Below are 72089 nucleotides of genomic sequence, written 5' to 3' on the forward strand. Positions count from 1 at the left end.
GATGATGAGGGGTGAAACCCCCAAACCGGTCCTAGGATGCTTGTCCAAGGGAGGACTTGGCTTGGCAGTTCGAGCTGGACTGTTCCCATGAGGCACAGGGTCAAGACTGATTTGCATATGGCCAGGTCTAAACTCGGGTGGCATGATGAGCAAAAGAACGATGGATTTAACCCAGATCTCTTGACTGGGGGTGAATGTTTTAATTTGTTCTGCATTCTGTTCATCAACTGTGTGTCTTTTGCTTTCTCGCCAAAAGTACGCCGGGTATGCCCAGACGTGGGTCCTGAGCTCACTTTGCCACTGGATTCAAGCTAGCCTGGCTGATGAAGGGTGATGCCCTGAAACCGGTCCCAGGATGCTTGTTTCCGGTCCAGGGAGGACCTGGCTTGGGAGTTTGGGCTGAACTGTTCCCATGAGCCACAGGGTCAAGACTGGCTTGCATATGGCCAGGTATAAACTGGGGTGCCATGGTAAGGAAAAAGATGGATTTAACCCAGATCTCTTGACTGGGCATGAATGTTTTGAATTAGTTCTGCATTCCATCCATCAACTGTGTGTCTTTTGTTTCTCTATTCCCAGCACTTTCTTTTGCACAAATATCTCTTTTTCCTTTCTCTCTCTTTCTCTCTGACCCTCTTTGTCTCTCCCTCCTACCTCCTTCTTATACATCATTGAAGACAGGTGTTGGTGGTGCTGCCTGTTATCTTGACTCTCAGCATCTCTCCATCTCACACAAACTGCAGCAGCAACCAGATTGTATCTGATCATTAGCACCTCCCTCCCTCCTCCACTGTGTGCTGCATTTCCTGTGTCTTTATTAGACAAAAACACATTTCTTCATGCTCTTCTCTTCACAGAGTCCAGTGGATTTGTTGAGGATCAAATGGCGTCAACCAGTGCTCCGAGGAGGGATCAACCTGCACCCACAGGTAAATCTGATCCAGTCTGTCAAGGTGACCTTCAAGAAGGTATTGTGATACAGTATGATGGGGTCAGCTTTCAGGAAGAGGTGGTTATCATACCGTCTGGCAGGGAATACTTCCTAGAGTGGTAATCATAACACAGTATGACACAGCCATGCTGCACCTAGAGAGTCTCACTTCCTACAGCGGTAATCCTTGCACAGTATGACACAGCCACGCTGTACCTAGAGGGTCACACTTCCTACAGCGGTAATACTCGCACAGTATGACACAGCCACGCTGCACCTAGAGAGTCTCACTTCCCACAGCGGTAATCCTTGCACAGTATGAAACAGCCACGCTGTACCTAGAGGGTCACACTTCCTACAGGGGTAATCCTTGCAAGTATGAAACGGCCATGCTGCACCTAGAGAGTCTCACTTCCTACAGCGGTAATCCTTGCACAGTATGACACAGCCACGCTGCACCTAGAGAATCTCACTTCCTGCAGCGATAATCCTTGCACAGTATGACACAGCCACGCTGTACCTAGAGGGTCACACTTCCTACAGGGGTAATCCTTGCAAGTATGACATGGCCACGCTGCACCTAGAGAGTCTCACTTCCTACAGAGGTAATCCTAGCACAGTATGACACAGCCACGCTGCACCTAGAGGGTCACACTTCCTACAGCGGTAATCCTTACACAGTATGATACAGGCACACTGCACCTAGGGGGTCACACTTCCAACAGCGGTAATCCGTACAGTGTATGACACAGCCAAGCTGCAGCTAGAGGGTCACATTTCCTACAGCAGTAATCTTTACACAGTATGACACAGCCAAGCTGCACCTAGAGGGTCACACTTCCAAAAGTGGTAATCCTTATACAGTATGACACAGTAACGCTGCAATTAGAGGGTCACACTTCCTACAACGGTAATCTTTTCACATTATGACACAGCCAGACTGCACGTAGAGGGTCACACTTCCTACAACGGTAATCTTCCCACAGTATGACACAGTCACGCTGCACCTAGAGAGTCACACTTCCTACAGTGGTAATCCTTACACAGTAGGACACAGCCATGCTGAACCTAGCGGGTCACACTTCCTACAGTAGTAATCCTTACACAGTATGACACAGTAAGGCTGCACCTAGAGGGTCACACTTGCCACAGTGGTTATCCTTGCACAGTATGACACAGCCACACTGCACCTAGAGGTTCACACTTCCAACAGCTGTAATCCGTACAGAGTATGACACAGCCACGCTGCACCTAGAGGGTCACACTGCCTACAGTGGTAATCCTTGCACAGTATGATACAGGCACCCTGCACCTAGAAGGTCACACTTCCAACAGCTGTAATCCATAAAGAGTATGACACAGCCACGCTGCACCTAGAGGGTCACACTTCCTGCAGCGATAATACTTGTACAGTATGACACAATCACGCTGCACCTAGATGGTCACACTTGCCACAGTGGTAATCCTTGCACAGTATGACACAGTAATGCTCCACCTAGAGGGTAACACTTGCCACAGCGGTAATCATTGTACAGTTTGACACAGCCACGCTGCACCTAGAGGGTCACACTTGCCACAGCGGTAATCCTTGTACAGTATGACACAGCCATTCTGCACCTAGAGGGCCATACTTGCCACAGCGGTAATTCTTACATAGTATGACAAAGTAACACTGCACCCAGAGGGTCACACTTGCCACAGAGGTAATCCTTGTACAGTAAGACACAGTCATGCTACACATAAAGGGTCAAACTTCCTATGGTGCCAATTTTTACAGAGTATGACACAGCCACGCTGCACCTAGAGGGCCACACTTGCCACAGCGGTATTCCTTACACAGGATGACACAGTCACCCTGCACCTAGAGGGTCACCCTTCCTACAGCATTAACCCTTCCAGAGTATTAGAAAGTCATGCTGCACCTAAGGGATATTACCATACCCTCTGGAAGGGCTACACTTCCTAAGGCAGGAATCGTTACACAGTCTGAGAAAGTCACTCCACACCTAGTGGTAATTATCACACACTCTTACAAGGTCACACTTCCTGGGGGGGTAATGCTTAAACAGTATGAGAGAGCCAGGCTGCACCTAGGGGTAATTATCATGCGCTCTGGCAGGGACACACTTATTATGGTGGTAATCCCTACAGAGTATGAGAGAGCCACGCTGCACCTAGTTGTTATTATCATACAGTCTAGCAGGGCCACACCTCCAATGGTGGTAATCCTTACAGAGTATGAGAGAGTCACGCTGCATCTAGTTGTAATTATCATACAGTCTAGCAGGGCCACACCTCCAATGGTGGTAATCCTTACAGAGTATGAGAGAGTCACGCTGCACCTAGGGGTAGTTATCGTGATGTCTGGCTGGGTCCTACTTGCTACATTGAAAATCCTCAAACAGGATGGGAGAATCACCCTGCACCAAGTGGTAATTATCATATCATCTGGCAGGATCACATTTTCCATGGTGGTGATCCTTACAGGGTATAAGGCAGTCACGCAGACCCTATGGGAAATTATCATACTGTCCAGCAAGGCCACAGTGGTAATCCTTGAACAGTATGAGACAATCACATTGCACCTAGTGTTAAATATCATACCATATGGAAGGGTCATACTTCCTATGGTGGTAATCCTTATAGTGTTTGAGAGTCATGCTGCATGGAGTGGTAATTATCATACAGACTGGCACATCCAACCTTCCTGCCAAGGTAATCCTCACACAGTGCAAGAGAATTATTCTGCACCCAGGGGTATTATCCCACTGCCTGGCAGGGCCACACTTCCAATGCCGGTAATCATTCTAGAGTATGAGAGAGTCACGCTGCACTTAGGGGTATTGAGCTTACTGTCTGGCAGGTCACAATTCTTATGGCAGCAATTCTTACACAGAATGAGAGAATCAGGCAGCGCCTGGGGGAAATATTGGTACCAGGCGTGGCTGGTGCAGGTAAAACCAGTTGGGGGGAGTTGCTGACAACAGAATAGGGAAAATCAAATAAAATAATAAATAAAACTACTTACCTTGCGCTCGGCAATGTGGCGAGCGCAAGGTACGTGTTTTTTTATTTTTTTATTATTATTTTCCCTATTCTAACGTCTGCTGACTTCCCCCCCTACCCGCTCCTCCCGTGCCACGCCTCAGTGCCCCACTGTTCTTACCTGCACCGGTCATAGCTGCTAGGTATGCAAAATTATAGTCACTGTCCAGTGTTGCCATATGCTAAGAGTCACTGACTGGGCTTGACTCGTGCTTATAGTTCCTGTCCAGTTTTGCCACATGCTGAGAGTCACTAACTGGGCTTGGTACACACTGTTGCCATATGCTGAGTGTTACTGATGGGGTTTGGTACCGGGCGCGGCTGGTGCAGGTAAGACGAGTGGGGCAGGGGGTTTAGTCATAGACAACGGAATAGGGAAAATCATATTAACAATAAATAAACCATTTACCTTGCACTCGCCTTGGCGATGCGGCAAGTGCAAGGTAAGTGTTTGTTTTTTTAAATAAAATTTGTCCTATTCTGTCTGTCTGTCTATTCTGTCTGTCGACTTACCCCCCGCTCCGCCCTTGCCCTGCCCCTGCGCCCCACTAGCCATACCTGCTTTGTACGTACATTAATAGTAACTGTCTGGTTTTGCCACACGTTGAGAGTCACTGACGGGGCTTGACTCATGCTTATTGTCGCTGTCCAGTGTTGCCACACACTGAGAGTCACTGACGGGGCTTGACTCATGCTTATTGTCGCTGTCCAGTGTTGCCACACACTGAGAGTCACTGACTGGGCTTGACTCGTGCTTATTGTCACTGGCCAGTGTTGCCACACACTGAGAGTCACTGTCTGGGCTTGACTCATGCTTATAGTCACTGTCCAGTGTTGCCACACGCTGAGAGTCACTGACTGTGCTTGACTCATGCTTATAGTCACTGGCCAGTGTTGCCACACACTGAGAGTCACTGACTGAGCTTGACTCATGCTTATAGTCACTGTCTAGTGTTGCCACACACTGAGAGTCACTGACTGGGCTTGACTCATGCTTATAGTCACTGGCCAGTGTTGCCACACACTGAGAGTCACTGACTGGGCTTGACTCATGCTTATAGTCACTGTCTAGTGTTGCCACACACTGAGAGTCACTGACTGGGCTTGACTCATATTTATAGTTACTGTCCAGTGTTGCCACACGCTGAGAGTCACTTACAGGACTTGACTCATGCTTATTGTCACTGTCCAGTGTTGCCACACGCTGTGAGTCACTGACGGGGCTTGGTACACCTGTTTATTCCAAGCTCATGCCTATCTTTTATGTACGGAGTTCTCCGCCCGACAGCCAAGTATCTGCAGTCATGTAATAACAACTAGTAAAAAGAAACTCATAGTTTGTGAATATCAATAAATGCTACACTTAGACAAACGTGTGAGATTATCTTTGTGAATCAGGCCCTAAGAGCTACTGGCGCAGCTTGGAACAAATAGTCAGTGTCTCCTCTTGACCTGCACTGATCATTAAAGGTTATCCATGGATCGCACAAGGAGCGTCTGACCAGTCAGGCTGAGGGGCTCATTTACAAGATTATGCCGTAAGGCAGTGACGCAAGCCTTCTTGCTGTGCTGCCCTACGGCAAAAGAAAAGGGCAGGAATGCATAGTGTCTATTAGCTACTGTGCATTGCTGTCCTTTTCCCCTGCGCTGGTGCACAATGAGCTGCCATGCACCAACGCAGGCACCGTTGCAGGGATTATTGTTTTTTGTGCAGGAAGGGACATCTTCCTGCACAAAAACAATCATGAGAGGCTTTTCCCACTTTGTATGTATGCTGCAGAATGCGGCAAAAATAGAAAAGGGAAAAACAAGGATAAATAAAGGTATTTCTTCTTATTGTGCCTCCCTTACGGCTCTCCTGGGAGGCTTCGGCTTTTAACGCATTCCCAGGTTTACGAAATCTCACCAATCTGGGAATGTGTCAAATACCATGGATGTTACGTGGGAATACCCACTGTCAAATATCTATGACAGGGTGGTTTTATGAGGTATTGTAGATAAGACCCTTCAGTCCGCACTGCTTTACCGTCACTAAACGTGATGTCCCGGCAGCACAGGGGCCTTGTAAAGAGGCCCAGAGTCTCTGACCACGCCCTGGGAAGCCAAACACTTGATACAGCACATACTGAGAGATAACTTCAGTGATTAATGTTCTTCGTGGAGTGAGATCGGAGTTTTGTCTTATATTAAAGTAGCGCAGAGGGTTAATGTGCCTGCTGCAAAGAACATGTACCATGCAGATCACGAAGTATATATAATGTAACGAGGTCAGTGCTTGTATCAGAGAGATCCTTGTGTTACTTGCAGTGTATATGTTGAAATCCTAATATAGAAAACTGAGCTAATACCTGTCATCAAAGAGCTGCATGCAAACTGCAAGGTAGAGATTAGAGCGGTACGATTTCCCCCAGTCTTTAATTATTAGAATTTTGCAAAAAGGGTTCATATGGCAAAAAAATCTATTCTTATTATTAAATATAAACTCCAACCATGGTGGTATGTTTTAAATTCTGAGGTGGTGCTTCTACAGACCAAGTACTTTTAAACTGTACTATCTATCAGTATGGATGACATGTGTCTCCTACACCTTGTAGTCCTCTGGCTCATGTAACATTCCCATACTCTGATTTACACTCATTTGATTGACTGTCTCTGTGTAATGTGTGTTTGAGGTAAAGTGCTCTGACACCCTACACTGGTATGAGTGGCGCTATAAACCTTAGTAAATGCATCCGAGCGGGAGAGTGCTGATGGAGACTTGAGAGGCAAGGGTGATAGTGAGGGAATCCGTGGCAGAGGTGGTCGTTCAGGGGCGCCAACAAACAGGATGGCACAAGGCGCCACCAGTGCTAAAGCCGGCCCTGCTCTCAGGGGTAGACTGGGTGGAGCAGTCCAAGGCTTCTTGGGGAGGAGGTAAGTGGACTCAAAATCCATCAAGTAACCTGAATAAATGACTTTCTAGTCAAATACTCGCTTTTATGTATAAGGATGATAAACACAGCGTACAATACAACACACAGTAAAGAATATAGAAACTCTTCTTAGGGTAGGCGTGCTGCAGTTACCTGGGTCAGCTTCAAGTTCAACTTCCCCTTCTAAGCATGGTGGTTATTCCCCATTCATGTGTGGCAATTCCCACTCTCAGCCTCCATAGGAGTCTTTAAAGTTCTACGATGGCTTCCGCAGAAATTAACAGGTTCACGTACTGGAGTACGTAAGTCAACGCCATTTCTTTCATGGCCTGATGGTCCAGTGGTCAGTCTTGCCCACTTCAGCTGGGGCAGACATTCTGAGTCTCCCGGGGCCCCTGTACGGCCAAGCAGAGAGAACAAGTCTGGAAGCTGCGGTTGAAGCAACAGACTTCCAGAGTGCTCCTCCGGTCCAGCAGTGAGTCTTTTTCTCCACAGGGAGGCAGGTCTTGGGCGCTCCCAGACTCAGGCACTCCCAGACTCAGGTGCTCCCAGACTCAGGCACTCCCAGACTCAGGCACTCCCAGACTCAGATGCTCCCAGACTTAGGCACTCCCAGACTCAGGCGCTCTCAGACTCATGTGCTCCCAGACTCAGGTGCTCCCAGACTTAGGCACTCCCAGACTCAGGCGCTCTCAGACTCATGTGCTCCCAGACTCAGGAGCTCCCAGACTCAGGTGCTCCCAGACTCAGGCATATAAAATATTGCTCCAACTCAGCTGTAACTGTGCAGTTACAGCTGCAGGATGTCCTACAGCAACAACCCCCGTCCTGGCATACAGGGGGTCATCAGAGCACATACAGGGCAATGACCCACAGTCTTCAGCTCGATCCCTCCCTGGCATAGGAAGATCACTGGCAGCACAGATAAGGCGATGGCCCTCTTTGGGTCACAGCGTTGAGAAGGGCAATGCCCCACTCATCACAATGTGGGACCAGAGCCGCGACCCTGACTCTTTGCAGCGGATGTATGACGTTACAACGCACACTTTTACAACGCATGCACTTACAACGCATTTTTTACAACGCATAATCCATTACAACGCATGACATTACAACGCAGGACACTACAACGCATTTTTAAAAAATACCTTTACAACGCATTACCATTACAACGCATACTACCTTTACAACGCATACCTTTACAACGCATAATATTAAATTACATTTAAGGTAAGTATTAGATAGTATAGGGGTAAAAATTACTATTCTAACTCCAGGGGGTGCAACAGTAGGGTAAGTGTTGGATAGTGTAGGGGTAAAAATTACTATTCTAACTCCAGGGGGTGCAACAGTAGGGTAAGTGTTGGATAGTGTAGGGGTAAAAATTACTATTCTAACTCCAGGGGGTGCATCAGTAGGGTAAGTGTTGGATAGTATAGGGGTAAAAATTACTATTCTAACTCCAGGGGGTGCATCAGTAGGGTAAGTGTTGGATAGTATAGGGGTAAAAATTACTATTCTAACTCCAGGGGGTGCATCGGTAGTGTAAGTGTGGGATAGTATAGGGGTAAAAATTACTATTCTAACTCCAGGGGGTGCATCAGTAGGGTAAGTGTTGGATAGTATAGGGGTAAAAATTACTATTCTAACTCCAGGGGGTGCATCAGTAGGGTAAGTGTTGGATAGTATAGGGGTAAAAATTACTATTCTAACTCCAGGGGGTGCAACAGTAGGGTAAGTGTTGGATAGTGTAGGGGTAAAAATTACTATTCTAACTCCAGGGGGTGCAACAGTAGGGTAAGTGTTGGATAGTGTAGGGGTAAAAATTACTATTCTAACTCCAGGGGGTGCAACAGTAGGGTAAGTGTTGGATAGTGTAGGGGTAAAAATTACTATTCTAACTCCAGGGGGTGCAACAGTAGGGTAAGTGTAGGATAGTATAGTGTAATATTATGCGTTGTAATGGTATGCGTTGTAATGGTAGTATGCGTTGTAATGGAATGCGTTGTAAAGGTAGTTTTTAAAAATGCGTTGTAGTGTCATGCGTTGTAATGTCATGCGTTGTAATGGATTATGCGTTGTAAAAAATGCGTTGTAATGGTAGTGCGTTGTAAAAGTTGCGTTGTAAAGGTTGTTCCCCCTGACGAGGCGTCAAAGCGCTTTTTCGGCGAGTAGCATGCTCCTTCGGGACCCATAGAGGATTAGTGTTGAATTAGTATAGTGAAACATGCAAGTACATTTTAAGTGGTGGATAGGTTAGTCAGTTATTCGGATTTGGAATGATAGCAGAAGGATAGATGAGGAAAAAATGTTTGTATTTATATAGCGCTTGTTACCCCTGATGGGGTGTTGAAGCACGCTATTCAGGAAGTCCATAAAGGATTAGTGGTGAATTAGTATGGTGAAATATGAAAGTAATTTGAGTGGTGGATATTAGTCAGTTATTTGGAGTGAGAAGGATAGCGGAGGGATAAAAGGGAAGAAAGGTTTGCATTCATATAGCACTTATTACCCCTGATGGGTGTTGAAGCGCTTTTCTGGCGAGTAGCACGCCACTCCGGAACCCATAAAGGATTAGTGTTGAAAATTAGTATAGTAAAATATGAATTAATTTGAGTAGTGGATATGTTATTCAGTTATTTGGGTACAGAAGGGTAGGTGACGGGATAGAAGAGGTAAAGAGGTTTGTATTTATATAGCGCTTGCTGCCCCAGATGAGGTTTTGAAGCGCAAGTAGAACGCTACTCTGGAACCCATAAGGATTAGTGTTGAATTAGTATGGTGAAACATGAAAGTAATTTTAGTGGTGGATAATTTAGTCAGGTATTTGGATTGAGAAGGGTTGGAGAGGGGTAGAAAAGGGAAAAGGTAGAAAAGGCAATATAATTATTTTGCATGTTTATATAAAGCAATACACAAAGATAGGTACATATCTATAGTGGAACCAAATGCTTATATACAGAGGGATATGCTGTAAATTTCTCTTTGCGAATGTTGCTTATGTGGGGAAGAGCCAATTCTTGAGTAGTTTTCTGAAGATAAGGTGGTTGTTGGTAGACCTTATGTTGGGGGGTAAGGAGTTCCATAGTTTGGCTGCTTGAACAGAGAAGGATGTGCCACCAATGGTTTTTTTCTTGTATCTTGGGATTTTGAGGCGAGGTGCTCCTTTAGAGCAGAGGTTCCTTTGTTGAATGTGTTTGGTGAATTAATTCCTGATGAAGAGCGGTCATATTCCATTTATTGCTTTGTGGGTGATACAAAGCAGCTTGAACATAGATCTTCTGGCAACCGGTAACCAATACAGGACTTTCAAGGCAGGGGAGATGTGGTCTCGTGGTTTGATATGCAAGAGTAGTCTGACAGCCGAGTTGTGAATCCGTTGTAGTCTTTTCATGGTCATTAAAGATGATCCGTGGTAGAGGCTATTGGCGTAATCGAGTTTGGACAGAACAAGGGAGATGGTAGCTTGGACCTTGTGTGGAAATCCCAAATTAGGGAAAATTCGTCGCAGCGTTTTTATAGTGACAAAGCTTGATCTTGCTAGTTTGTCCACTTGGGCATTCATTGACAGCTTGGAGTCCATTGTCATTCCGAGCGGATTGTAATGTTTCCAATCGCCACACGTGAGTATTTCAGTTTTTGAAGCATTCAATTTGAGATGGCTCCAAGTCATCCACTGATCCACGGCTCTGAGACAGCTGAAAATTGGTGATTTTCCAATGTCTTTGGGGCATTGCAGTTGAAGGAGTATTTGCGTGTCATCTGCATAGTTATAGCATGTGAGGTGAAATTTATTGATCAGTACTGGTAATTACTTCATGTAGATGTTGAAAAGCATGGGCGAGATGATAGAGCCTTGAGGGACCCTTGCTTTTGTGGAGTATGGTTTGGACGAGAAAGGTGGGGTATGGATGACATTAGTTCTGTTTCGAAGGTAGGACGTGATCCAGTCTAGAGCAGTTCCCTCTATGCCGGCTTCATAGAGTCTTTGTTTCAGAGTGTCATGGTCAACCGTGTCAAAGGCAGTTGAGAGGTCAAAGAGGAGTAGCGCAGCAACCCCATTGCGGTCAACTGTATTCTTCAGGTCATCCCAGATGGCAAGGAGGGCAGACTCAGTGCCTCTTCCCGGACGGAATCCTGTTTGGAAGTCTGAAAGTATGTGATTCTCTTCAATGAATTGTGACATCTGGGCGGACGCTGCTCTTTCTATCAGTTTGCCCAGGAAAGGACCATTTGTAATGGGTCTGTAGTTGTCAGGGTTCAGCGGGTCCAAGTTTGTTTTCTTCAGTCAAGGGCGTATGTGTGACTTTTTGGGTTCTTCTGGAAATATTCCGGTAGTGAAGGAATCATTGATGATTCTTCTTACTGGAGTGGCAGCAGAGGTTGTTAAAAGAATTGTCTTGAAAGTTTCTTGGTGGACAGGGGTCAGAAGTGCTGCCGGCAGGCCTGCTTGCTTTGACCAGGTCCATAAATTCATCGTGTGAGATGTAGTGGAAGGAACGGAGAGGCTTGGTAAGAGTATTTTTGGATTGTTGTTTTGTACAAGGGTTAGTGCTGGTGCTTTGTTTCTGTTTTAAGTACGAGTCCAACGTGTCTGCTTTGTCCGTGTAATGATTTGCCAGTTTGTCTGTGAAATCTTAAGTGACAGGATGAGTTCCTTCTAGGCAATTTGGTTTGCGAAATTCATTGAGTATTTTATAGAATTCTTTATTTGCACATTAAGGGGCAGATTCCGATTCCGGCCGCAAAACGTACCGACCGACACGGACCCGGACCGAAGACCGACCGACACGGACCGGCGAATATTACACCTGCTCCTGTTGCATGTCCTCGAGGATCCCCACTACCTGGCCAAATCCTCCGGTGCTATCCTGGTACGCATCTATGATTCGTGCCAGGTGGGAGTCATCATGCAGTCCAGACCCCTCTGCAAGGCGCGCCCTCTGCCTCCCTCCCCTTCCAGCACCCCTATCCACACGGGCATGACCAGCGGCAGAACGCACAGGTGACACTGGGACCCCTTGGGTGGTGTTACTGGTGGAGTTTGCTGTAGCTTCCGGGGGGGTCCTGTGTTCCTGTGCTGTCGGTGTTCTGTGGCCTTGGTCTGTCCGTGTTGGCGGGGGTGCCCTGTCTGTTTCCAGATGCTGAAGGCGTGGGTACAGGGGGTTCAGATGTTGGTACTGCTGGTGCTGCACGATGACTCACACCGGAGGTGCCAGGTTGTTTGTCGTCATGCGAGAGGACAGAGACGGATCCACACCAGAGATCTGAGGGTCCACCAGAGTCTGGGACAGGGACTCCTCTTCATTTGGTGCTTTGTCCCCAGCACCACCTGTGTTTGGAAGAGACACACAATGTAAGTTAGGTTTCTCTTCCTGGTGATGTGACACATGTGAGGGAGACACACCACTATGGCACCACAACACATACTCACCATGGCCATGTTACTCATCCCACACAATGATGTTGACCTGAAACACATTGGCATGCACAGACACAACACCAACCCCAGTCAGTGGTAACAAGTCCACAGGTGAGGTAAGCAGATGTCAGTCAGATGTGGGAAGACAGACAACGCACATAACAAAGCGTAGCACAGGTTCATTACATATCAGCAACATGTTTATTCCACAATAGTTGCACGGTAATTCTCCGTAACAGTGGACACGCGCTCACAAAGTGTGGGAGAATTGAAGTCCAGGGATGTGTGGTGCATCAGTTGATGGGAATTGACAACTTCCACACTGGTGTTAAATTCTGGGTGTTGGGTGTCAGTGTTGACCAAACAACAGGCAAAGTACCCTGGGAAGGACAGACACAAGACACAGTCAAAAGCACAGCAGAACAGGAGAGAAATGCAATACACATGCACAAAACATGTCGCAAGAAACCTACACAAAAACAAGTTAGCAGTACTACCCTATTGTGGAATACACACCACCTGAATGGACACATCACTGCATGCATCCAGTCAAGTGGCACACAGACACACTCTGAAAGCAACAGAGTAGCCACAACACATTCCAGGCTACCTCCATACAATGACATAACAACCCTGGAAACTCACATTCAGGTGAAGAAGTTGTTGATGAGCTGTGAGCGGACGTCACCCTCATCCTCATCATCACTGGCATCTTGGCCCAGGCCGGGATCCTCCACAGGTGCCGGAGGTCGGTCATCGTCATCCTGGATGAGAGGCACCTCCTTTCGCACTGCCATGTTGTGTAGAATGCAGCATACAAGGATTATTTTGCACACCTTTGCAGGTTCATATGGGAGGGCCCCTCCGGTCTTTTCAGGAGGCCGAATGTCTGCTCAATCACCCTCCTGCTCCGACCATGTGCCTCATTGTAGCGCATCTCGGCTGGTGTCACAGGGTTCCAGAGGGGTGTCAGCAACCACAGCATGTTGGGGTATCCGGAGTCACCTACACACACAAAAATGAACAAGTAGCTGAGTTTTTTAGGAGTGCGGAATACAACATTGACCAGTACACACCGACAAGCCAGGCATGCTGAGCTGGCATCTGTGACATCAGCATTGCAATGCGACTACTCCTCATTATGTAGGCATCATGCGTCGAACCAGGGAACCGTGCACACACATGTGTGATAGACGTGTCAGCAAGACATACCACCAGAGCACTGATGAAGTGGTAGTGCTTCCTGTTCGGGTATGCCTGCTCATGTGCCTGTGGTGGTATCAGGGCCACATGTGTCCCATCAATAGATTTGATGACGTTCTGCATCCTCCCCAGTGTATAAAAGGCATCCTTTATTTCAGGGAGTTCAGCTGGGCTAGGGAACTTGATGTACAGGTCTAGGAAATGCAACATCCCCTCCAAGACATCGCATAGCACCCGACTAAACATAGTTTGCGACATCCCACCTGCTGTAGCCACAGTGTACTGGAAGGTACCGGTAGCAAAGAAGTGCCAGGCTGCCATCACCTTCACCTCTGGGGTCAGTGCTGTAGGGTATATCCGGCCAGGTAGCAGATGTGGCGCCAACTGCTCCGCCAACTCCTCAATCAGTGGCCTGGTGAAGCGGGACCGTCGGATGCAGTTGTGTTCCTGCATGGTGGCAAGGTCTGGGAACGGTCGATGGACAGCTGGTGCCCTGCAGTACTGGGATGCACAAAGGAAGATTGTCAGTTCTTCCACCCATGTGGCCATGACCAGACTCAATATCACATGATAGATCATGACATTACACAATGTACTGAGGTGTGTGCTGTTGGGCATGGACACATATGGCACCTACATGACCTTCACATCTCAATTCCACATGTCCACATGAGTCCCATGTAGTGCAATGGCCAATCATCTGGCTGTGTCACCCAACCTATGTACTGCTGTGAAGTTCCAAACACACACCACAGTGACAAGTGAGGCCTGATGTCTCCCAGGCATCACAGATCTTTGCCATGTAGAAACCCAGGGCCCCTGTATTGACACATCGACACTGGCATGGACATAGAGTATAACGTACACACCACAAGGCAAGCGTAAGTCCCACAGGTAGTGGCCACTGTTGTTCCTGCAGACCCTACATGTACGTCTCTTAGACACACACACACCATCAAGGTTGATGCATATACCACATGGATGTGGAGACTGTCACCCATTGGGCACATTTGATCAGACACATCTGAGACACAACATGCACACAGACTGTGGGTGCACATCAGTATTGTGGCTACAGGTCTCACTGTGACGTACATGCCATCACCCCCTTGACTCAAGGTGTATGTAACATGCCCCAAACATATCCAACATGAAACTCTGTCCGTGACTCATGCCCATTACTGTACAATTGCACATCACAGTGGGAATGTGCACGACACACAAAGGATTCTGCCCCCATGTACACATGCACAGCCTGGGAGTGGCTGCACAAAAGTGCCACCCAACAAACCAAATGTGCCCCCCCAAACACCCAGGGAATGCAGCCTTACATGCCATGGGACACTGTGTGGCCAATGCTGTAGTGTGGTAGGTGTGCACAGGTGTCCCTGGCTAATAATTGTGTGTTGAATCCGTAGAATAGTCACACAAATGGGGTCAGACGCGGGTGACAATGCGTACACATTGCACGTTTCATGAACGAGCCGTGCGTACGCTTTACCATTTAATGCAATGAGGTCCGACGTGGGTGACAATGCGTACGCATTGCACGGTTCATGATCGAGCCGTGCGTACGCTTTGCCATTGAATGCAATGAGGTCCGACGTGGGTGAGAATGCGTATGCATTGCATGGTTCATGACCGAGCCGTGCGTACGCTTTGACATTGAATGCAATGAGGTCCGACGCGGGTGACAATGCGTACGCATTGCACGGTTCATGACCGAGCTGTGCGTACGCTTTGACATTGAATGCAATGAGGTCCGACGCGAGTGACAATGCGTACGCATTGCACAGTTCAGGACCGAGCCGTGCGTACGCTTTGTCATTGACTGCAATGAGGTCCGACGCGGGTGACTATCATGCATACGCTTCAGGCAGGCATGGTCCCAGACAGGTGTACGCCTTGGCCATTGAATCGTATGGAGACAGGTGCATGTGTATTTTCAAAATACGCGTTGTACAGTCAGTTAACCGAGCCGGGCGCACCCAGTGGCTCTGGACTGTCATGGAGACGGATGCGGATTCAAAACTTGTACGAGTTTTGAACTGGAAATTCAGTTGGTTGCCTACACCAATGTTGCAATTTCAAGTGTTTTATGAAGGTGAAGATTTGAACGATGCGGAAGGCGTGTACGAGTCGTACAATTCCATGGATTGGCCAGATTCATGGAATGCAACCGTGTTGGACCTTACACTTGGGACATATAGCACAGATTCTGCCTCTGCAGCACAGATATAAGGCTAGCTGGACCCCAGGGAGCTCACTTGCCTGCAATAAATGCTACTGGACCACATCCCTGCTACCACTTCTGCTGTCTCTGCATCCTCTGGCTCCTGCTATGGCACGTACTCTGGAGAAGGCCCCAGCCTTCACTGAGGAGGAGAACCAGGCCCTGCTGGACAGGCTCCTTGTTAGAATCCGGGTTCTCTGGTTGACACAGGTAGGGACTTGTGTCAAGCAGGGATCCCTTCTTCCAGTCAGGGTAAGGGGTTACACTCTAACAATAACCCCTGCTTACACTCTAGGTAGCTTGGCGTGAGCAGACAAGGCGTTATCTTAGGCGTAATGGTTAAGCATTTGGGACCACATACAACAATTCAATGATACCCCCACAAAAGGACTCCACACTGGGTTTATCAATCATAAGTATTTTATGTTTAAGCAGACTTAGCACAAGACCCAATAACGTTAAAACGGGCCCACAATACTTTGCAACAAATAGTTCTTGAGTTCAAGCGTAATTCAGGAGCTCTGTGCGCTTTGTGCGCGTCGGGCGGTTCGTGTGAATGTAAGAGGCTTACGAGCGGGGCTCACAAGCATTTGCAGACGCTCCGGGCGATGCGTACACCTTTCGGTGCGAAGGGGGCACAGTACCTTTATCTTTCAGGAGTTCGTCACGGACAGTGCGGTGAATTTCCAGCATGGATGTACGGCGCGATGTCCTTTCAATTGCGGTGCGAGCTATGGCTCGAAAGGGGCCTCAGTCGCGTTGCTCAGGGGGACAATGCAGGTGTACGGTGCGTTGGCTCTTCGTTGCGGCGTTCGAGCCGTACCTTGAGAGCGGCGCCCTTGTTCTCAGCGCGATGCAAAGCAGGCAGTATTCCCGGGGGGAGCCGCGTGCCAACCACTCGACGCACCACAGCCTGCCCTCGGCAAGGGTAGAGGGGCACGCACAAGGGGTACGATGCGGAGAGGGGCAAACAACAAGGATCACAAAGTCCTTCCCTTGCGTTGCGAGCTACGGCTTGAGGGGCCTTAGTCGCGTTGCTCGGGCCGGGCAGGGGGCACAGGCTTGCCCAAGTACAAGCCAAATTGAGAGGCACACACTTTTCTCGGCGTCAGCTTCACAGGGAGAACGGCGGTTCTCAAGGGGGGTGAAGTCCACTGGTCCTGGGACTTCGTTCAGGGGGCAAGCTCAGCACAAGCCCTTGGAGACCTTAAACAGCACAAGTTGAAGCAAAGTTTCTCAGCAATCTTTCTCCTCTCCTTCAGCAGCAAGGCAACCACTGCAGGCCAATCCCCCAGGTCAGGGACAGTACTCCTCCTACAGCTTTCCCGGTTCCTTCCCCTCAGGCAATGGTTCATCTTGTAGCAGGATCTAATTTCTTAGGAGCAGGGCTCCAACATTTATACTACATTTCTTTTGTTCTCCCCGGCCAGGGGGCCCTTGCCTAGTTTAGTCCAGTTCTGGAGCACTTTGTTGACGCGATGCAGGCTCTTCATTCAGGGTGCAGGGCAGAGTCATCAGAAGCTCCACAGGGGGCGGAGTCGGCATTGTGGTGACAGAGCACAGTCCTATTCAGAGCCCAGGTGTACTCCTCCCACCCATCTACCTGTCAATCGTCCTATTCACCACCAAGCAACCTAGCCCTGCCCATCTGGGTTTCCCCAGCCCTGTCACTCATGCAATCCAGACAGCAGATACACATCACGCAGAGGCGGGATGAAATGGTTAGGCAAGCAAAGGCCATCCTTCTAAAAGTGGCGTTTGCGAACACAGAACATTAAAATAAACCTTGCTAACAGATGTCCTTTATTATTCTGAGTTCAGGCATACTAAACTCGATTTTCTACCATGTTCCCTGGGCCTGTTAGGATCATAGGATGTAACAATCTTAACAGCCCATTCTGGCCTATGAGAACAGGGTAGCCTTACAATAGTGAAAAACGAAAATGGCTGTAATTCACTATTAGGACATGCCACACACATCTGTGCTTGTCCTACCTAAGGCTTACAATGCACCCTGCCCTTGGGCCTGCCATAGGGATGACTAACATGAAGTTAAGGGAAGATTTAGGGACTGGCAAGTGTGTGCACTTGCCCAGTCAGCATGTCAGTACCAGACTGCACACAGGTTCTGCAGTGGCAGACCTAGACACATTTTACCAGGCCGCTTCTGTGGGTGGCACAACCAGTGCTGCGAGCCCACCAGCGGCATTTGTATTTAAAAGCCCTGGCACTCCTGGTGCACTTTACTGGGGTCTGATAGTAAACCAAATAAGCCAATCATGGAATCCAACCAACATATACATTTTACATAGGGAGCACTTGCACTGTGGCACTGGTTGGCAGTGGCACAGTGCTCTGAGCGGCTAACACCATAAAAACACATGAGGCACAGCGACAAAAAGTGGAAGGGAGACTCACGCCAAGGTGCCAGGTCTAACACGTGTCCCCTCCAGCTGAAAAGTGTGGAGAACTACCCTACCCCAGGGAGTTCCTCATCACTAAGGCGGAAAAATCTGGACAGACCGTCGGCATTGGCGTGATCTGTACCAGGGCGATGTTCCACCGTGAAATCCATTTCCTGTAGGGAAATGGACCACCTCAACAGCTTTGGATTCTCACCCCTCATATGCATCAACCATCTGAGGGGCCTGTGGTCTGTCTGAACCCGGAAGTGAGACCCAAGCAGGTAGGGTCTTAGCTTCTTCAGTGCCCAGACCACAGCAAATGCCTCACGCTCAATAGCACTCTATCTCTGTTCCCCTGGAAGTATCCTCCTGCTAAGGAAGGCTACAGGTTGATCTAGGCCCTCCTCATTAATCTGTGAAAGAACAGCCCCCACACCATGCTCTGAAGCGTCTGTCTGAATGATAAACTCTTTGGAGAAGTTGGGAGCCAAGAGCACGGGCGCCGTGCACATAGCAGCTTTCAGGGCCTCAAAAGCTTTCTGACAGGTGTCAGTCCAAATCACTTTCCTGGGCTGCTTCCTAGAAGTCAGCGCTGTCAAGGGGGCAACAATGCTGCCATGCCCCTTGACAAACCTCCTGTAGTACCCGGTGAGACCTAGGAAGGCTCTCACCTCTGTCTGGGTTTTGGGCGACTCCCAATTCAGGATGGTTTCTATCTTGGGTTGAAGGGGCGCCACCTGGCCGCTCCCAACCTGGTGCCCCAAGTACACCACGGAACCCTGCCCGATCTGGCACTTACTCGCCTTGATCGTGAGGCCTGCCTTGCACAGCACCATCAACACTTCCCAGAGGTGGCGCAGGTGTTCTTCCCACGTGGAGCTGAACACCGCGATGTCATCCAGGTAGGCGGCACTGAACGAATCCAGTCCAGCCAACACCTGGTTGACCAACCTCTGGAAGGTGGCAGCGGCATTTTTCATTCCAAAGGGCATGACCCGAAATTGGTAGTGCCCATCTGGGGTGGAAAATGCTGACCTCTCTTTGGCCCCATCGGTCAAGGCGATCTGCCAGTACCCAGACGTTAAATCAAACGTGCTGAGGTAGTTTGCAGCCCCTAGCCGATCTATGAGCTCATCAACTCTGGGGATGGGGTGTGCGTCAGTCCTGGTGACTGAATTGAGTCCTCGGTAGTCCACACAGAACCGGAGTTCGGGTGTGGCTCCCGGCGCTGCAGCCTTTGTGACCAAGACCACTGGGCTGGCCCAAGGACTGCTGGAGGACTCAATTACCCCGAGTGCAAACATCTTGGAGACCTCCTCCTTGATGCATGCCCTCACCCTGTCAGTCACCCTGTAGGCCTTGTGCCTCACAGGTGTACTATCCCCAGTGTCCACATCATGGACGCACCAATCAGTGACACCGGTAACCAGGGAAAACAGATCAGAAAATTGCCCCAGCAATTGGCGACAATCATTTTGTTGCTCAGGGGTCAGGGCGGAAGAGAGGATGACACCATCCACTGACCCATCTTGCTCCTGGGCTGACAGTAGGTCAGGAAGAGGCTCGGTCTCCTCTTCCATCCCAGCATCTGTAGCCAAGAGCATGCCCACTTGGGACCTCTCCAAGTGGGGCTTGAGGCGGTTGACATGAAGGACCCTTAATGGGTTCCTTGGAGACCGCAAGTCCACCAAATAGGTAACAGGACTCTTGCGCTCCACCACCTCAAAGGGACCGTTCCACTTATCCTGGAGCGCACAAGGCTCCACGGGGGCCAAGACCCACACCTTCTGTCCAGGCTGAAGCTCTACCAGAGTGGCATTCTGCTCGTACCACCGCTTCATCTCCTCCTGGCTGGCTTCCAGATTTGCCTCAGCAAGTTGCCTGAATCGCCTAGTCTGATTCCTGAAGGCCAGCATGTAGCATTCTGGGGAGGTTTCCTGGGAGATTGCTCCCAGCCTTCCTTGACCAGACTTAGAGGTCCTCTCACTGGGTGGCCATACAGGAGCTCAAAAGGGCTGAACCCTAGAGACTTCTGTGGCACCTCACGGAACGCAAAGAGAAGGCATGGCAAGAGGACGTCCCATTACGCCTCATGGGTTCTTCCAGACCCATTATCATGCCCTTGAGGGTAAGGTTGAATCTCTCAACCAACCCGTTTCCTTGGGGGTGGTAAGGTGTGGTGAACTTGTAGGTTACACCACACTCTTAGCAAAGGGATTTCATATATTTGGATATGAAATTGGTACCCCGGTCAGACACCACCTCTAGAGGGAATCCCACTCGCGAGAAAATTCCCATCAGCGCACGTCCCACCACGGGGGCCGTCTCTGCCCTCAGAGGGATGGCTTCCGGGTACCGGGTGGCATGGTCCACCAGGACAAGGATGAACCTATTGCCCATGGCTGTCCTGGGGTCCAGTGGCCCCACAATGTCAATCCCCACTCGGTGGAATGGGGTACCGACCACAGGGAATGGCTGGAGTGGAGCCTTCTGCTTCCTCCCACTCTTTCCACTTGCCTGGCAAGTCTGACACGTCCTGCAGTGAGTGTCTGAACTCCTGCGCATTTGAGGCCAATAAAAGTGAGTGACAAGCCTTTCAAAGGTCTTGTCCTGCCCCAAATGCCCTGCCAATGGCACATCGTGAGCCAGCCCCAGTAGGAAGGCTCTGAAGTCCTGGGGTACCACCAGCGCACGGGCTGACCCAGGCTCAGCAACCTTCGGCTCTGTATATAGGAGGTCGTTCTCCCAGCAAATGAAATGTGACCCAGACTGATCACCTGCGGCCTGGTCTGCATCCTGCTGCCGCATACCCACGAGAGAAGGGCATTCTTTCTGTGCCTTACAAAAGTCCTCCGTGGAGGGGCCTCCTTCCTGCTGCCAATGGGTCAGCTCAGGCAGGTCCCCCAGTTCAGCTCTCTGTTCCCCGGTGGGCTCCAGAGCATCCCCCTCAAGGTCTGCTTCCTCCTGGGCCGTGGGAACTTCAGGGGCCGGTTTCCCGTGCCCCTTGCTCCTTCTCTTCAAGGCCGGTCCCTGGGCATCCCTCTCAGGCTCCAGGACCTCTTGAGCACCTCTACTTGCTGCCATGGACCGTGTGGTGACACACGCCCAATCCGGCATACCCAACATCTCCAGGTGAGCACTCCGCTCCACCTTAGCCCAAGGTGAGCTCTCCAAATCGTTCCCTAACAGACGGTCTACAGGCATGGCGGGCCTCACAGCTACCTGAAGAGTACCAGAGACCCCCCCACTGAAAGGGAACCTGAGCCACCTTGCAGTGACTCTCTGTGTTGTCAGCGGCAATAACTAGATAGAATGCTCCTGGGACAACCTGCTCTTGAGACACCAAGTGACACTTGACAGCTGTCACACTGGCTCCTGTATCTCTCAGAGCTTCCACCCTGCGGCCATTAATGGTCACCCACTGCCTGTATTTCTTAGTGTTATCAGGCAGCTGGGTTTGGGGGACCATCTCGCAGTCTCCTAATGAGACAAGGGACATCTCTGCTGGACCCCACCCACCTTGGACTGCCATCTCCTCCCCCAAGGCTACACTAGCCATCTGCCGGGGTGGGGCACCAGTGGGTGCTGGTTTACCAAACAAAGGACACTTTAAATCAGAGGCATAATGCACTATGGTACCACACTTGTAACATTTTATGGGCCCCTTTTGAACAGGTGGACCTGTCCGGCCCCGGTCGGTTTCTGGGGTGGGGGAGGCTGAGAACCTTTCCCTTGTTTCCCTTGGGGATTACTTTGGGGGCTTTTTGGGAACTCCCTCAGGTTACCCCTGTCCCCTCCACTCCTCTGCTGGCGACCCTGCCAACTTTTGGCGGAATCTCCCACGTGACCCTTGTGGACCCTGGTACTGACCCAGATGTCCGCCTCCTCAGCAAGCTTCCTAGGGTTAGTCAGCCTAATATCAATCAGGTGTTGGCGTAGCTCAGGAAAACAATTACTGGACAAGTACTCCCATGCCATTAAATCAAGAAGCCCTTGAAAATCATCAACCTTGCTACCCAACCATTCAGTGCTCTGCAAAAAAAAGTTACATACTCCACATACGTACTGTTAGGAATCTTTGTGCAACCCCTGAACCTTTGTCTATACAACTCAGGGGTCAACCCATACCTAGTCATCAATGCTGCCTTCATATGGGGATAAGAATTATAAACATCTGAAAGTAAGTCTAGCAGTGTGTCCCGCCCTCACTAAGGAACCGTCCCCATATCCTCGCTGTGAGAAGTTGGCCTGGCATATGCTGGTCACTAGTTCTAGTGGCCACCTTGCACCAGTCCAATTCGACTCTTGGTAGATAGGTTTAAAGACAACCTTTTTAAAGAAAGCTATCCTAGTGGTAGCTGTGGAGAGCAGCCTTCAGGCTAATTCTCTGAGGAATGTAAAGCAGCTTGTTTTACCTTATAATCTCTTGAATTACCAAATGAAAAGACACCACACAGGTACATATATCAAATATATATCTATTTATTACTAAATATACTCTACTAATCTCTTTATGAGATTAGAGCCAGGTAAACATTCAAAAGATCAACATTTCTCAATAAATTAAGCACAAAGATGGCTGTAGCCCTAGGGGCGTACCTGACCATATACTAAAAAAATGGTATCACAAACTCGACTTGCAATATGAAGAGGCCTAGGGCCTTGGGAATCGCTGGGGCTTCACTGCTGCAGTGTTTACAGGTAAGTAATCAGCCCACAGGAGGCGCGTGCAGTGTCTAAACACGCATGCGGGTTTCTCATTGGTTTCAATGCAAAATGTCGCGGTTTGTTATTTACAGTTCTAGGGCACTTCGGAGTGGACAACAAGCAAACAACTTACAGGGTAAGTACTTCGATAGCCAATGCACACTTGGGCACCGTAATGCCAGAGTTACCTCACCCAGGGAAACCGGGTGCACAGGTGTCCTTTGGTGTCGGGTCGCGATGCTGCTTTCAATGGGAATCGAGATGTTCTTGCTGCTTGTGTCATCGAGAGAGGTGTCCGTTCGGATCCAACGATGGATTGGAGTTGCAGGAGACCTAGAAATTGAGGGGACAGAGTTCAGAGTCACTTGCCAGTGACCGGTGGCCAGCAGGATAGATGACCACAGCTGTCGAGTCGTTTCAGGTCGCTGATGTCGTTTTGTCTTTTCGCTCACGAGGTCCAGGAGAGATCGATGAAGACCAGCAGCTGGGCTCAGAGGGTCCCACAATGTCTGCAGCTGTTGGCGGCGTCGGCACTCGAATCGGAGTCAACAAACCTTGGCAACTGCAAGTCTTGTGTGGATGGAAGATTGTCGATGGATCAGACCAGCAAGGTCCGATGGACTTACCCAGCGAAGGTAAGTGAGGGCAGGCCCAGTGTAACCAGACGAGCCCTTGAAGTAGATGTGGAGGTCTTCTGGGAGGCTGCTAGCCTACGGGCAAGCAACTGCGAAGACGCCTTTGCAGGGAAACTTCACAAACAGCCCACGGTCAATTGGGACGAGGTAGGCCACTAATCTTTGGTTCCAAATCTGCTAGGGACTTGGACATTAAGTGGTCTAAAGCACAAGTTTGTAGTTTGTCGTTCAGGGCTTGCACTCGAAATCAGTGCACAGTTCCCTGGTATCGCAGTTCCTCGTCACCCGTGGGGTCCAGATGCCACAGCTTCGCTGGGGACTCAAAATGGCCGACGAGAGGTCAGGAAGTCTGCTGCAGGGGACGCAGGGACTTCGGGCTCCAGCGGGAGCGGTAAAGTTTGCAACCGTTGTTCAGTCCTTTAGGTGCCTGCCAAGCAGGGGAGTCACTCCTTGACTCCAAGGGAGATCCTTCAGTAGAAAGTCGAAGGGCCAGGATTCTTCTTCTTAGAGCGTTGTCCAGGTGTAATCTGAATTGCATTGGCAATGTTAGGTATCTTATACTGATTAGATGGGAGGGACTAGCTCTATGGCCACTCCTCTAGGAGGGCCAGGGTAGTGGGTGGTTACACCCACTTCCCTTTGTCCAGTTTCGTGCCAGGACAGGGGCAGGATGCCCCTGAACCGGTTTGAGCTGGCATATGCACAGAGGAGCCTACTGCTCCCCCAGTGCAGGACTTCAAAGGCACTCTAAGAGTGCACCCACCCAGCTCCAATACACTAAATCCTGTCTGGGAGGTTGTGACACCTCCCTGTGACAAGAAACCCTTTGTTGAGCTCCCTCCACTGCGAGTTTCGGTCAGCAGCAGGAGGGCAGCCCGGTGTCTGTGCTGGTGGCATCCATTTTGTGATGCCAGGGCTTTAGAAGATTTCTACCGTTTAGTACGGTGGGTACATGTCATCCCCTCTAGAAGGGTGGGATCATACTCCCACACCAGTGGCTGGTGTGGGGGTATGATTCCAAGATGTTTGACACCAAACACGACATGTTTTGATGCAGTCATTCCAAAGTTAGCATTAACCGGGAGGTTATAATGCACTTAAGAGTATATGGTTTAACCGCATCCACAAACAGCAGCAGAGAATAGACTCTGCCAGCTGCAGAGGGGTCCTGCTCAGGAAGAAGCACCCCCTCACATAGTAAACCACGCACCCTGCCCTTGGGATTGATAGGGCCTACCATAGGGGTGACTGATAGGTTTATATGTGTGTGTGTATGGTGAGATATAGGAACCTATACCTGAGTGAGGAGTGCTAACACTACCTCACACAGGCTGCAGTAGCAGGCCTGTGGTGTCAGATTGAGAATGCTTCCCAGGGGTGGCATAATACATGCTGCAGCCCCTGGTAGGCCTGTGAAGTACCAATGCCCTAGGTACCTAAGGTACCATATAATAGGGGCTCACAAGGTACCACAGTATCCAATCACTAGTGCATCTAATATGCACACCAAGTCGTTTAGAGAGATCAGTGAGACTGGGGCCCTGATTAGCAGGGACCCAGCCAGACTATAGCCAGAAACCAGTGTATACATCAGAAAAAAAGTGGGGGCAACACAAGTGCAGATCCTACTCTCCTACACCCGCTCCCCAACCTTTCTCAGGGACCCGGTGGGAAGACATGGCTACCTCATAGGCCTTGAACCACTGCTCTATGTCATCATTCTTAAAACATTCCTTTACCACATCCTTGGGCATGTACACTCTTGATTCTGCCTGCACTGACGGTGTGCTGCCACCAGAGGGAGTAGACTCTAAACTTTTGGCTTTCAGATCTAATTCCCTCAACTTCATTTCATGCTCCATTTGGATTCTTCTCTCTTCCAGAGCCAGCTTTTTACTTTCTAGCTCCAGTTGCCCATTCAATTTAAGTTTTGCCATCATCATTTCATGCATCCTGGTTTCTTTTCTGTCTGCCAACTCTCCTGGCGACAGGCCTCTTACAAAACTCTGGACGCTTTCTGCTGGTTCAACAACTACCACATCTCCAGGTGCCCTTGACTCAATCCAGGCCCTCAGCGCCTTGAGTAGATCTGCCTTGAGCTTACATCCAACAATGGGGACTTTGAACTTTTTACAGAAGCCCTTCAGCTGGGCCTTGGTGTTGCTCTCTAGTCTCTCCTCTTCCCATTCAACATCCTCAATTTCAGATATGACAGATGCTGCTCTCTCCACAATGACTGAATCAGGCATGGTTTCTTCCAACAATGGCGATTTCCAGCAAAACGAAAATTAAAAAAGTATGTGGCTATGTTATGGGTCTGAACTCACTATGTGGCGTTTCAACAAACTGCTGTACATAAATCACAAATGCAAATTCAGAATCCTCACCGCTGACCACCAATGTTAGAATCCGGGTTCTCTGGTTGACACAGGTAGGGACTTGTGTCAAGGAGGGATCCCTTCTTCCAGTCAGGGTAAGGGGTTGCACTCTAATAATAACCCCTGCTCACCCTCTAGGTAGCTTGGCGCGAACAGACAAGGCGTTATCTTAGGCGTAATGGTTAAGCATTTGGGACCACATACAACAATTCAATGATACCCCCACAAAAGGACTCCACACTGGGTTTATCAATCATAAGTATTTTATGTTTAAGCAGACTTAGCACAAGACCCAATAACGTTAAAACGGGCCCACAATACTTTGCAACAAATAGTTCTTGAGTTCAAGCGTAATTCAGGAGTTCTGTGCGCTTCGTGTGCGTCGGGCGGTTCGTGTGACTGTAAGAGGCTCATGAGCCGGGCTCACAAGCGTTTGCAGACGCTCCGGGCGATGCGTACACCTTTCGGTGCGAAGGGAGCACAGTACCTTTATCTTTCAGGAGTTTGTCACGGACGGTGCAGTGAATTTCCAGCACGGATGTACGGCGCGATGTCCTTTCAATTGCGGTGAGAGCTACGGCTCGAAAGGGGCCTCAGTCGCGTTGCTCAGGGGGACAATGCAGGTGTAGGGTGCGTTGGCTCTTTGTTGCGGCGTTCGAGCCGTACCTTGAGAGCGGCGCCCTTGTTCTCAGCGCGATGCGAAGCAGGCAGTATTCCCGGGGGGAGCCGCGTGCCAACCACTCGATGCACCACAGCCTGCCCTCAGCAAGGGTAGGGGGGCACGCACAAGGGGTACGATACAGAGAGGGGCAAACAACAAGGGTCACGAAGTCCTTCCCTTGCGTTGCGAGCTACGGCTCGAGGGGCCTTAGTCGCGTTGCTCGGGCCGGGCAGGGGGCACAGGCTTGCCCAAGTACATGCCAAATTGAGAGGTGCACACTTTTCTCGGCGTCAGCTTCATGGGGAGAACAGCGGTTCTCAAGGGGGGTGAAGTCCACTGGTCCTGGGACTTCGTTCAGGGGGCAAGCTCAGCACAAGCCCTTGGAGACCTCAAACAGCACAAGTTGAAGCAAAGTTTCTTAGCAATCTTTCTCCTCTCCTTCAGCAGCAAGGCAACCACTGCAGGCCAATCCCCCAGGTCAGGGACAGTACTCCTCCTACAGCTTTCCCGGTTCCTTCCCCTCAGGCAGAGATTCGTCTTGTAGAAGGATCTAATTTCTTAGGAGCAGGGCTCCTACATTTATACTACATTTCTTTTGTTCTCCCCGGCTAGGAGGCCCTTGCCTAGTTTAGTCCAGTTCTGGAGCACTTTGTTGACGCGATGCAGGCTCTTCATTCAGGGTGCAGGGCAGAGTCATCAGACGCTACACAGGGGGCGGAGTCGGCATTGTGGTGACAGAGCACAGTCCTATTCAGAGCCCAGGTGTACTCCTCCCACCCACCTACCTGTCAATCGTCCTATTCACCACCAGGCTACCTAGCCCTGCCCATCTGGGTTTCCCCAGCCCTGTCACTCACGCAAGCCAGACAGTAGATACACATCACACAGAGGCGGGATGACATGGTTAGGCAAGCAAAGGCCATCCTTCTAAAAGTGGCGTTTGCGAACACAGAACATTAAAATAAACCTTGCTAACAGATGTACTTTATTATTCTGAGTTCAGGCATACTAAACTCGATTTTCTACCATGTTCCCATGGCCTGTTAGGATCATAGGATGTAACAATCTTAACAGCCCATTTTGGCCTATGAGAACAGGGTAGCCTTACAATAGTGAAAAACGAAAATGGCTGTAATTCACTATTAGGACATGCCACACGCATTAGGGCTTGTCCTACCTTAGGCTTACAACGCACCCTGCCCTTGGTCCTGCCATAGGGGTGACTAACATGAAGTTAAGGGAAGGTTTAGGGACTGGCAAGTGTGTGCACTTGCCCAGTCAGCATGTCAGTACCAGACTGCACGCAGGTTCTGCAGTGGCAGACCTACACATTTTACCAGGCCGCTTCTGTGGGTGGCACATCCAGTGCTGCAAGCCCACCAGCGGCATTTGTATTTACACGCCCTGGCACTCCTGGTGCACCTTAATGGGGTCTGATAGTAAACCAAATAAGCCAATTATGGAATCCAACCAACATATACATTTTACATAGGGAGCACTTGCACTGTGGCACTAGTTGGCAGTGGCACAGTGCTCTGAGCGGCCAACACCATAAAAACACATGAGGCACAGCGACAAAAAGTGGAAGGGAGACTCACGCAAGGTGCCAGGTCTAACACTCCTTCCACAGCATAGCAAGCTCTATGGGAAACCAGGGGAGCAGGTGAGTGTGCAGTCCACTGCCTTCCTAATTGTGCATGTTGTCTATGGTAACGCTCTGTACCTGGGCCTGTCACAGAAGCTGATGAGGAAACTGCAAGTCGTGCAAAACGACGCTGCCAGACTGGTTTTCTCTCTTCCCAGAAGTGCACATGCATCCACCCTCCTTCGTAAACTGCATTGGCTTCCAGTGAAGCTCAGGGTCCATTTCAAAGGCCTCTGCATGGCCCATAAAGCACTCTTTGGCAATGCCCCGGAATATGTTAAACAGCGCCTGAGGAAGTATGTTCCCGCTAGGCCCCTACGTTCTGGGGCTGTCCCAAATCTGGTTCAACCCAGATTCAAATTAAAAACTAAAGGCGGTAGTGCTCTCTCAGTGCTCATTCCTCAACTCTGGAATGACCTTCCCTCTAGCCTGAAGGAGGAATTCAACCTTCTCTCCTTCAGGAAAAAACTGAAGACATTTTTGTTTGGCACAGTAACACCTTCTGGCTAATTGGAGTGGGCATATGGTTGGGGAGGCGGTACGATGTTGGTGGTTGCCTGTTTAGCGCTTAGAGACCAGTGGTGATAAGCGCTCTATAAGAACCATATAACATAACATAACATAACATAACTAGCAGTACTAGCAGTGTGTACACCAGTGGCAAGCATTCTCACTGACTACTTTCATCCCCCAAAGTGTGTAGGGACATGTAATGAACAGGTGTTCTGCTGCTAATGAGCATTTTTGCAAGCTTAAACTACCCAGGCATTGTTAACATGTCGGACATACAGGTGATTTGTCCTTCCCCGTGGATGCACTACCTGTGTAACTCATTTCCCTTTGTGATGATGACATGTATATCCAAATGTGTGCAGCACAAATCTGGGGCATGTGTGTTAATGTACTTTTAACTTTGTCATCCTCACAGGTTGATGCCCACCAGAAGCAGGAAATATGGCTGACCATCGCCCGGGCTGTTTGTTCGGTGTGGGTCTACAAGCGCCGGATCCGCAACTGCCAGAAGAGGTGGCAGGACCTTCGGGGCTGGACTCGGAGGATAGCTAAAGTCCAGCTGAAGCTGTCACCTCCGCGCAGGAGGGGCGGACTCTGGACCCTGACCCCCCCACATGCTCCAGATACTGGCGGTGGTCTTCCCGGACCTGGATAGGCAGCTGAAGGCCAGACAGCAGCAGGAAGGGGGTAAGTCCATGCCTAATCTGTGTACTATGTCTGACATGCTAATTGCAGTCTTTTGGCCTGGTCACACTTCCACATTACGTAGGTCTTGTAGTCCAATACTCAGGTCCCTCAATAGTGTGATGCACCCTCCTCATCTGTTCCACAGGTGTGGCCCCTACAGTCTGTTGCTTGTGTCACTAGGGCACTGTGTCCCTGCAGTCAGCTATGCTTCATCTACCGGACAGCATCTGTACCCGTGACTCTGTTGTGTGTTTCATGCGTGGGTCAATTGTTTGCCCAATGCCTGAGATCTGACATGTGATCTGTGTGTGCCCAAGAGATGTGTTCCAGTTGCTGGTCTGACTCGCCACATGTGGCTGGGGTATTACAAACAAACCCATGCAGCAGGGGACTCCAATTTGTGGGCCTCAGGAGTATGTATATAAAGTATGTCACACTCGCTTAGGCACCTGACTACTGTCCAGGGCCAAACACTGTTTCACGTAGACCTGGCCAGTCATGCCTCCTCAAGGGCATTTAGAAACACTCTGTAATCCCACTCCAGTGTGTCAACTTACAGGTTGTGCTTAGTGACATGTGCCCTCAGGTGTCTGCCTCTGTGTCATTAGGGTGTGGCTTGTTGTTACGTACAACTGGGGTGTCCATGATTCAGAGGGTCAGCAGGACATCTGAGATGTGACTGTGAGAGACAAGACCTGTGTGACATATAGGTGTGTGATCATCTGACAGCGCACAATGGTGTATGCAACTGTGTCCTTCATGCAGCTGGGTTACATGCATGGCAGACTGTGATGTATTAATGTACAGGGAGTTCTGTTTGCAGAGACTCATATGTCTGATTTGCATGATGTGGGGTCTTCTGGGTAATGTATATGTTGTTTGCAGGGGATGGGCAAGTGCGCCGGTCATCTGCAGAGTTAGCTTTACCCCTGAGCTAGGATTATGACACAGTGCATACTGTTGTTGTCTGAATGCCCTGCTCCTGTGACAGGAGACAGTGTTGATTGACTTTCTAGGCATGCCAGTGACATGGCATTTAATTTGCTATGATCCTGCATTGTGTTAAAGTATGCACCATGCAACCCATTGTGGCATTGCCCATCAGGACATGAGAACATCATAGTGTGTGTTGCTGGCATGCATCACAAACATGTGAAATGAGTCTCTGCCCATCCCTTCATCCGGACACCTGTACTGAGTCAGTAGCAAGAGATGTGCTGTGTGTATAGTGACATACTCCTACATGTTCACTTGCATGTACAACTAATGTGTGGGTGGTGCATGTCGGCACATTGGGGTATTAGCATCAAACATGCAACAGACATATGTTTGCAAGTCAAGGAGGGATATGTGTCCCATGGTTGATGTTGAGAATGACAATTGGCTTATTCTAAACAGTGTTGGCACTTTGAGTTGTGTTCAGCTGATGATGCCAGGGCTTGCCCTGTGATGTGATGTTCTCACTGTGGTGTGTGCAGTCGGTGCAGGTGACTGATGTTGTTCTCTTACCTCCTATTCCTATCCAGATACATTCATGGCCACAGGAGGGGACAGCTCAACGGACCAGGAGGAGCCACAGAGCCTGACAGGGACAAAGGGAGAGGAGTCCGGGGGACCCAGTGGCACGGAGGGCGAGTGGAGCCACACAGAGGAATCGTCAGCACCATCACCCCCAGCTGAGGGCCACAGCATCTCTGCGGATGACTCCCTTGTGGAGGCGGGTGTCAGCAGCCACCAAACCCCAGCTAGTGAGGCTGTCCCCACCACCGCCACCGCCACCACCATCACCACCCTCCCATCGGCTCCCATCCCAGAGGTCCCTGTAGGCTCCCATGTTCGTGAGCATGACTCCTTTGTGCCAGGCACCGCACCCCCTGCCCCTGTGTCCCCTGTTGCCCTGAGTGAGGAGTCTGTGGACTTACTGAGACAGATCCATGTAGGGCAGACATCGATGCTGAAGGTCCTCCATGCACACACAAGTCTGTTGAAACTACTGGTGTTGTTCCTGGAGGGCATTTCTTCTGGCATGTCTGCCCTACAGAGGACCAATCAGTCCATGGCCTCCTCCCTGACGACAGAAGTGTCCCTCCTCCAACAGTCCCGCACCCCTCCCACCCCTGCACCACCCATGATTCCTAGCAGCCTACCTGTCCAAAGCACACAAACACCTGCACATTCTCACAGAGCCACAGACACAGGCAGCACACAAACACCCAAACCAAGGTCTAGACATGCACACGAGCAAGTGCAGGGGACTGATACCACACTCACAGGGGCTGGTTTGCAGACACACACACAGTCATCCACAACCACTCCGCAGTCCTCCAAAACCTCTCCCTCCCAGCCCCCTTCCCTTGCCTCACCTGCAACCCGATCTCCCCAGAAGCTCTTCCTCTGTGACCTTGGCCTCTTCCCCACCAACCCAGCAGATCCTGATTACAAGGGGAAGAGGAAGTCCCCACACACAGAGGGGAGTGCCCCTCACACCCGGACACCCTCCCCCAGGCGCAGTCAGACTGAGACCCCCACCCGCAAGTCCCCCCGGAGCCGGAAGAGCAAGACCCCCCCGCCACCACGCAGCTCCAAGGCAAAGTCTCCATCCTCCATCCCCCAGGCCACCACTCCAGAGGGTCCCCCGCCACTCCCTGCCCCGGGTTCCCCCACCCACAGATACACCATCCCCAAAATGCAAAGGCCCTCCCCACTACCACTTGCTCCTCCACACCTGGTCAGACGGTTAGTGCCACTGATGTGGGGACCGTGTCCCCCGCCCCTGTCCTGCCCACCCCACCTGCACCCCATTCGGTTCACATGGATGTAGGCACTTCAGTGGAGTCCACGACCACCCCGTCTGACTTGGGCACTGCAGTGGGGACCCAATCCACTCCATCTGACCTGCCCACTGGAGTTGTGCCGGCACCCACCCCATCTGACTTGTGCCCCACAGTTGTGACTGCACCCACCACTTCAGTCAGCTCCACTGCAGTTGCAAGTGTCTCGCCTGCATCCACCACCTCCTCACTGCCTCCTTCTGCTGCGCCTCATCCTATCCCTGCGGTGCCTGGCCTGCCCCCATGTCTGCCCCTCCGAGGGGATGACCCCGGTCCTTAGCAGTGCAGGCAAGCAAAGTGTGACAGTTGTCACTCTAGTTCACTCCTTGGCATTTGGACATGGTCTGGCCATTGGCCTTTTGTTTGAACGGACGTTTCAATTTTCATCTGCTGAATAAAGCTTTTTTCTTTATCCTTGTGCACTTTATTTAACTGTACATTAGGTTGATGATGTTTAGCATGACCTTGAACCTGTAATGCTTGGTTTCCAATATTGAATACTGATCTGTTGATGTGAGGTACTCCATGTGGTCCGTGAGATATGTATCCTATTCTGGTGGGTATCCATGTCATCCTTTGCAGCTACCTGGGTGTGTCATGATCAACTATTTGTGGACATCTCTGTGAACATTTCATTTGCATGGTCACATCTCTGGCTTGCACACATGCACATATGATGTGCCTCCCATTGTCCAATTTGTCAATTTCACAGACTTTTTGCGCATCAACACTGGACCTACAGGTGTGGGCATCATTGGTATAGGAGTAACTGGGTCCTCTGTGCAACTTGCTCTACATATGTTTTGGGTATGTGCAGATGACTTAGGGGAGACTCACGTACCCAGGCTGTTGTGACCAGAGCCTTCATTGTGTGGTAACTGATGGCTGACTGACCAAGTGTTCTGCTGACATGAGTGAGACGTGCTGTGAATATGTTTGGCACAGTTGGGCTCCCACAGGAGTTGGGTCCCCTCAAGTAAGTGTGTTGTCCCGTGACATAGCCTGGGCCCATGGTGTGTGTTGTATGAGCATGTGTGTGTGTCCACATCCCTTTTCATACACAGGCAGTGTTACCTTGATATGTTCCTGTTGTTGATGCTTGCTGAGTGGTACTGGGTTCATCCCACTACTTTGCCATGGGCTACCAGATGTGTGGGTGCATGACACACTACTGTTAATTGGTGTATCATCATTGGGATTTGTTAGTTCTGAGTGGTGATGATGTTGTCAGACACAGATGGGACACAGTCAGGGATCCCCAAGGCACTTGTTTATTTGCAATGTCATGTAGTTGTCCCTAGGTGGTACCTTTCAGTGATTGAGACATGTGTATGTGTGTGTGACTGCTCCCACTTGTCGGGTTCAGGGCTGCAATGTTGGCAGGTGTCAGCATGTGTGCCTTGTGGTTCTCCTTGGCTTCTGCATTGTCCTGGGACTGTGGCAGGTATTCTGAAGGTTACGTGAGCTTTGACATCATGGCCATGTACCGCATACTGTGCAGTATGTATGTTATTCCCCAGGGTTGTAAACTGTCCTTGTGCGATGAGTCTGTGCACCTTAGTTCCTCCCAACATTCCTGTGTTTGTCATGGGTGCATGTGCAATGTCACCTGTCCATGTGGGCTACACAGATGCACATTGTTGCAGTTCAGGGTGTGTGGTGTTGAGGGTGGACTGATGTAAATGTTTGTATGGATGGTCCACTAGCTCCCGTTTGTCCATGGATGTGGGGCCCTGCTGAGTGATTTGTGTTTGTGTATGTGTGATGTACGTTTGTGGAACAGGACACAAGTCTGGGTTTCCCAGTTTGTACGACATCTGCCTTTGTCATCACAGTGGAGGTGTCATGCATGCTTGTGTCACCCCAATGTCGGGTCACTGGGGGTAGTGCTGTTGTATGTCAGTCTCTTGCTGTGTTAGTTGGTGTTCATTTCAGCTTGTGTCACATGTGTCTGTTGTGCTCCCTCTGATTTCACAATGCCTGATTGCCCATTAAGAGTGTCCCAATGATGGTTTACTTTTGTATGGCACTGTGTCCACATCTGTGTCACTCTGGTTCAACCCCCCTCATGTGTTGTGTAGTTGCCTGGGGATACTGAGACACACACACACACACACATGTTGTGTCAGATGTGCAGTGTGAGGTTGCCTGTTTGTTTTTGTGCATCTGTATCAGTGCATTGTTATTGCTGTTGTGGGCCATTGTATGGATGCTGTTTCTGTGATTTTCCTGCTGTCCCTGTGAGTCATATCACATCATTGTGCACATTCATCCTGGTTGTTGGGTGCCATTGCTGGCATGGAATGGGAGTTTGTGAGCTGACACCTACAGTCTACACAGGTTGTTTTGATTAGTGTGTCTATTTTCAAGATGTGTGTATGCTTTGTGATGGTCACTTCTGCTGTTGTGTCATTGTACACTGTATGCATTGTCAGCCCCCATGGGTGGTGCTTGTCTGCACATGGCCGCAAGTATGTTTTGTTTTCACAGCACTGTTAGCCTCACCACATCTCTGTGTGTATGGGACACAACCACTAGTTTGCCCCAGAAGTGTTTAATGTGTTGGGAGCAGGGATCATACATGCTGTTTGTTATTTGCAGCTTTGACCATGATGACACTTAGCTTTTGGTAACTGTGATGAGGGGGGGTTTAGACCCCATCACCACAATGCTCAACATCTGCTGCAGTTGGAACCCCACACTTCAAATCAAATCAAAGATAGCTTTATTCGATTCCAATATTAAAATCACAAAAGCACAATAAAAATACATACAATAAAAGGCAAAAGTAGAAATCGAAGTACATAACAATTTAAGTACATCATAATCGGGGAATCCAACTCAAAACAGTCTCAGAAATTAATCCATAGAAGATCTACACCGAATTGCAAATTTTTAAATCTTGGATACGGCGTTAATGGTCATTTCATCTTCTAATAGGAGCAACTTTAAATAAGCAGGTCTACACTGCCTTAAGCCCCAGGTCTTAAGAAGGGGAATCAAATATCTCTTTCTCCCCCATATATAAAATTTGCAGAACAAAACACAATGTATTGATGATTGCATGGCAAGATCATCACAAGGACATTTAATTAAACTTAAGGACCAATCGTTACTATCTGGGAAAGTTAACAGCCTATAACAGGTACCAGTTCTCAATCGGGCTAGTAACATTCTGTCATAACTGGAATGCTCAGGAGATAGATAAAGCTGCAGACCAGGACCCTGCATAAGTAAGTGATGTTGAATTACAGATATCTTACTCCTCTCCTCAAGCCATCGTTTGCTCTCCAGAAAGGCAAGGCAACATTTTTTAAAAGCCTTTCTGGAGATCAAGGATAGCGAGCAGGGGTTATCAACATAGGCTGGGTACCCCATATTGGTCATAAATTCCTTTACATATGAGATCCATTGGATGTCTTTCGATCTCTCTAGTTTAAAGCAATCTATCAAAATGGATCTATCAAAAACAGTTGCCTCTGAGGTCCATTTCTTGTGCCATAACAATAATGGACTAATTTTAATTAGATCAGATATGTAAACCAAATCTAGTTCCTTATGGCAAATGTATGTAGAGGTCGAGTTGGGAACCGTTAACAAATAACGCAGGAAAAGATTTTCCTTTACTTGAATTTCCCGGCAATCAGCGGTACCCCAAATACCGGATCCATATAAGGCAGTTGACACACATTTGGACTTATAAATATCCATTAGGATACGGACAGGCCTGCCCCCCCAGTTTATTGGCAAACTGTTTTACTGCACCTAAGGCGCGGGCAAATGCAAGGTTCCTAGTGCTAACCGCTGTTGTCCAGGTGCCTTTTTTATTAAAAACAATCCCCAGAGAGAAAGTACTTGTAAGTCCTATCTTAGACTTTTCAATAAAAATATTACAAGAAAGCTTTTTCTTTGATGAGCAGCACATGGAAAATGTTTTCCCAATATTGATTTTTAGGCCCCTAGAACTCATAAAAAATGAGAAACTAGTTATCGCCTTTTGGAGGCCCGTTTGGGTTCTAGCCATGATGACCGCGTCATCCGCATATCATAAAATGGGAACCGCCATGCCGTCAATTTGAGGATAGTCTAATTCTTGTTTGGTTAAAAATTTCCGCCACTCCATTTATATATAAATTAAAAAGAAAAGGTGCCAGGATACAACCCTGTCGAACACCTTTCATTATTGGGAATTTATTAGTACATTATCCTCTTTTTCCAAAACGTACCTTTGCCCCTGCCCCTCTATATAATTCTTTAATAAAATTAAGAATATTTAAATCAATGCCCAGCCCTGTTAGGGTATCCCATAAGACCTCATGACTCAAACAATCAAAAGCTGAACTAAGATCAACAAAAGTCATAAAAAGATTGCCCTTTTTTGCCACCATATATTTACCAGTTATTATGGCTAAGTTGAGACCTATTTCATCGGTACCCAGACCTGACTTAAAACCATACTGAAACTTAGAGAGAACATCACTATCCTCAGCCCATGTGTGCAATCTATTTAAAATAATTCTACCTGCCACTTTCATCAAAGAATCAAGTAGCGAGATAGGCCTATAACATTTGGAATCATTCCGATCTCCCTTTTTAAAAATAGGCACAACTATCGCTTCCTGCCAAGTCGGTGGAAATCCCCTAATGATGAAACTATTTAACACGTTGGTCAACAATGGGGTCCATAAGGAAATAGTATCCTGATATATGTCTATGGGAACCCCATCGGGCCCAGGGGCTTTGTTTTTTGAGCTTTCAAGTAGAGCTGATTCCACTTCGGAGGCAGAAAAGGAAATCCCCAAAGGAAACAAGACAGAAGGAATAGGCTTGGTAACAGCCTGCTGATTTTGGGAATTACAATCTATGGTGAGCAAAGCATCTTTTTTATAAAGCTCAGTGAAATGATCAACCCAAACTGATTCTTCAATGGCGAGCTCTACCATGTCAGATTTCCTTTCCATGAAGAAAGGAGCATTGACTGCTCTCCAAAAGGCAGTATTATCTCTCAGGGAGCTAGCCTTTACTAGTGTGTTCCACGCATTCTCCTTCAGCTCCGATTTCCGTTTATGTAACGAGATTTTATAAGCTGCTCTAGCAGCTCTAATATCTTGCAGATTTTTAGGTGTTTTTTTTTAAATCTGCTTTAAGTTGGTGTGTGCTTTAGTGCACTCTGAGTTAAACCATCGCTCTGCCTTATGTCTCGCCCCCTCTCGCAATGTTCCTGTTAGTTTTTTACCAATATGTGATGTAATCTGGTCAAAGGCACTAATAATCACATCTGGATCAGGATAATCCTCTAGGCAAATCTTAAAATTATTGTATTGATCCACTATTAAGCTCTGGAGGAAGTTTGTAGGATCAACCTTGTTCCATTTTATCGCATAACCGTTTTGTTTCGCCAATGAAATAGCGTGGCGATATACATTTTCAGCTACATTGGGGGCAGATCTAATACTCGTCCCAATGTCAAAGGTTGAGCTAATCGGAAAGTGGTCACTCAACACAATGTCCAATGTTTTAAACGACAGGACATTACGATGGTGACTAGTGGTAACCAGGGTATAGTCTATAACAGACTGTAAACCACGCCCATTAAAAGTGGGTTGGAAATATACCTGAGGGCTACATAATTCATTTACGAAATCCAAATTCCAGTCAAAAATTAGGCTATTAAACAAGTTTCCCAACGTGGTATGCTCAAAATGGGTGCAAGGGTCACCAATTAGATTAACCATTCCACATATGCCCGAGTTACTATGAGGGCACAGGTGGCAGTTAAAATCACCCGTCAATATGATACACATATCATTATGCTCTGAGCCAATCCCATGGCGTAGAGAGTTATTTAAATCTTCGAAAACTCTATTCTGATCTTCCTTTGGGATATTGTTGTACAAATTAACTAGAATAATAAATCGATTTCCTCCTGCTTTAGACAAAGTACCTGATAACAATTATGCCCCCCAGTAGTCTGGTGCTTTATAATCAAATTAACAGTATTAGAGATATATGTGCAAAGCCCGCCAGAACATCTGCCTCTCCTTGACTGGGTTGCAGAGGAAAAGTATGTGCGGTACCCTGCAAGATGGATCTCAGCCTGTTCCCAGCACTCCTGAAAGCAGATGACATCGTATTTTTCGATTAAATCACAAAAGATGGATTAATTTACCTTATTTGATAGGCCCGCTATATTCCAGGATAGGAGAGCCAACTCCCCCCTTAGAACATCTCCAGTACGCTCCAAATCAGAGGGATTGTCAACACAAATATCTGTTTCTATCAGTGGGGAATTTCTTTCAATATCCCTCACAACAATGTTTTGAGATTGTTGAGAAGCTAATGCGCTTTCTGCTTCAACAGCGGTATGTATAGACATTACGTGCTCTTGTCTATCTAGTCCCTCAGAAAGTGGCCGGGAAACAGTTGGGGTTACTAATGGCTCTTTGACCCTACCCTCGTACATGTCCCTTAAGGGGCCATTCGCCAAATAATTAGAACTTTTGTTCAATTTACTAGGGCTAGCGCGATGATCGTGCATAACTCGGCCAGTCGGATGGAGTCAATCCACCATCTCCAGGCAAATATATCTGTTAGTAGTTGGTATTCCTCTCCAGATATCCCTGGATTTTGATTCCCTGGTAGGTTGCCTTCCCCACTCCCTTAAATCCACTCTTCTATCTTGAAGGCCCGCACTATCCCAGTTACAGTCATAAACTGGGTAAGAGCAAGACCTAGGAGGATAAAAAAAGGAAAGTCGTTTGGTTTTGATACCCTCGTTGTTACACTGGGTATCCCAAGAACAAATATAATCAACCGTACCCGGATCCTCAAAATTGACCAAAACGCAGTCGCCCTGGATTGTTTTTCTTCCAAGCCCCACCCAGGGAACCCTGCGGACCATTAGAATCTTACTCGTCCTATTGGGAGGTAGTGGTCGATTTATATTGAGCCAATATTGAACCTTGTTTTTTAATGATCCAATAGGTTCTTCTATATCCTCCTTCAATTTGGGAACCCCGGTCAGAACCACCAAAAAAGGAGATACTTCCGGAGGCAAGTTAATAGCTAATTTCCCCGGTTGGGATCCCCAATTGCGATCTTTAGATGTATTTGCCTCCTGTATACTGTTTGCAATAGGGTTATTAGTTTTTTCTATTGATTTTTTCTCTGTCAAAGTAGATACCATAATATTTGCATTCTTAATGGGGACTGATGATTTAACTATCGAAGAACCCACTGGTGTATTATTTGTACAACTTGGTTTCCCAATCACAGCCTTTGATGCCTCAGAGTTAATCGAGGTCTTAGAGAAAGCAGTCAAATCAGTTAACTGCATTTCAATCCGCTTCAATCTAGTTTCTAGGGGGGAGAGATATGTTTTAAAAATCTCCCTCATATGCTCGAAGAGTTTATTATCAGGCTCAACAGTCTTAGAATTTACAAATTTACTAGGAGAGGCCTCAACACTAACCAAATCCAATATCACACTATTCACGTGTGGGCGATTAGGAGTACAGTCATCCTTTGGCTGTCGTTCTGTTCGCTCTACATTTCTAGGGGGAAGCTCACATAACCCTTTATCCACGGGTACAGTAGTTTTCTGAGATTTCTTAGTCTTCTTTACTTTCTTTTCATTTCTTTTCTTTAAGTTTTTAGATGTTTTTGATATAGCTCCCTCTCTCACTCCCCTCGTCTGTCTAATAATTGGATCTTGTAACAATGGTTCTGAATCTAGGGCCGGAGACCTCTCTAGTTGCGAGATTGATATGCATTCCGAAGCTGACGGTGACAAGTCTACTACATTTGGGATACTATGTAACTCCGCATGAACTAAAATCGGGACTACTTGTTTGTTTTGTTGGTCTGGAGTTTTAGCTGTTGCAAAATGACCCATAGAGGAACGCTTTGCTAATAGTAGGTCTTGGGACACTCTCCGTTCCATAAGTGCAATCCCTTGATCAATGACTGAGTTGGCCCTTACAATAAAATTATCTAGTGGGCCAGTAATGCTAGATACATCCATGGCCACTTTACTCCTACTCCCTCGTGTAGTCGCCATTAATAATACAAATAATAAAGCTGCCAAATAATATTATAGTGCAGCACGATATAGTATACACCTTAAAACAATGGCAGACGTTAGAGGGGGGGCCCGGTCCGGTCTTGCTCGGTCTGTAACACAGAGTTGACTGTCAGAGTTCCACAAGCACGAGCGGCATCCGCACTTAACTATGAGTGGGGGTGGCAGGGGTGATGGGCAACAGGTCACATATGAGTGGGGGTGGCAGGGGGTGAAGGGCAACAGGTCCCCTATGGGTGGGGGTGGCAGTAGTGATGGGCAACATATGCCCTATTGCTCGTGGTGGCAGGGGTGATGGGCAACATAAGCCCTATGGGTGGGGGTGGCAGTAGTGATGGGCAACAGGTCCCCTATCGCTCGGGGTGGCAGGGGTGATGGGCAACAGGTCACCTATGGCTGGGGGTGGCAGGGGTGATGGGCAACATAAGCCCTATGAGTAGGGGTGGCAGTAGTGATGGGCAACAGGTCCCCTATGGCTGGGGGTGGCAGGGGTGATGGGCAACAGGTCACCTATGGCTGGGGGTGGCAGGGGTGATGGGCAACATAAGCCCTATGAGCGGGGGTGGCAGTAGTGATGGGGGTGGCAGTAGTGATGGGCACCAGGTCCCCTCTGAGTGGGGGTGGCAGGGGTGATGGGGGTGGCAGTAGTGATGGGCACTAGGTCCCCTCTGAGTGGGGGTGGCAGGAGTGATGGGCAACAGGTCCCCTATGGGTGGGGGTGGCAGTAGTGATGGGCAACATATACCCTATGGCTGGGGGTGGCAGGGGCAATGGGCAACACAAGCCCTATGAGTGGGGGTGGCAGTAGTAATGGGCAACAGGTCCCCTATGGCTGAGGGTGGCAGGGGTGATGGGCAACAGGTCCCCTATGGGTGGGGGTGGCAGTAGTGATGGGCAACATATGCCCTATTGCTCGTGGTGGCAGGGGTGATGGGCAACATAAGCCCTATGAGTGGGTGTAGCAGTAGTGATGGGCAACAGGTCCCCTATCGCTCGGGGTGGCAGGGGTGATGGGCAACAGGTCACCTATGGCTGGGGGTGGCAGGGGTGATGGGCAACATAAGCCCTATGAGTAGGGGTGGCAGTAGTGATGGGCAACAGGTCCCCTATGGCTGGGGGTGGCAGGGGTGATGGGCAACAGGTCACCTATGGCTGGGGGTGGCAGGGGTGATGGGCAACATAAGCCCTATGAGTGGGGGTGGCAGTAGTGATGGGGGTGGCAGTAGTGATGGGCACCAGGTCCCCTCTGAGTGGGGGTGGCAGGGGTGATGGGCAACAGGTCCCCTATGGCTGGGGGTGGCAGGGGTGATGGGCAACAGGTCACCTATGGCTGGGGGTGGCAGGGGTGATGGGAAACATAAGCCCTATGAGTGGGGGTGGCAGTAGTGATGGGCAACAGGTCCCCTATGGCTGGGGGTGGCAGGGGTGACGGGCAACAAGTCACCTATGGCTGGGGGTGGCAGTAGTGATGGGCACCAGGTCCCATCTGAGTGGGGGTGGCAGGGGTGATGGGGGTGGCAGTAGTGATGGGCACTAGGTCCCCTCTGAGTGGGGGTGGCAGGAGTGATGGGCAACAGGTCCCCTATGGGTGGGGGTGGCAGTAGTGATGGGCAACATATACCCTATGGTTGGGGGTGGCAGGGGCAATGGGCAACACAAGCCCTATGAGTGGGGGTGGCAGTAGTAATGGGCAACAGGTCCCCTATGGCTGAGGGTGGCAGGGGTGATGGGCAACAGGTCCCCTATGGGTGGGGGTGGCAGTAGTGATGGGCAACATATGCCCTATGGCTGGGGGTGGCAGGGGTTATGGGTAACATAAGCCCTATGAGTGGGGGTGGCAGTAGCGATGGGCAACAGGTCCCCTATGGCTGGAGGTGGCAGGGGTGATGGGCAACAGGTCACCTATGGCTGGGGGTGGCAGTAGTGATGGGCACCAGGTCCCCTATGAGTGGGGTGGCAGGGCTGATGGGCAACAGGTCACCTATGAGTGGGGGTGGCAGGGCTGATGGGCAACAGGTCACCTATGAGTGGGGGTGGCAGGGGTGATGGGCACCAGGTCCCCTATGAGTGGGGGTGACAGTAGTGATGGGCAGCAGGTCCCCTATGAGTGTGGGTGGCAGGGGTGATGGGCAACAGGTCACATATGAGTGGGGGTGGCAGGGGTGAAGGGCAACAGGTCCCCTATGGCTGGGGGTGGCAGGGGTGATGGGCAACATATGCCCTATGGCTGGGGGTAGCAGGGGTGATGGGCAACATAAGCCCTATGAGTGGGGGTGGCAGTAGTGATGGGCAACAGGTCCTCTATGGCTGGGGGTGGCAGGGGTGATGGACAACATATGCCCTATGGCTGGGGGTGGCAGGGGTGATGGGCAACATAAGCCCTATGAGTGGGGGTGGCAGTAGTGATGGGCAACAGGTCCCCTATGGGTGGGGGTGGCAGGGGTGATGAGCAACATAGGCCCTATGGCTGGGGGTGACAGTAGTGATGTGCAACATAAGCCCTATGGCTGGGGGTGGCAGTAGTGATGGGCAACATAAGCCGTATGGCTGGGGGTGGCAGGGGTGATGGGCAACAGCTCCGCTGTGAGTGGGGGTTTCAGGGGTGATGGGCAACATATCCACTATGGGTGGGGGTGTTTGTGGTGCTGTCCATGCAACCCCTATGGTGGCCTGTTGTTAGTGACCAGGATGTGGATCCCCTGTGTGTGTGTGCCATTTTGCAGGTACGTGACGTTTGTTTGTGTGGTAGGTGTCTGACTTACCACCTGCGCCGTCGGCGTCGGTTCTTGATCCGGTCATAGATGTAGAGTACTGGTATGACCTGCGCAATGGGATTCATGATGTGTTCGTGTCGTACACGCTGCTTGTTGTTCCGTATCGTACCCGCTGCAAGCTGGTCCGTCTCGTAGCCGTGGATTGAGTTGTGGCGTGAATCGTAGCTTATATGCTTGTTTTCCGGATGCTGTGACGTGCCATATGTGGCGACCCGTTTGGCGCGTAGGAAGTACGCATCGTACTTGTCAGGCCGGAAACTGCTATGGATACTGCTTCAGGGCGACTCGGTTCAGCGTAAGGAGTTACGACTCGGACGGAGAATGGAGCTTGAATCAAAGCCTACGTGTCGGTCGTGTTTTTGGCAGTTATGCGCATCGTACTTCCTCTACAGGACGGACCGGCTATGGGTACGTGTCGGTCGCACGGTAAGGCTATGGACAGCTCTCGGAGAGCTGTCCGACTCGATATCGGAATCGACCCCTTAAGGAATACTGGGTGTATGGAAGTTTGTGGCTCCCCACAGATTCCAGAACTTTCCATTAATGAAATGTAAGGAAAATGTGTTTTCTTTTACAAATGTTGAGGTTTGCAAGGGATTCTGCGTAACAAAACTTGGTGAGAGCCACACAAGCAACCCCATCCTGGATTCCCCTGGGTGTCTGGTTTTTAAAAAAATTAAGATTTTCTAAGTTTTTCTAGGTGCTGGCTGAGCTAGGGCCTAAAATCCACAGATAATCATCACATTGTAAAATAAGGGTCAGTTTTCACTGTAAAAATGTGGTGTGTTCATGATGCGTTTTGGGACATTTCCTGTCACGGGCACTAGGACTACCCACACAAGTGAGGTAGAATTTTTATCAGAAGAATTAGGGGAATGCTGGGTGGGTGGAAGTTTGTGAGGCAAATTAGTTTTTTAGACAAATTTTGAGGTTTGCAAGAAATTCTGGATATTATAACCTGGTGAGAGCCACACAAGTCACCCCATCCTGGATTCCTCTGGGAGTCTAAATGAAAAAAATTGACACATTTTCTAGGTTTCTATAGGTGCCGGCTGAGCTAGTGCTCAAAATCTACTGCTAGGCACCTTGCAAAAAAAGGGTCCATTTTTTGTGGAAAAATATGATGTGTTCATATTTTGTTTTGACCCATTTCCTGACGCGGGAACGAGGCCTACCCACACAAGTGAGGCATCATTTTTATTGGGAGAGCTAGCGGAAGACGTAATAGTAGGACAAGTGTTATCACCAGTTGTCTTTCTATGCATTTCTGCCTTCCAAATTAATACAGTGTGTAAATAAGAAGTAATTTTGAAAAATGCCCTCTTATTCACATGGTAGCATTGGTACCCATAAATTCAAAGATGTGCAAATAACCACTGTTTCTAAACTCCATATATTTATTTCCATTTCAGAAATACATAGGTTTCCTTGGGGCCTATTGTTCTCTCCTTATATTTTACTAAATGTATTGCTGTATACCCGGTTCACAATGAGAAACCATTGCAAAGTGCAGCTCAGTTTTTGGCTCTGGGTACCTTGGGTTCTTGGTAAACCTACAAGCCTTATATATCCGTGAAACCAGAAGGGTCTTGCAAATGTAACAATATATTGCTTTTAAGAATCGGGCATAGTTAGAAGAAGTTACAGGTGAAAATGTCATCACGAATGGCTGTTTTTCCAACTCAATTTCAATATTTGGTTTCCCACTGTCACGCTTTTATTGGAAACCTTGAGAGGAGTCAACAGGGATGCCCATCTGAGGGGTTCATAACACTGGTATCCACACAAATAGCATAAAAGGTGACACCCTTGGAAGGTAAATGCTGTTGGCCTGTTGAGTGTCCTTTCTGGACCCCGACCCAAGGCATGGATGTATGGTAGTAGTGAATTTTTATGTGTGGGGGGAGGAGTACAGGGCCAAACTGGAAAGAGTCAAGGAGGATTCAGTTTCACTGAGTGAACTTCATCATAAAGACTTGTTTATTCTGATGTAAGATTTCAGCCATAAATTGGACCCACAAAGTATTGATCCCTAGTTCAAAGAGTTACTGATCTCATATAAGATAAGAGTTGGCAGCTTTCCAAATACTAGTCTGGCAGCACAAGATGTGGCTAGAGGAAAAGATCTATTAACTATTAAGCAGTGCCTCATTATTAACATAGGGTGGCATGAAAATACAAGCAGCCATGAAGTCCTGTCTTTAAGGGTTGAAGTTAAAGGGAATACAACTGTTGAAAATAGAAAAGCAGGAAAGTATTGCCTTGATGAGGAATGCGGAAACTAAAGGAGCAGATAAGAAAGGGAGAAAGAGGCATTAAAATAGGGAGCGTCACCGAGAGCTACAATAGCATCCAGAAGACAAGGAAAATGTATAAAAGGCTTGTAGGAAAACAAAAAGAACAGATAATGAGAAATGCTGCAGAGACCTGTTGGCGGCAAAAGAAACAAAAAATTTAAAAAGGTTTTGGAAGTTAGTCCAGGAAGGCTATTGTGAGACACACGGGGCCATGAATTGTATGGTGGGAGAAGACGCTTGCGAGGAGTATTTGGGGGAAATATATAGGATAACGGTATAAAGCGAAATGAAGAGAATAATCCCTTGGTCTGGTATAGATGAGGACATTAGGTTCAATTTTACGATCAGCAATGTCGGACGTAATATAGCAAACTTAACCCTGACTAGGGCAGCTGGACCTGATCACCTCCCAGCAGTTCTATTAAAGACCCTGCCCGACCGGGGGGCAGAATCTTTTTTCAGATGTTTGCTGGCATTCTAGACACAGCTCAGATCCCAGAAAACTGGAGATGGGCAATTATTAGACCCATCCACAAATGGGAAGATATAAACGCCCCTAGAAACTATAGGTTGACTTGCTTTTGGATGTATAGAAAACATTTTTGAAAAGAATATTCTTAAAAGGCTTAAACAATGGGCTGAAGAAAACCAAATTGTGCCCTCTGAATGGGGGGGTTTCAAGGACGGCCAGTCCACTATAGATCATTGTTTCTCCATCCAGTCCATCGAGCGGAAGTGGATGAAGCAGAGGGGCAGTTTGTTTTGATTCTTCGTTGACGTCTGGGTGGCCTTCGATCTTGTGAACCAGAATTGTCTATGAGAAACACTGACCAAGTGAATTATCCCCAAGGGATTCTTGGGTATAATTCAGGAGTTACACAGCCACAACTGGGCTCAGGTTTTATGGGCACCAATGGACCCTGACGTAGAAAACATTGATTAACAATGGGCTGACAGGGCTGCGTCTTGACTCCCCTACTCTTCTCCTTATTTATAGCTGACCTGCCAGAAGCCTTAGGGTGGCTTGGGATATTAGCCCCAAAATAGATGGTAAACATGCAGTTGTCCTTCTGTATGTGGACTATCTTGTAACTTTAGACCAGGCAGAGATAGGTCTTCAAAGAAAGCTCGACGTGTTCAGAGAATACTGTAGCCATAAAGCCTAGTAGCATTTATGGAGAGGCATATGAGGGCAATGAGCATTGGTAAAAAACATAAAGTTTAGCAGGTTTTGGGTCCTACTAAGTTGGAAACAGTTGAGGAATTCCAGTATCTATGGATCTGGTTTGAGAACTCCCTAAAATGGAATGTCCATTTGGAATCACTGAGAGTTACAGCTCGCACCTCAGTTAGTGGCCTGAAAACATTCAATAAAGATTCTCGTGATATGTCAGACAGGCCCGTCTTGAAAGCCTATGTGGCCATGATACTCCCACAGTGCCAATATGGTGCTGAATTGCTATATATAAGTGGTAAAAGCTGGTGGGACACAGAGGAGGGGAAATGTTTAAAAAGGTTATTGTCCCAACCCGGGTCTTCTATGATCCATGCTATAAGAATGGCTGGGTCCAAACTGGGGTGGTGTGGTGAGCAAAAGAACAATGGATTTACCCATATCTTTGTGGCTGGTGGCTGAATGTTTGCGTTGTTCAGCATTCCATCCATCATTTGTTCCTTTTGCATTTGTCTCCCTGAGTGGGAAGGGTATGCCCAGACGTGGGTCCCGTGCTCTCCATGCCACTGGAATCAAGCTATCCTGGCTGAAGAGGGGTGAAACCCGAAACCGGTCCTAGGATGCTTGTTTCCAGTCCAGGGAGGACCTGGCTTGGCAGTTCGGGTTGGACTGTTCCCATGAGGCACAGGGTCAAGACTGATTTGCATATGGCTGGGTTCAAACTGGAAAGGCATGGTGAGCAAAAAACGATGGATTTAGGTCGAGATCTCTGTATTGGGGTGAATGTATGACATTGTTCTGCATTCTGTCCATCAATTGTTGTTTTTGCATTTGTCACCCCGAGTGGGAAGGGTATGCCCAGACCTGGATCCCGTGCTCACTGCCCCACCGGATTCAAACTTGCCTGGCTGATGAGGGGTGATGCCCTGAAACCGGTCCCTGGATGCTTGTTACCGGTCCAGGCAGGACCTGGCTTTGAATTTTGGGCGGACTGTTCCCATGAGGAACAGAGTCCAGACTGATTTGCATATGGCTGGGTCAAAACTGGGTTGGCGTGGTGAGCAAAAGAACAATGGATTTGACTCAGATCTTTGTGACTTGGGGTGAAGGTTTATATTTTTCAGCATTCTGGGCATCACTTGTTCCTTTTGCAGTTGTCGCCCTAAGTGAGAAGGGTATGCCAGTGATGCCCAGAATGCTGAACAATATAAACCTTCACCCCAAATCACAAAGATCTGAGTTAAATCCATCGTTCTTTTGCTCACTCCCCCACTGGATTCAAGCTAGCCTGGCTGATGAGGGGTTATGCCTCAAACCCGGTCCCAGGATGCTTGTTTCCGGACCAAGTAAGACCTGGCTTGGATGTTCGGGCTGGATTGCTCCTATGAGGAGCAGAGCCAAGACTGATTTGCATATGGCTGGGTTCAAACTGAGGTGGCTTGGTGACAAAAGAACAATGGATTGAACCCAGCTCTTTGTGACTGGCGGTGAATGTTTGCATTGTTCACCAGTACGTCCATCAGTTGTTCCTTCTGCATAAAAATAGTGACTGGCATGATATCATGGAGCATACTGGCCTGGGTGGTGTTGATAAGATTTTGGCATTTTTTGAGTACTGGGTAGCGGTGGGTGGAGCTCGCAGAGTTCTACTCCACGGAACTACGTGGTGGTACCTAAGAACTCTGTGTCATTCCTCAGATTTACACATGCGGCAGAATTGTAGTCCGCTTTCCACGAGGACTGAAATCGGTCATCCCTCCAGCCCTTACCTCCTCCCCAGGCAGCCGCTTGTCCAATCCTCTTTGTAGGCGCAGTATTAGGAGTGCACAGGCTCGGTTCATTGTACCCATGCGGGTGGTCTCAACTAATACATCAATATTAATGCACAGCACGATGGACAGTGTTGTGTGGTGCAGGGCTATGCATATGCAGATTAACACAGTGGCATGATGAGTTGGTGTGGAGAGGATTAGGAAGGTATTGTTGGCACCTCATGCTCCTGCATATGGTGCCGCTGGCGGCTTCCTTCTTAGCATTGTAATGCACAGCTGATTGGAATCTCTTCTTACTGTCAGACTCTCCTGCAGTGCCAGGGTTCTCGTCTCCTGGTGGCTCCTCCTGGTGGCGACCAACCGAGCTAACAGGAAGTGAAGACACAGCAACAAAACTGAAAAGCAATCTCACCCTGCCCTGAGCTTTGTAGGTGAGTGGCACAATGTCGACAGTGGGTTCATTGATGGGAAGCGTTGCCTTAACGCACGTGCTTTACATTTTAGCACTGTCAGCTCTTTGTGCACCCATCTTTCAACAGCCACATGAGCCTGGACGGCTGGACAAACCCATGGTCACAACATGGACAGCGATGCACAGAGCTGTCTTCTAATTATCCTTGTGGTAAGCCGCCTCCACAGTCGTTTCCTTCACCTACTCACCACTGTCTCATATTTCCTCCAGTCTTTTCCTTTCTCCTCCCTCATTCACTCCTGTTCCCTCTTTGAGTCCTTTCACTTACCTTCGCTTTCTCTTTCCATCTGTCACGCTCCACGCGTGCATGTCTAGTCCTTGAATTCTCTTGTTATCAGTCAATCCGTGAAAGCTGTCTCTACCTTTCTGATCTCCGCCTCTGTTTTCTCTAGATGTTGTCACTGAGCGAACACTCTGTGGTACAAAAGGGGGTGGCGATGGACGGAGCATCAGAACCAATCAAACACTCACACCCAGTCAACAGATCTGGGTTTGATCCATCAACGTTCTTTAGCCCACTCTGCCACCCCAGTTCAGACATGGCCATATGCAAATCAGTCTGACCCTGTGCCTCATGGGAACAGTCCAGCCCGAACTGCCAAGCCATGCCTTCCCTGGACCGGAAACAAGCTTCCTAGGACCGGTTTCTGGCATTTCAGCCGTCTTCAGCCAGGCTTGCTTGAATCCAGTGGCAAAGTGAGCAAGGGACTCACGTCTGAGCATACCCTGCCAACTTATGGCGAACAAAGCGGTACACTCTGTGGCCCTGACTGGATAAACAGCTCCCATGCAAGTGACAGCGAGCGGCTGAGCAGTGCTACAGGAGCAGTGCACTGCACCGAGCAGTAACGAGGGCTAGCACCAGGTACAGCTCTGAAAGCAAGCGCCTGGGCACCCCAGAGCAGAGAGTCTCTTCAAAGCGCTTAACATCCACGACAAACAGAATGTACTGTCCGGGACGAGAGGCCCTTAATAAGTGACGTGGTGCTCAGAAGACCCTCTAAGTGGTGCAGGGTTCTTTTCGGCTAAATATCAAATTTATAGTAAAGAGAACATGCTAATAAAGTAATCCGCCCCTGCTGTTCAGCTGTGTGGCACAAATCCACTTCATAAATAAGGAAAGGTGGAAGGTGCGTTCGGTGGCCCTTGTCATAGAAACTGAAGTCACTACCAGCCAGAAAGCCACACTCTTCTTCGGACCATCCGACGCAAAGGGTTCCTACACGTCGTGACCCACATCCTTATGCAGAAGGGTCACGTTGATTATGAAGCTGCGCTTCCGCTCGCCTCACAGGGGTAGATTCTTTCTCAGAGGTATGAACCCCATCTGGGGTAGATGTGGGCTCCAACGGGAGGCTCTGCCATGGGGCAGAGTTGGCGGAGTTTGCCAAACCCCGCACTCCAAGCGTAGCGCGGAGTCGGCAGGACTCCGCAACCTCCACAGGTGAAGCGGGGTTTGCCGTCCACGCCTAGTGCTGGGGAGGGGCACAGGGTCTCCTTATGGCGTAAAAATGAATTATGACAAAGAGAACTGAAGTGGGCAGATGGGGTCGGAAAAAGCTTAGATAAAGTTTGTAGGGATGTGAGGGTTAAGTTGTGCCCTCTGAATCTACAAATTGAGGTCGCAAAGTGTGAGCTAAGGACATTAATGGCCAAATGTATCAGGATTAAATTTTGCGAGTCTATAATAGCGAATTTTACCGATTGGCTATTATAGTCTCGCAAATTGCAATGTATGTAGGTTTCTGCAAACATTTTGCGATTCCTACATATTCCATAATAGCGAGTCACAAATCGCGATTCGGTATTAAGGAAGGCCTTCACATTGATTCCTATGGGCCAAAAGGCCTATAGGAATGAATGGGGATTGCATTCACAATTTGCAAATTACGCATGCAATTTCAAGGGTGCAAGGGTGCCAAAAGGACACCCTCTTGCACCACTGAAATATGCATCTGTGCACATGTGGCGCACATACATGCCATAAGGGGAAGGGCATGTATGTGCTCTACATGGCACTTAGAAAAATGCAAAATTGAGAATTTTTCTAAGGATTTGCAATTTATCACCAACTTGAAGTTGGTGTTAAATTGCGATTCCTTAAAGCAGGGTCGCAATTTAAAAAGCGCTTCCTGCATTGCAAATTGCGATTCTCTAAATGCATTCGCAAAATAGGTAATCGCAAAAATTGCAAATGCCTTTCGGGATGATACATCCTAAAAGGCTTTTTCCCTTTAGCAAACGCAGGAAAACGCTTGATACTTCTGGCCCTAGATAAGGAACTGTCCCAAGATATTGATCGACACTATATCTACAGGAAAAATCTGTTTATTATATGCTAAACTAATGGCAGAATTAAGCATGGTTCCCGTATGTGGATGCGCTAGCAGACCTCTGGCTAGAAGTGAATTATTAAGGCTAAGGACTAGATAAAAGTGGTAACGATTGATTCCCGGGGAATTGTACATGAGACTTCAGCACTGAATGCAATATTTGACACATTATATTGGACTATCTAAAAGTTCTGACCCTATGAAAAATGATTCTATGCCCAATCTTTTTAAAATGTGGTTTTAGAAATTGTGTAAAAGATGTAGAACTTTCAATCAAAATGCATTTCTTTGATGCGGCATGTGCTGTTGGGGGTTGATGATTGCTGGCAAGAAGGTTTTCATGTGTCTACAGATCAGCAACGTTTAGGTAATTTATGATGACAGCTCGCTCCTGCGCATTAGGGTTAAAGTGACAACATAAAGAATAAGATTTTATGGAATGGATTGCTTTATGTTGTTAATTCATGCAGACTATTGAAGTGAATGCATTTATAAAAAGCTGGTAGGTTTGCTTGTATATATAATGTGTTTAAGGACTTGGGGTCTAAATAAGTATTTCTTTGAATGACTGAGAATCATGCTCTCACTTGTTTCTCTCTTGTTGGTTCATTGAGTTTGTTGTCGTTGCTCTTCCAAACTTTTGCCTGTGATCGAGACAAGTGTTGAACGATAAGCTTGTAGGGTAGGATTTAATGCAGTCTTCAAATTTACTAATAAAATGCTCAACATGTCCTTTGGTGCTTTATCTTCAGATACTCTAGGAATTCTTTTAATTCTCGACTGCTAAAAGGTGGGCCATTATCAGACTTCAAATGGTTGGAATGCCCATGCCAATGTGGTTTGTCATGGCAGTAAGGTTAACGGTGAACAACTAGCTGTATGTTTTTTATTTATTGTAGCACCCCTGAAGAAGAACCAGTTAGGTTCGAAATGCATTGGGTAATAAAGACGAATCATCTTGGATGTCTGTTTTACTTCTGGCTTTCACGAGTCGCTGTTAGAAGCCTGGATTGGCAAACAGTAGCCACTTGTAAAGGTGAAAAATAAAGTTGGAAGTTGTTATGACACTGTCTCCCAGGTGTTTTCATAAACGAGTTTGATCAACAAAAGTTTGAACAATCAATGGTGAATATGGATAAATGGTTTTAAAAATTGTTCTAAGGAGTCTCAAAAAATGGGAAGGTTTCACCCATGACGCAGTGCGACAGACGGGACACGAGATGAGTGGCCCATGAACTTTTTCTGCATGAAACGCTGTGAAGGGGACGGATCACAGCATTCTGGACTGCACACATTTCAAATGACGACAGAAATTAAGTAAAATGAACAAAAATAAGGGAAGGAGGGCATCCTCTAACCTCAGTTTCCTGCTTAGCAATTTCCGTTCCGCATGAGGTTGCACCCTATGGATGAATTCCACATTGAATAAGTCTTGATTATTGGGAGTAATAACACTTTGGAGACGGTGCGTTTTAAAGCAGACTCGATAAAGACATTACAGGAGTACCATCATTAAGTGATTACAGTTGAATCACGGACAGTTAACCTTTTTACGTATGTTGCCACTTATCAAATCATGGAGTATTTGTTTACGACAATGTTATGATTTTTTCAGTTTCATTCATTATTTTTGTTCGGTAATATGTAGGACTGTTATATTTTGGTTGTGGAGATTAGACTAGAAGCGCTCGGGGAGGGTGGGGCAAAAAAGGAAGTCACAAGTATTCGATTGAGGCAGAGTTGATTAGAGCAACGTTGGGTGAAGTGTATCATGGGATATGTAGTAGCACTTTGTTTATTGGATAATTCAGCACAACTGTGGGCTATGATCACGGGATAGAAACAAGACTTTTAACAGGAGGGGCGTTGTATTAAAGTAACGGTCATCAAGGTAACAAGAAAGAATGATTTTCCATCATAAGAGGGAGGAAGAACGAGTTATTTAGGACGCTGGTTTAAGAGTTCTGATAAGGTATGGCAAATTTTTTTGATTTGAGGAAGCGATAAGTGAAGTGGGTTTAAATGCACGGATAGACTAGAGTTTCATGGGAGAATTGTAACAACATTGTGGGTTTTAATTTGGATAATGGGTGTTTTTCACGAGGGTACAGCCGCCTCATGATTAGTATAATTAACATCGTTTAGTAATGCCTTTAGAAGGGACAAGCGGGTGAATTATGGGGAGTTGATCTGATTGAAACTTGAGGGTTGGGGAAGGAGGGGAGGACACAGGCATGAATTTTGTTGGGTTGCACATCTGGGTTTTCAATGTGGTGTGTCATGGCAGTAAGGTTATAGCGGGAGGAATCAGGTCAGCTTAAACTTACATTTTTTTTTTTTTTTTGTATGTTGAAGGTTAACGGTGAACAACTAGCTGTATGTTTTTTATTTATTGTAGCACCCCTGAAGAAGAACCAGTTAGGTTCGAAATGCATTGGGTAATAAAGACGAATCATCTTGGATGTCTGTTTTACTTCTGGATTTCACGAGTCGCTGTTAAAAGCCTGGATTGGCAAACAGTAGCCACTTGTAAAGGTGAAAAATAAAGTTGGAAGTTGTTATGACACTGTCTCCCAGGTGTTTTCATAAACGAGTTTGATCAACAAAAGTTTGAACAATCAATGGTGAATATGGATAAATGGTTTTAAAAATGGTTCTAAGGAGTCTCAAAAAATGGGAAGGTTTCACCCATGACGCAGTGCGACAGACGGGACACGAGATGAGTGGCCCATGAACTTTTTCTGCATGAAACGCTGTGAAGGGGACGGATCACAGCATTCTGGACTGCACACATTTCAAATGACGACAGAAATTAAGTAAAAGGAACAAAAATAAATTTTTGAGGGAACTGGTCTCAGTCCAAAGGGGTACACCTCTCAAACCCTTATTTAGCGATTTGGGTAGGCGAACAATCAAGGATTTGGCAAGACTGCGCCCCTTGCTTTTTTGGGCCCGCTTATGGCGCACCCCTGAGCTATCAAAGTATGTAGAGGGCCTTAGAGAAGTGATGAATACCCTGGGCTCACATAGAGTTGGTTGGCTGCGCAATATCAAGAAGTTCTTTCTCCTGTTGGGATTTAGAGAAGCCTGGGAGTCCGGCAAACCAATAAACAAGACTGATCTCAAAAGAGCTTATTGGGCATGGATCGATACCCAAGAGATCAGCAACCCCAACCAAGGCAGACTACCCGAAGATTTTTATTTACATAAACAAGCGATCAGCCTCGAGCCCTACCTTGACTTTGTTCAGAAACCAAGAGATAGAACACTCTATATACAATTTAGACTAGGCACACTGCCAACTCGAGAGTACACCAACAAATGGAAGCCTCCCCACCGAACTCCGGCAACTTGCCCGAGCTGTAGTGGGAAGGTCGAAAGCACGGCACACCTTATGTTTGAGTGCCCAGCTTATAAAAACCCAAGAGGCAGATGGTTAAGCCCCGTCTGCAGACAGCTGGGCACCTCGAACTACCGTGTAGCCCTCAGAATCTTACAATCAGATACTAGTGCTGTGCTGGTTTGTGGTGTGGCCAAATTTCTTGGGTGGTCATGGATAATCAGGCTCAAGTCTCTTCGTTCTGATATGATTCTTTTGTCTTCTTAAATCTTATCCTTCCTTGTTTGTCTTTTATCAACCAAAAGCAAAGGGAATAAAGTTTTTTAATTCTTTTTATCTGATTGTAAATATCATATGCTAAATGTATTTATTGCTGGACATTTTTAAGATTGTTATGCTGTAGGTCGACGTAGAGACGACTGGTTAATTTGATTAATCATTGTTTTTATTATTGTCTTCTCTGTAATCTTACTTTGCCGTTTCCCTACACTGATCCCAGATGGTCCAATTTTTAGCATTTTTTCCCACACGATAAATTGTATCTTTTATGTATGTACGTCGTTGCTTTTATGATACAAATTTTTATCGAAATAAAGCTTTTGACTGACTGGCATGTCGCAATGATGGCATCTAGTTTTTCTATAACTTATTAATGAGTTGTGGGTGAGAGATCTTCAACTAATGGAAATGGTGAGTATTTGTCCACTATCAATCAATCAATCAATCAATCAATCAGGTTTCTTCAAACCCACTGATTGAGGTATGCAGGTCCAGCATTGTGGAGGGCTTTGTAGGCGTGAAAAGCTTGAAGGTAATTCTTTTGTTGATAGGTAGCCAGTGAAGGTATCTCAGGTGGTTGGTGATGTGGCTATGCCATGGGATGTTCGGGATGAGTCTGGCAGAGGTGTTATGCAGGTTCTTTAGAAGTTCCTGGGTGGTGTCGGCATAGAGTGCATTGTCGTAGTCGAGTCTGCTGCTGATAAGCGCATGGGTGTCCGTATTCCTGGACTCAGCGGGGATCCACTTGAAGGTCTCATGAAGCAGTCAGAGAGTGTGGAAGCAGGAGAAAAAGACAGCTTTGATTTGACAGTTCATTGAGAGCGAGAAGTCCAGTATGATGCCTTGGTTTTATGCATGGTCCCTGGATGTGGGAGGTGCCAAACTCTGTGGGACACCAGGAGTCGTCCAAGGTGGAGGGGGAAGAGCCCAAGATGAGGACTTCAGTCTTGTCTGAGTTGAGCTGAGGCAGCTGTCCTTCATCCAGGTGGCTGCTGCCATTATCACGTCATGGAAGTTCCTCTTGGCTGCTGTGGCTTCGTCTGTGAGGGGTCGAATCGGCTGGGTGTCATCAGCATAGGAGACGATGTTGAGCCCGTGGCTTTTGATGATGACTGCAAGTGGGACCATGTAGATTTTGAAGAGGGTGGGACTCAGAGAAGCTCCCTGAGGCACACTACAGCTGATCTATGTGGGATCTGAGTTAAACCGTGGAAGTTTGGCTCTCTGTGTTCAGCTGGTGAGGAAGGACTGGATCCATTTAATTTCTTTGTCGCGGATGCTGGCATCATGGAGTCTGCGGCAGAGGGTGCATTGGGAGATGGTGTTGAAGTTGGCTGAGTGGTCTAGGAGGATGAGGGCAGTAGTCCTGGTTTGTATGTCGTCAGTAGCAGCAACAAGAGCAGTTTTGGTAATGTGGTTACCTCTGAAGCCTGATTGGGAGAGGTCCAGGATGTGGTTCATTTCAATGAACTCAGATAGTTGGGCATTGATGGCTTTCTCGGTGACATGAGCTGGTAAGGGGAGCAGATGTCAGGATTTCTTGAGTCTGACCAGCAAAAACCAGTATCCACGGGAGCGAAGAGATTGCCTAACCACTCCTGGAGGGTATATCTACCCCTAGTCACTAATGCACATAGAGTAGTATAATAGCCTCAGGGAGTGGAGAGACCCAGAAGAACCACCATGGAGTGCGGCATCAAGGGCGACCAAAGATAGGGAAAACCTGCTTGAAATAAACAGAAGAAGCATATGTGTCAGGAAAATCAGGGATTAAAAAAGGGATAACGACCAGGTAGGTATAAGAGTATGTATTCTTTCCCAAACTTACCAAAACAATGTTAGCAAAGGATATGAAAGAGGTCTCTCCTTAGGAATAGGTAGGCAAATAAGGACATGCGGCAAACTTCCTTCTCCGATGTTCTCATGCACCAACAGTCAAATTAAAGAAGTTGATGTGGAATAACCCTCTTCCAAATGTCATGGGTTCTGGAAAGTCAATTAAAGTATTCCATATAAGAACAGCACCTTCCTCCAGCAGGCAAAAGCGTGAGTCTCAAAAATAGGCCAGCAAAAAGAAACCAAATGAGAGAAACAATAAAGTCGTCGTTCACTTGACTAGTCAATTGCACCTTGCTTTCATCTTGTAATTGAGAGTTCACGACTCAGAAAAGCCTGACTATGCAACAGGAGTTCTTTGATACAAAAAATACTGTTCAACGCGTCTCCGCGCGTCAGCCGTTTAAAGCGCTACTAGCGCGATTCACAAACGGAGAGTAACACAGGAAATGAGCAGCTTGCTCAGAATACGCAAGTGCCGCGTATCACGCTGTCAGGGGATTAACGCGATTCAAAGCTGGGGGTGAGTGCTTGCAATGTTCAACACTCCGTCCATCATTTCCTTTGGTTTTGCTTTGTTCGCCATAAGTTGGCAGGGTATGCTCAGACGTGAGTCCCTTGCTCACTTTGCCACTGGATTAAAGCAAGCCTGGCTGAAGACGGCTGAAATGCCAGAAACCGGTCCTGGGAAGCTTGTTTCCGGTCCAGGGAAGGCATGGCTTGGCAGTTTGGGCTGGACTGTTCCCATGAGGCACAGGGTCAGACTGATTTGCATATGGCCATGTCTGAACTGGGGTGGCAGAGTGGGCTAAAGAACGGTGATGGATCAAACCCAGATCTGTTGACTGAGTGTGAGTGTTTGATTGGTTCTGATGCTCCGTCCATCACCACCCCCTTTTGTACCGCTTTGTTCGCCATAAGTTGGCAGGGTATGCTCAGATGTGAGTCCCTTGCTCACTTTGCCACTGGATTCAAGCAAGCCTGGCTGAAGACGGCTGAAATGCCAGAAACCGGTCCTAGGAAGCTTGTTTCCGGTCCAGGGAAGACCTGACCTGGCAGTTCGGGTAGGACTGTTCCCATGAGGCACAGGGTCAAGACTGATTTGCATTTAACTGTGTCTGAACTGGGGTGGTGAAGTGAGCTAAAGATGTTGATGGATTCAACCCACATCTGTAACTGAGGGTGAGTGTCTGAAAAGTTTCAGCGCTCTGTCCATCATCTCCTTATGTTTGTTTTGTTCACCCTCTATTGAGGACTGTGCTATATGATTTTGGCTGCAATTTGTACCATAACTCATAGTACACCATCTATTGCTGTTTTACCAGATGTGCTAAAAAAGATGCAAAAAAGATGCAAAATGGTTATGGAGACTCCCCTCCCCTGGATATGGCGATGAAATTAATAGGCAATTTTGCCATAGTAGCCACAAATATTTTAGGTGATATAAAAAGGGAAGCGCAAGTTCCTTTAATTAACCAGGAGCGCGAGCTACCAAAGATTATTGATGAAACCCATACATGCATAGGTCACAATAGCTTAGGATCCAGAAGAAATAAACCAGTGCTTAAAGGTAATCCTGTAAAGGATATTGCCAAGCAACCCTAAGAGACTTCTAAAAAACTTTTGGGACAAACAGAAATATAATAAAGATAATGTAAAATCACAGGGCAGATCTCCGCAACTGGTGAGCTCTGAGAAACATTATAATTTATTTAAATGTTGTTATAATTCCCTTAAGTTCTTTATCTCCCTCATAACTTGCCACCTCATTCCTATGGTCTCTCCCGCTCTCTCCCTTTCCCCCCTCGCTCTTCCACCTCTTGGAATGTTCCTACAGTTGAGCCGGAGGCTGCCTTAGAATGTTGACTGGCAGAGTTGTAGTCACTGAGCTTGCAGTGAGATGTGTTTGAGGTTCCACAGTGGACGCCGTTATTAAAAGAGTACTTGAATTTCACTTACCTGTTCCAGGCTACTTTATAACAACTGTGATACTTTGAAATAGTTTTACAGGTATCTGTACACTGATACACGCCCTTCTCGTTCCTTTCAGGACTCATCCGACAAATGGTCCGAGAGAGTGGGCAGTCAGATCACAGACAAGTAGAGTACCCGAAACCAAAGAAGGAGTGTTAACGTTCATCTGATATCACAATAAAAAAGGAAGCAAAACTGCCTCAACAAAAACCCAGTTCAAAAAGAAGGTTGTGGGCATTTCAGGATAATATACCACACATACATGGAACATTGCTGAGGAACAAGATATGGGCAGTAAATCTGCTAGACAGCTCAGCAGACGTCATGAGAGTTTGCCAGAATCTTCAAGAGTTTCTGGGTGTGAAAGCATCCAACAACTGCATAGAGGTCAAAACCCCAGACAGGCGGCTCGAGTACAAGGGTATAAACACAGCCAAGGGCTGTTCTATGCCCTTTTAACGTCAATATTACATGATATTGATCAAGACGCATTGTCCTATGTCGATGATATATGTGTGAAGGATGATGACCTAAACACTCACTCAGCGAGAGTAGCTAGCATTGTTTTGGGGACTTTCTGACTGGGCTACAAATTAAACTGTAAGAAAACAAGAATAGCCTTTCTCGGGGCCATATTATCAAGAACGGCGCAAACATTATCGCCACTTTAGCGGCAGGAAAATGCCGCTAAAGCGGCGATATGGGGTTTGATAATATGCCCTAGAGAATTCCAATAGAAGCCCAGGTTCTGGCGTCAAGGACATCAAACCTGGGCTTCTATTGGAATTCTCTGTGGCATATTGTCAAGCCCCTTATCGCCGCTTTAGCGGCAGTTTCCTGCGATAATGTTTGCGCTGTTTTTGATAATATGGCCCTCAGTGCTCTGTTCTTAGGATACAAGCTTTCAAATTAGGGGAAGAGCCTGGTGCCACACTTCCTTGAGACATTTGCACCAAACACCATAATAAACTACAAACCTTGGTAGGATTCTTTAATTTTGGCAGAACTTACATAACGTCTATGCACATCGCATAAAACCATTGTACGACTTAATTGGACCAGATGTTTCTAGCAAACATTGGTCACCACAGCACACCCCAGTACTCAGACCACTACAGCCTGACATGCACGAAGCAAAGCACCTACAGGAACATGTGAAGGAAACAAACGTAGTCATCAGGACGATTGTGAGTGCTCTTGGTTTACCGATGTCACATTCGATGCAGGTGACACTGTGCAGATCGCATATAAATTGCATTTATATTCCAATGCTTAAATACATTTTGCGTCAACTAAATAAAATACTGACTGCAGCTCAGATGGCTGTCATAAAGGAGAGGCCACTGACTCAGGGAAAACGCATCATTGTTGTTACCGCCGTGCCAGCCTTCGAGGCTGTCGCATAAGCTAGAATTCCAAATGCAAAAGCCTTACATCCCAGCAGGATACAATGGACCACTTCCTTGACTACCACGGATGTATATTGTGCGTTTGACTCTAAATTGCTGACTCAAGCATTTCTCCAGCACAAACTGGAATTCCCCGTGCCCACTGAGGTTTTGCCCCTGGATCAGTTCAAATATATCATTGACATTGATGATTGAGCTCAAACTGCTGTAGATGCAAAACATCAACACGTCAAAGCTCTGTTGAGGAATGAAGAATAGGGGATTCTACCCTCATCAGACGGTCACGCAGTCCCTTGGAGATTGCACGGCAAAGTTGGCTGAAATAAAAGCTTTGATTCTGGTGCTGGAACGTACGGATCCTGGATTCCCCACTCTTATAGTGCATGATTTGTGTTACACTGTCCAGTTTTTTAATGAAAATGTGCATAATGTGCACCTAAATGGATTCAGAGGCTTGAAGGGAAATGCTCTCAATCATAAAATGCTTTGGTGAAGTTGAATGTGGTAGAACTTAAAGACATGGGCCCCTACTTTGGTTCAACAATGAACCACACATTGTAGGGAATTCAGTGGTTTTTGAAACACTCGAATCTGCAGTCACTACTGCAAATGTAGCTGCGATAACTCCTTCTCATTTGAGGGTGGGTGATGAAATACCCGCTGCCGTGAACGCTTTGGCTAATGGCGCACTTTAAATAAAAGCATACCCAGTATGGATTCCTACCATATATGTGCCGAAAAAGTTCCTTATATCACAATTCCAGGGGGTCGGTAATCGGGTGATCCCCAATAAAGGCAGCAGGTTAGAAATAATTAAAGCAGTGCAAGAGGAGGTAGAATCGGCTCATAATCATGTGGTACCTACGCTATCTCTGCTATGAAATTTCTTTAGGTGGCACAGTCTATACAAACAGACAAAGCATAATCTACTTAGCTGTGACCTTTGTCAACAAATTAAAGGTTCCACCGTTAGCGCCCACAGCAGACACCCCTTCTAGCTTCCAACAAGCCACTCCAGTGGGTGTACCTGGATCATGCCGACCCTCTGAATTAGGATGGCGTATACAAGTATATAGTACTTCCAATTGATTCTCCTTCCACATGTCTTTGGATGTGGCCACCGCAATCAGCTGGCTCATGCACTGTTATTAAAGATTTGAAAGACTTTATCAGGACGTATGCAGTAGCTGCATTCCAATTGGGGCATGGCCCTGCCTTTGCCTCAAAAACATAAAGGGACACCATGGGAACCCTGGGTGTGACTGTGCATTACTCTTCCCCCTATCATGCAGAGGGAAATTCAATAGTGGAGAGGAAAAACTGAGACTTAAAGCAATCCTTAACACTTGAAGTGTTAGGTTCAGGTTAACGTTGAAGGCAGGTCTGTGGTATGAATCATAGGTATATGGCGCTTCAGAGAAAGTGCACAATAATTACAAATCTCTAATATGACGGTGCTGGAAGGTGTAGAGCAACCACACACTCTACAAATGTAAGCCAAAGCTTAACGTCACTTATTCACAAAACCTCAGCACACGTGAATGATATATTGCTCGTTTTCTATTTCATACATGAACAATGAGTACATATGAGGTAAATCATACGACAAAATGCAGTCTTCTTCTTGTCTTCTTTAATAAGACGTGTTCAGGTGAAGTATCAGGGTTACAGCCAATCACAGCCAACACGTGTTTCGTCGTAACGGGAGTGTAATCCCACGACTTTCTCAAGGCTCTCTTAGTATTTGTGGAAAATGTTTAAATGTGGTTGTAATTCCGGCCCACATGGGGGTCTATGCAGTCGTCAGGTCCGCCGAGTATGGCAACCCGTACACTCGTGGTACGGGTTGCCATACTCGGCGGACCTGACGACTGCATATCGCTGACTGGATTGCGGACGAGGGCACTAGAATATTAGGAGCATGTAAGAGAAGTGTCGAACACGAACACCTCTCTGGCAGATTTGTGACATCCCTCGTTCCCATCATTGAACATAGACCCCCATGTGGGCCGGAATTACAACCACATTTAAAAGTTTTCCACAAATACTAAGAGAGCCTTGAGAAAGTCGTGGGATTACACTCCCGTTACGACGAAACACGTGTTGGCTGTGATTGGCTGTAACCCTGATACTTCACCTGAACACGTCTTATCAAAGAAGACAAGAAGAAGACTGCATTTTGTCGTATGATTTACCTTATATGTACTCATTGTTCATGTATGAAATAGAAAACGAGCAATATATCATTCATGTGTGCTGAGGTTTTGTGAATCAGGTTAACGTTGGATCCATCACCTATATCAAGTTCAAAGAGCATTAAGTAATCTGCCTAGAGAGCTCTGGTTGGCCATACCCCATATGAAGTCCTGTTTGGCATCTAGATGTATGTCCTGGATCTTAATAGTGTGGCGTAGTGGCGGCAGAAACACCTTTTGATGTAAATGAATGTCTCACTGTCTTACAGGAGCGCCAAGACTTCCGAAATTAGCGCTCCACAACACATGTCACTTCTGTGGGAATGAGGAATGCAGTACCATCCACAGGTTGGGTTCCAAACATTTGGGATCTAGTCAGAAAAAAGATTGTGGTGAGCGAAGAATTTGGTCTTTCATGCCGTGCACTGGTACCAGTCCTTGGAAATCGAGGTACCAGAACTCTGATCTCGCCAGCGCTGGTTGGTTGTAAAGACCAATGCTTTGTCTCCTTTAATCAAGTCATGTGTTGCATCATGTGGCGAATCCATTACAGCAGGCCTAGAGGACTCCCGGGTCGTACCCTACCCCCTTTCACTACCATACAGGAAATACCTCTCCAACACAGCACTGCTTCCCCTAGGTTGGGGAGGGCGGAAAATGAGCTTCGACTTATTCCAGTTACCACTACAAGTACTGGACAGTTCCCGGCCGGAAGTCTACAGCTTTTTACTGCTTCTGTAAGCAACAGAGGGGCATATTTACAAGCCCCGATCGCCACCACAATGTCACTTTTCACAACGTTGTAATGACGATAGAGGCTTTGCTTTATTTACAAGGCAGCGTTAAGCCACTTAACGTGGCTTAACGCTGCCTTGTAAATAAGGCACCTATTCAAGCTATACTCAGCGTGAAAGGGGTGGGCAGTGGGTGATCCGCTGCAACATCCATTGATTTCTACGCTGCCCCCTATTTACAAGGGCAGCATAAATATGGGGCAGTGACAAAATTAAGAGCAGGAAACCTGGTCTTTCCCTGGTGCAATGAGGAGAACTGTTTAATTTCTCCTTGTTTTTGCTGTTTCTATGTGTGTAGCATTGTGCAGCACACATGGAAACAGCACAAGGCCCTTGATTTTTGTTATAATTAGGAAGGTCTCCGTTTCTGCACATAAACAATCATTTTAAAAAAAAAACATTTTGCAACTTCTATGTGTACTGAATTAAGCAGCACACATGGAAGGTACAAAAACACCATTTAAAGATTGCTTATGTGCAGGAAGGTGTCCCTTCCTGCATAGGAACAATCTTCCCCTGCAACGGAGACACACATGCACTGTGGTGCAAGAGAACCTGCGTTGGTTCTAGGCTGATAGATATAGCACCAACGCAGGCGGTAAGGCAGGGCTGCACCATATTGTTGCATTTCAGAAGTGGAGGAGTGCGGTGTTAAGCCACGGAGGCTAACGCCGCGCTACACCACTTCTATTATAAACCAGAGTTGGTTATGACGAACCACCTATAGAGGCATTTACCACTTCACGTTCGCCGGCTGAGCTCCTGTTTCTTCACAGACTGCTTTTGAGTACTTTGTCCACATTGGCGAATTCTCTTCAGTTTCTACAGACACCTCTCTTTGTGGCATACAGAAGCTGTTTCAGTGGCTTTAAAGCAATTATCTGATCTCTCTGTGGGTTTATTTGTGGATCACACTTGCATTGTTCTCTTTTTCCTGTGGATTGGATTTTCGACTGTTTTCTTCTTGCTTATAAATGGCCATTATCCTCCGGAACTCTCTGCTGTTGAACTGGTAGACGAGGTACGAGTGCGAAACGTCTTGTCCCGAGTGATCATCATGCAGTTCCGGTTCCTGATGGGATTGTTTGGGATAAGGTTTCATATGATATTTTCGGTCATTATGTGTTTTCTCATTACACCTGGGGTTGTGTTTGATGATTGAGATGAGCTTGAATATTAGACTGTATTTGAAAGTAAGGACATGTAGACGAACACTACAAATGATGGTTATATTTTTTGTTATCACCACTATGAGCACCATTACCTACAGAGCTAGTACCACAAGTAAAATATTTAATCATACACAATGGGAACATTGCTCGCCTCCACCAGTGGGGAGGTCCTAAATATTCAGATCTTTTTCTACGCATGATAATTCATAACCAGTATCCTCATTTGTCAAGTTGTCCTTGAAAAAAGAATGGAAAACTATGCTGACTGACACTAAATTAATGAATTCAAATACACGTGCTTCCAAACTGCCGATTAAAGGCAAGGGACATTGGAAAGAAGTAATTGATTTAAAATCTGTTTGGAGAGCAACAGATTGGCAAGTGCAGAGCATGGGTGCCTTGTTTAAAGCGTGTCTAATACCACAACAGATTGGCAAGTGCAGGGCATGGGTGCCTTGTTTAAAGCGCGTCTAATACCACAACAGATTATATTTTTGAATTACATAGTTCAGCAGACTACTTGCCTAGGTCTATTAAAAATTAAAGAACTGAATGTGCCCAGTACCCCTTCAACTGCAAAATGTAACATTTGGCAACGTTTAGTAAATGACACAGAAGACCAGCTCAGATGTATGGGTAAGAATGGAACATTTAACGCAACACTTCCAGGCCCTACCAGCTGGTAATTGTGGGCAGTGGACACATATGTTTGTCATGCATGTTTGATGAACTCAATGCAGGGTTTGAAGCTATCCGACCGGACCCTGGTTATGTTGAGACACAACATGCAGGAATTGTCAATGCACACGGTGTAGGGAAGATATGTCAGCAACGGTTGCAACATTGCACTTTGACAGCTGTAAAAGAGCGCCTTTCTCTCCTCTCTGAGGACAGAGATTGCAAGATTTCTTGTTAGGTCCTAGATCACCAGGCTCCAAAAGATTCCTGCATGCCATATTCAATGACATTTGGAGGCTTTCACACATGGAAGCCCCCACTAGCTGAAGGCCAATAGATCAGGCGAATTTGGAAACAGCATTGGCGTTGAGACAATGGAATGAATACTTTGTTCACTAATATTTACACACTAAACAATGTTGCGTCTCTTGCAATTGACATCGTACATAATGCAGTTGAGTTGAACACTGCAATGTTTAAAATCCAACTACATGCCTTGGAAGTATGTCATCTCCAAAGAATTGTTCTTGCTGTTTAACTTGATGCACAAACAGTAGATAATGGCAACGGAGGACACAACGTACACAAGGCTCAAAAAATAAAGTTCTCAACATTGCCTTTCAAGGTGGCTGATACGCCTTCAGCAGTGTGGCTAATACATGGAGTCCCATCCCTTCCATTTCAATGTTCCAATTTACATCACGTCTGTAACATTTTCCAGTGGCAGAGTTGTGGCTTTAGGGGAGAGCTCTATAATGAGGTGTGGAAATTACTTTTGTGAACAAATGTATGAGCAGGGAAAAGGAAGTCTTTCTTAGTGTTAGTGATTGTGAAACTACTGTGAGCGGCTTAATGATTTCTAAACAGGTGACATCGCGCGTTGTATGTATGTGTCAGTGGCCACTGTAGCATGTTCCTCAAAGGGAGTTCCTGTCTCCTTGATTTACCTGGTATTTCATTTACTTTCAAACTGAAGTTACCTGATCCTGAGTGATCAAGGCTACTGTGGAATGAGAGTAGGCGACACTTATGTGATTTCTGTTTCTATACTAGTCTCCTGCTGCGGTCACATACTATCCCCCTATGCATGATATTGTGGCCTTCCATTCCTATCCGTCATGTTAACTTCGACAAGCTGAGCAGAATAAAAGCCTTATTGTGGCCCTTTCATCTGTCCGTGAAACATTTGAGTTAAAAGAGGTGAGCTCATACTCTGAAATATAGTCATTTTTAAATATCAACTTTCCAAGACACTTCGGTGAACTTGGGAGATGTATTTTTAATGCTGCCAACACCGCACCAACGTGATTGGATCCAGTTTTGTCAACACTTTTCAAATTGTCTTTGGCCTATTTCCATCTTTTACAAACTCTCAGTTTTAAAGCGTATTTGGAGGCATACCACTGGTATTCTTTTAATTGGCAGTATCTTGTTTCTCCTTCTTCTGCTCTGCAATGAATGTCACATTTCAAAGCCCAAGGGTGATGGAACTAACACCCTTCCAGCTCTGCCTTGAATGCATGATACAGTATTTTGAAGAACCTTTGTCGGAGGAACTAAATGAGAACTGGTCTTAGTCCATTCGACCTGTATGGTTCTACTGTATGCAGCCTGTGTTCCGCTGTCTGGGGTGCCCTTTGAGTGTGCACTGGGTGTGCGTCTTGCAACGTAATCACTACTTTCTATGGACATGTATCTTGCAATGTTCCCATTGAGGGTTCATTTCCGAAGTTGTCCTGTGGTTGCTTCAAGGTGCCATTTATGAGCCCTTCTAAAATGGACGCTGCAACTCCTGGAGTGCTTTCATCTGGCCATCAACTCTGGCCATCGCCCAGGATGCTGCTTCCACAGCGGAGGCTGAGGCTCCCCAACATGTATGTTGCTTCGGTTTGCTCGCTGAGGTGGTTGTGTCATTTGCAATCGTTGGATCTCTCTTGGATTGCATTTTCTCTGATGTTTTGATTGACATCATGGAGGCCTCCATTGACTTTTAAAACTCAAACCTTGTTTTTATACAAAATACCAAGGGGCATATTCACAAGGAGTTAACTCTGATTCATCTCCACCTTAGCGCAGCAAAAGTGGAGATGGATTTAACACCCCATTCACAAGCTGGTGCAAACTGCAGACAACACCAGTATTCCCACGATAACTGCCCCAAAACGTATCTCCACGGTGGACACCACCAACTAACACTAATGATGCAGAGTAGGCGTTCCCATGCAAAAAGACACGAGAAAACCACAACACCACATTCACAACGAACTGCCAGACCTGCAAAGCAAACCAAAAACATGGGTTAAACCGTGGTAGCACCAGGGATTCTACACCTGCCTTCTGCTGGTGCTAAGCAGGACGACTATCCACAGCATGTAAGGGAGCCCAGTCACGAGTCACACCTGGAGACCCACAGATGCCATGGAGGAAAGGATCATGGAGCTCCGATACCCATGAGGGTCACAACACCCACCGCCACCACCCCCAACCCCCGTCATATTTTTTTAATCACCTCTCAGAATTCACCCATCAATGCATTTCCATCTATCACTTGTAGGTGGTGGCTGGCAGGGTCTTTCAATAGAGCGGGGGTACAGAGGTCGGGGAAAGGACCTCTGTTGACACAGCAGTCTTTCAGGCTGCATGCCAAATGTTAAATGAACCAGACAATATCTCCTGCATTTGTTAATCACTTGACATCCTGACCCTCCCATCCTAATATTTGTAGGGCCATGTTCTGAATGTGATATCGCCTGGGTTGAAAAAGGTGCGTTATCTGCCGGTGATGTGCCGATCCACAGCTATCTCCTGCTAACGCAGGAATAACTATCGCCATTGCGATGTTGTTGTTGCCTGTTTTCTCTGACGCGGTTGGCCCGAACCTGGTACTAGATCCTTTTGCTGCTGCATATAGGCAGGGGCGCTGCGTGGACGCAGTTGTTCCGAACCTGGTACTAGATCCTTTCGCTGCTGCATATAGGCAGGGGCGCTGTGTGGACGCAGTTGTCTCGAACCTGGTACTAGATCCTTTCGCTGCTGCATATAGGCAGGGGTGCTGCATGGATGCAGTTAGCCCGAACCTGGTACTAGATCATTTCACTGCTGCATATAGGCAGGGGCGCTTCGTGGACGCAGTTGGCCCGAACCTGGTACTAGATCCGTTCGCTGCTGCATATAGGCAGGGGCGCTGCGTGGACGCAGTTGGCCCGAACCTTGTACTAGATCCTTTTGCTGCTGCATATAGGCAGGGGTGCTGCATGGACGCAGTTGGCCCGAACCTGGTACTAGACACTTTTGCTGCTGCATATAGACACGGCCACTGCGTGGACACAATTGGTCTGAACCTGGTACTAGAACCTTTCGCTGCTGCATATAGGCAGGGGCGCTGCGTGGATGCAGTTGGCCCAAACCTGGCACTAGATCCTTTCCCTGCTGCATATAGGCAGGGGCGTTGCGTGGACGCAGTTGGCCCGAACCTGGTACTATATCCTTTCGCTGCTGCATATAAGCAGGGGTGCTGCGTGGACGCAGTTGGCCCGAACCTGGTACTAGATCCTTTTTCTGCTGCATATAGGCAGGGGCGTTGCGTGGACGCAGTTGGCCCGAACCTGGTACTAGATCCTTTCGCTGCTGCATATAGGCAGGGGCGCTGCATTGATGCAGTTAGCCCAAACCTGGTACTAGATCCTTTCGCTGCTGCATATAGGCAGGGGCGCTTCGTGGACGCAGTTGGCCCGAACCTGGTATTAGATCCGTTCGCTGCTGCATATAGGCAGGGGCGCTGCGTGGACGCAGTTGGCCCGAACCTTGTACTAGATCCTTTCGCTGCTGCATATAGGCAGGGGCGCTGCATGGACGCAGTTGGCCCGAACCTGGTATTAGACACTTTTGCTGCTGCATATAGACACGGGCACTGCGTGGACACAATTGGTCCGAACCTGGCACTAGATCCTTTCGCTGCTGCATATATTCAGGGGCGCTGCGTGGACGCAGTTGGCCCGAACCTGGTACTAGATCTTTTCGCTGCTGCATATAGGCAGGGGCGCAGCGTGGACGCAGTTGGCCCTAACCTGGTACTAGATCCTTTCGCTGCTGCATATAGGCAGGGGCGCTTCGTGGACGCAGTTGGCCCGAACCTGGTACTAGATCCGTTCGCTGCTGCATATAGGCAGGGGCGCTGCGTGGACGCAGTTGGCCCGAACCTTGTACTAGATCCTTTCGCTGCTGCATATAGGCAGGGGCGCTGCGTTGATGCAGTTGGCCCGAACCTGGTACTAGATCTGTTTGCTGCTGCATATAGGCAGGGACGCTGCGTGGACGCAGTTGGCCCGAACCTTGTACTAGATCCTTTCGCTGTTGCATATAGGCAGGGGCGCTGCGTGGATGCAGATGGCCCGAACCTGGTACTAGATCCTTTCGCTGCTGCATATAAGCAGGGGCGCTGCATGGTCGCAGTTCGCCTGAACCTGGTACTAGATCCTTTCGCGGCTGCATATAGGCAGGGGCGCTGCGTGGACGCAGTTTGCCCGAACCTGGTACTAGATCCTTTCGCTGCTGCATATAAGCAGGGGCGCTGCGTGGTCGCAGTTGGCCCGAACCTGGTACTAGATCCTTTCGCGGCTGCATATAGGCAGGGGCGCTGCGTGGACGCAGTTGGCCCGAACCTGGTACTAGATCCTTTCGTGGCTGCATATAAGCAGGGGCGCTGTGTGGACGCAGTTGGCCGGAACCTGGTACTAGATCCTTTCGCTGCTGCATATAAGCAGGGGCGCTACGTGGACGCAGTTGGCCCGAACCTGGAACTAGATCCTTTCGCTGCTGCCTATAGGCAGAGAAGCTGCGTGGACGCAGTTAGCCCGAACCTGGTACTAGATCCTTTCGCTGCTGCATATAATCAGGGGCGCTGCGTGGACGCAGTTGGCCAGAACCTGGTACTAGATCCTTTCGCTGCTGCGTATAAGCAGGGGCGCTGCGTGGAAGCAGTTGGCCCGAACCTGGTACTAGATCCTTTCGCTGCTGCATATAGACACAGGCGCTGCGTGGACACAATTGTCCCGAACCTGGTACTAGATCCTTTCACTGCTGCATATAGGCAGAGGCGCTGCGTGGACACAGTTGGCCCGAACCTGGTACTAGATCCTTTCGCTGCTGCATATAAGCAGGGGCGCTGCGTGGACGCAGTTGGCCCGAACCTGGTACTAGATCCTTTCGCTGCTGCATATAGGCAGGGGCGTAGCGCGGACGCAGTTGGCCCTAACCTGGTACTAGATCCTTTCGCTGCTGCATATAGGCAGGGGAGCTGCGTGGACGCAGTTGGTCCGAACCTGGTACTAGATCCTTTCGCTGCTGCATATAAGCAGGGGCGCTGCGTGGACGCAGTTGCCCCAAACCTGGTACTACATCCTTTCGCTGCTGCATATAGGCAGGGGTGCTGCGTGGACGCAGTTGGCCCAAACCTGGTACTAGATCCTTTCGCTGCTGAATATAGGCAGGGGCGCTGCGTGGACGCAGTTGGCCCGAACCTGTTACTAGATCCTTTCGCTGCTGCATATAGGTAGGGGTGCTGTGTGGACTCAGTTGGCCCGAACCTGGAACTAGATCCTTTTGCTGCTGCGTATAAGCAGGGGCCCTTTGTGGAAGCAGTTGGCCCAAACCTGGTACTAGATCCTTTCGCTGCTGCATATAGACACGGGCGCTCCGTGGGCACAATTGGCCCGAACCTGGTACTAGATCCTTTCACTGCTGCATATAGGCAGGGGCGCTGCGTGGACGCAGTTGGCCTAACCTGGTACTAGATCCTTTCACTGCTGCATATAGGCAGGGGCGCTGCGTGGACGCAGTTGGCCCGAACCTGGTAATAGATCCTTTCGCTGCTCCATATAGGCAGGGGCGCTGCGTGGACGCAGTTGGCCCGAACCTGGTACTAGATCTTTTCGCTGCTGCATATAGGCAGGGGCGTTGCGTGGACGCAGTTGGCCCGAACGTGGTACTAGATCCTTTCGTTGCTGCATATAGGCAGGGGCGCTGCGTGGACGCAGTTGGCCCAAATCTGGTACTAGATCCATTCGCTGCTGCATATAAGCAAGGGCGCTGCGTGGACGCAGTTGACCCGAACCCGTTACTAGATCATTTCGCTGCGGCATATAGGCAGGGGCACTGCGTGGACGCAGTTGGCCCGAACCTGGTACTACATCCTTTCGCTGCTGCATATAGGCAGGGGTGCTGCGTGGACGCAGTTGGCCCAAACCTGGTACTAGATCCGTTCGCTGCTGCATATATGCAGGGGCGCTGCGTGGACGCAGTTGGCCCGAACCTGGTACTACATCCTTTCGCTGCTGCATATAGGCAGGGGTGCTGCGTGGACGCAGTTGGCCCGAACCTGGTACTACATCCTTTCGCTGCTGCATATATGCAGGGGCGCTGCGTAGACGCAGTTGCCCCGAACCTGGTACTAGATCCTTTCGCTGCTGCATATAGGCAGGGGCGCTGATAGGATGCAGTTGGCCCGAACCTGGTACTAGATCCTTTTGCTGCTGCATATAGGCAGGGGCGCTGCGTGGACGCAGTTGCCCCGAACCTGGTACTAGATCCTTTCGCTGCTGCATATAGGCAGGGGCGCTGATAGGATGCAGTTGGCCCGAACCTGGTACTAGATCCTTTTGCTGCTGCATATAGGCAGGGGCGCTGCGTGGACGCAGTTGGCCCGAACCTGGTACTAGATCCTTTTGCTGCTGCATATAGGCAGGGGCGCTGATTGGACGCAGTTGGCCCGAACCTGGTACTAGATCCTTTTGCTGCTGCATATAGGCAGGGGCGCTGATTGGACGCAGTTGGCCCGAACCTGTTACTAGATCCTTTCGCTGCTGCATATAGGCAGGGGCGCTGATTGGACGCAGTTGGCCCGAACCTGGTACTAGATCCTTTCGCTGCTGCATATAGGCAGGGGCGTTGCGTGGACGCCGTTGGCCCGAACCTGGTACTAGATCCTTTCTCTGCTCCATATAGGCAGGGGCGCTGCGTGGACGCAGTTGGCCCGAACCTGGTACTAGATCCTTTTGCTGCTGCATATAGGCAGGGGCGCTGCGTGGACGCAGTTGCCCCGAACCTGGTACTAGATCCTTTCGCTGCTGCATATAGGCAGGGGCGCTGATAGGATGCAGTTGGCCCGAACCTGGTACTAGATCCTTTTGCTGCTGCATATAGGCAGGGGCGCTGCGTGGACGCAGTTGGCCCGAACCTGGTACTAGATCCTTTTGCTGCTGCATATAGGCAGGGGCGCTGATTGGACGCAGTTGGCCCAAACCT

General features: G+C 48.1%; 1 protein-coding gene across 1 annotated transcript; it reads left to right on the forward strand.

Annotated features, from left to right (window-relative positions):
* Window positions 1-860: 860 nt before the first annotated feature.
* Window positions 861-55929, forward strand: LOC146863570 (uncharacterized). Its single transcript, XM_085643190.1, has 4 exons — window positions 861-929; window positions 29106-29377; window positions 30904-31851; window positions 55715-55929. Exons 2-4 carry the CDS (start codon window positions 29305-29307, stop codon window positions 55927-55929), a joined length of 1236 nt encoding a protein of 411 aa, XP_085499316.1. The 5' UTR covers window positions 861-929; window positions 29106-29304.
* Window positions 55930-72089: the final 16160 nt, after the last annotated feature.

This window comes from Triturus cristatus, chromosome 2_2, assembly GCF_964204655.1.
Source record: "Triturus cristatus chromosome 2_2, aTriCri1.1, whole genome shotgun sequence".
In the NCBI taxonomy this organism is placed as follows: Eukaryota; Metazoa; Chordata; class Amphibia; order Caudata; family Salamandridae; genus Triturus; species Triturus cristatus.

Bases quoted from the DNA above. Each gene is read 5' to 3' on its own strand.
- LOC146863570 (XM_085643190.1), top strand. From the start codon at position 29,305: ATGCTCCAGATACTGGCGGTGGTCTTCCCGGACCTGGATAGGCAGCTG. The intron at 29,378-30,903 runs GTAAGTCCATGC...ATTCCTATCCAG, and splicing joins CAGACAGCAGCAGGAAGGGG to ATACATTCATGGCCACAGGA. The intron at 31,852-55,714 runs GTGCCCCTCACA...TCCTTCATCCAG, and splicing joins GTCCCCACACACAGAGGGGA to GTGGCTGCTGCCATTATCAC.